General features: G+C 42.0%; 1 protein-coding gene across 1 annotated transcript; it reads left to right on the top strand.

Moving 5' to 3' along the window:
* The first annotated feature begins 26,879 nt into the window (after positions 1-26,879).
* Positions 26,880-71,447, top strand: LOC148037044 (E3 ubiquitin-protein ligase UPL1-like). Its single transcript, XM_087675990.1, has 15 exons — positions 26,880-27,195; positions 28,213-28,308; positions 28,417-28,623; positions 28,766-36,616; positions 36,731-37,048; positions 37,147-37,345; positions 37,440-37,720; positions 37,819-38,267; positions 58,174-59,305; positions 59,395-59,541; positions 59,644-59,724; positions 59,801-60,026; positions 60,133-60,272; positions 70,715-70,821; positions 70,920-71,447. The coding sequence occupies exons 1-15, from the start codon at positions 27,163-27,165 to the stop codon at positions 71,020-71,022; spliced, it is 11,370 nt and encodes a 3,789-aa protein (XP_087532116.1). The 5' UTR covers positions 26,880-27,162; the 3' UTR covers positions 71,023-71,447.
* The last annotated feature ends 642 nt before the right edge of the window (positions 71,448-72,089 follow it).

The raw sequence follows: 72,089 nt of genomic DNA, 5'->3' as shown, positions 1-72,089 counted from the left end.
GGTAGAGCTAGCATGAAGAAGACTCCAAGCCAAGCTGCGACAAGTTCCTCATGTGGTTGTTCCTCAAGGAGGGGAGGAGAGTGATCTTGTGAATTGGAACTAAGAACTAGTAGTATGGGAGTAATGGGAGAATTGCGACCGACCATTTGAATTTTCCTTCACCTTCCCTCAAACACTGGGTAGAGTATTATCTCCAAGGGTGGTGGAGGAAGTGACAAAGCTCTCAGCGAGGCTAGTTGGAGGAGAGAATTAGACACCCCACAAGGTGGCAACAAGAACCTATAGATTATTGGGAGGATAAGGTGATGAAGGTACCTAGGAAAGTGGAGGGGTATGAAGCACAACCAAAGTGGCGATGAAATATCTGGGACTCTAACTTGGATGCCTGGATGGCATTTTGTAACATGCTACCCTATAAGAGGAATGATTCTACCTACATGCCCTACTTATAGAGAATTGGAGTTGATTTCAACTAGGAGATGCACGATAGGTATGATTTTCCTAAGATCTACAATGTGACTGTCGCATCTCTAGAGGAATGCTTAACCTTCACAAAGTGGGATCTCCAACCATCCATAGCAAGCTTCCTCAAAGACTTCTCTTCTTGTGCAAATCAAGCCTTCATCACCACTTGTAATTATCTCCACCTCTTGAGAATATTACTAAAACAAGAGCCTATTATAGAGAAAGAGCGGTTACCACCCCTCTTTTTCACCATTAATGCAGGGATAGATAGTTGCATAATGGCCCCTACCTCATGATCAGAGCCACCCTCTTGCCAGCATTTTGTATAAGGTTTTTAGAAGATATGAGCGACAGTGGGTTTACTAGGTGCAACCACTTGTTTTTGTCTACCACATCCCTCAACGTAAGAACCAACTTGAAGGGCTATATGCAAAGCATAGCTTTCCTACCCAAATCCCTCAAGCCTCCTCGTTGGCCCCTTCTCATGAACCGAATGCCAGTTAATGTGCTCTCTTGTAATCAAAAGAATAAGAATAATAAATAAATAAAAAGAAAAAAATAGGTGAAAAAGAAAAGAAAAGAAAAAAGAAAAGAAAAGAAAAGAGGTGAAAAATAAAAGAAAATAAAAGAAAAGAGGTGAAAAAGGAAAGAAGAGAAAAATAAAATCCCTTCATTGTTCTCTATGAGTTTCACAACCACTACACCCTAGGGACCACCCTAGCCCCTCTCCAACTTCACAACTTAGGGCACGTCAAGGGCAGGACATTTCGATAGATATATCTCTCTAAGTCACACACAGCACCTTTGTTCACATGAATTGGGTCCTCAAGTGTGGGGACAATATCTTAGGATTGCCTATGGTTCATGACCCATCTTCCAATTCCACCATCACTTGCATAGTGCACTCCACAATAAGGTAGAGACAACTCCCTAGGAAGTGCACTCATTCTTCCTTTTAGATACATTGTTTAGTGGCACAACAAGCCAACCACTATAGAGACCTTCTTCAACCACCAATCTATCTTCGACATCATAAACCTTAAAACCTACTTCTTCACAGAGCACTCCAACAAGACCAACCTTTCCAAAGTCTCCAAGAACCATTTCACATCAACCCTCAATATTTTCAGCCCACACCATTAAGTGCCATGGGACTGGCACTCAACTAGAAGGGGGTAATGTTAACTCTCAGAAGACCAAGATGGAAAATCTAGAAAATCAAAAGCAAAAGAAAATCCCAAGGCAAGAGGAAGGAGGGCAAAGGTGTGCTAAGGAAAACTTGAAGACACAAGCGCAGGAAAATATTCTAAATGGCGCACAAATATAAGTGCACCTTAATATTTTTGCAAAAGAGTGCTTGGTGCATTGTAATTTATTTTTTAAAAGAGAGTTGGGCTCTCTCACATGCAAGTTGTAGAGAATGAGAGGCATGGGTTAAGGCCAATGCTAATAGCAGAAAGGAGGAAAAAGAGTGGAGGAAGTCAAAAAGTGAATGAAGAAGCTCACTTTTGGTGTGCGACCAAACTTGCTCTCTTCTTGTTTCTTGCTCTTGCTTCATTCTTTTGTACGAGAGAGGGAGAGAGGAAGTGTGAGAGGTACAGAGTGTGTGTGTGAGAGTGAGAGGCCATGGAGAAGCTCTTCTTCTCCTCTCTTCATCTTCTCCTTCTTCTCTTCTCTTTTCTTGCATGTGTGGCTATGGAGCTTGGAGATGGAGCTTGCTTGAAAGTGCATCTTGGATCGTGGAGCTACCAATGGATTCATGAGAGGAGGTAAACAATCAGATTCAAAGGTAAGCTCGCTATGCTTGTGTGTGAGAGTCCACACGACTATGTGAGAAGTAGCCATAGATCTCAGCTTGAAATACTTAAAGTAATAAGCAGTCCATGGGTCTTATCAATGTGCTCGCAAGAGGGACAACATTCCCCTTTGCTTCAAAACATACCATTTTCTTTGCAACTTTTCCTTCTCCATTAGAGAGACAAATACATCAAACATTACCCACTTGAACTCATTCCATGCACCAAACTCCTACCGAATCATTTGCATGTATCTCCACCAAGTTTGGACATAACCTTCAAGATGAAGGGGTGCGTAGTAAATTTTTACTTCATCACTTCTTGGGTAAAGAGTAAAGTACATTTCAAGTTTGTTGATCCATTCTTCCCACTCCTCTATAGGTGAAGAATTGTGTCCCTTGAAGTTGTTACTACTGATATTCTCCTTATACTCATGATCATTATATATGCATTGATTAGAGTTGGGTTGTCCAAAGGATTATTGTCTTAACTTCATTTTGATCCTCTAATGAACAAGCCTTATCGATCCAGCTTTTTAAGAAGGGTAGTGTTATTTTCTAGCACAATGTTACGATTTTCCATCAACCATGGTCGACAAAACTCAACATGTCTCTCATCACATGTTGCTCCTATGCTTCTTCAAGCTTTCAAAATGCAAGTGCATGTGATTGCATTTTAGGAGAAGACTCCCCACACATGCTTCAAAGCATCGCAAAGCTCCATGAGCATATCCATGCTTAGCATATTCAACATATCCTTTATACTTTACATGCAATAGGTTTGTAAATCCTAATATATTCTAACATTGGTCATCACCAACACCAAATTGGTGAAACTTTTCTATTCACTATTAACTGTTGCACATGCAAGCCTTTTTGTTATTCTCTTAGTCCATTATTGCCTCCATTTCATTTGCATTCCTCTACCTAAGCACTAGTAGGAATATTTACCTCTATTCCATTTGCATCACTCCACCTCTTAGCACTAGTATAAATGCCTACCATGAGTAAATATATTATAGCATCATTTTGATTTAGTTGGACAAGTTGCTAAAAGCATCTTAGTCCCCAAGCTCCACAAAATAACAGTTTTCTTTTTCAGTAAATTAGTGAGATGTGTAGCTATTAAGTCATAATTTTTTATGAAATTTCTATACCATCAAATCAGCTCTAAAAAAACTTTTCATTTCTTTAACTGTCGTTGGAGGTTGCCACTCTTGAACATCTCTAACTTTGGCTAGGTCTACAAATATTCCTTCAGCAAATACTATGAATCCAATATATTCCATCTATTTTTGAAAAAGGCACGCTTCTTTTTCTTCACATAGAGCTTGTGTGTCCTCATTCTGTCCCCAGCACAATGCGCAATTGCAGCTCATGGTCTTCGTCTCTCTTGGAGTATGTTAGGATGTCATCAAAGAAGACTAAGACATACTCATCAAGATAAGGTCAAAAAATGTCATGCATTAATCTATTAAATGTAGCAAGGGCATTAGTTAGACCAAAAGACATTACAAGAAATTCAAAATGACCATATGTGGTATTGAAGGCAGTTTTGGGGATATCTTATTCCTTGATTCTTATTAACCAGATCGGAGATCAATCTTGGAGAAGATTTTTGCCCCTTGCAACCTATCAAGTAGCTCGTCTATTCTTGGGATCAGATACTTATTCTTGATTGTTACGTGGTTTAGACCTCGATAATCAATGCAAGGCAGAGAGTTCCATCCTTTTTCTTTTGAAACAATATTGGGGCTCCCATGGCAAATTATTGGGTCTAATGTATCCTTGAACTAGTAACTAGTTGAGTTGCCTTTTAGCTCAATTGCTTTAGGGATAGATATTTTATACGAACTTTTAGCGATTGGAGCGGGCTCCTGGTTCAAGTCTAATCTCATGCAACTTCTATTTGAGGTGGTAATTTAGTTAGCTCTTTTGGGAAGACATCATCATATCCCTTCAACCAATATGGCTCTCCCTTGTCTTGATTATTCTGCTTATCTTATTTAATTTTATGAGATACATATGTAATTATTTTCTTAACCCTTTTATTACGCAAGATGATTTGGCTAGTTGAACCTTGGGTTTTCCTGCCTCACCTTGGATCATTACTTTTTCCCCCTTTAGGTTTTGAAAAGTCACCTGGCCTTTTCTACACTAAACCCGTGTGTCATTGGGGATTAGCCAGTCCATACCCAATAGACATTCATAGGTCCCTAAATTCATGATCCTAAATCCCATTTCAAATATATTGCTTCCTAGGCTAAATATTGTCAGGATTGTGGGAGAGAAGGAAGGAGTCTCACTTGTAGCTTTCTTGCTTGCACAATGGGGGAATACACACAAAGGTGGAGGCTGAAAACAGTTTTTCTCTTCTTAGTTGTGTAAGCCAAAAACAAGTCAAGTACAAAGAAATAGAAGAACCCTATATATGGGTCTCAAACCAAACTCAACTAACTAAGGTGGCATACTAACTGAGCCACGAACTAGATTAGATAAGGATAGGTGTCATGTAGCTATTATTCATGGGCGGTGTACCAACCGCATCTGCAAACAACTGACAAGTCAGTGATATAAATGCACAACGGTCACCCTGGCATATCACGAGTGGAGCTCGATATCTCAACACTCCCCCTCGAGCTCAATTCCAATTCCCGCACACCAAGCAGGTCTCTAAACTTGCGCAGATTCTCTGCGCCCAATGCCTTCGTGAATGTGTCAGCTACCTGATCCTCTGTGCTGACATAAACTAGATCAATAAGACCTAGTAAAACCCTCTCCCGCACATAGTGATAATGCACCTCAATGTGCTTTGTTCTAGCATGATAGACTGGGTTATTTGCCAAGTGTATACTACTCATGTTGTCACAATAAATGACAACTGGCCCATCTGTAGACTGATGCATATCATAAAGTAGCTTATGCAACCAAGCTACCTCACATGCAGCCATTGTTGCGCCCCTGTACTCAACCTCTGTGCTCGACAAGGCAACTATAGGCTATTTCTTGCTGCTCCAAGTGACTGCAGCACTCCCAAAAGAGAACACATACCCACTGGTAAATCGTCTATCAGAAATACTACCAACCCAATCAGCATCAGTGTATCCATGCAACTGTATTTGAACCCCAGTCTCATAAAATAGTCCATACTGCAATGTGGACTTCACATACCTGAGTATGCATCTAGCCGCATCCAAATCCGATTTCCTTGGAGCCTGCATAAACTGACTTACCAATCCAACAACATAGCTCAAATCTGGCCTGGTAATAGTCATATAAATCAAACTTCCTACTATGCGTCTGTACATAGTAGGGTCTTCCAGAAGCTCACCTGCATCTGCGCTCAGCTTCACATTCTGCTCCAAAGGAACTAAAATAGGCTTACAGCCTGTCATCCCATATTTGGACAGCATGTCCAATCCATAATGCCTCTGCAAGAGCTGTATCCCACTTGGTGATCTAATCACCTCAATGCCCAATAAATAACGGAGCTCTCCCAAATCCTTCATCTCAAACTTTTGCTTCAATAGCATTTTCACATGAAGGATATCTTCATCACTATCACCTGTCATAATCAAATCATCAACATAAATGACAAGTAGCATAATACCTTTCTCTGTTTTTCTCACATAAAGTGAGAAATCTGCCTTGGAAATCTGAAAGCCAATAGTGACAAGATACTGTCCTATCTTGTCAGACCATGCTCTAGGTGCTTGCTTCAAGCCACACAAGGCTATCTTCAACCTGCAAACAAACTCAGGATGAACAGCATGCACATAACCTGGTGGCTGCTCCATATAGACCTCTTCTTGCAAATCACCATGCAAGAAGGCATTCTTTACATCCATCTGATGTAAAGACCATCCCTTTGATGCAGCCATAGCAATGACTGCTCTTACGGTTGCCATCCTTGCAACTGGACTGAATGTTTCTTCATAGTCAATGCCATATGTTTGTGCATACCCCTTGACTACTAATCTTGCCTCGTATCTGTTCACAGAACCATCTGCATTGTGCTTCGCCTTATAAACCCACTTACAGCCAATTGCATTTTTACCTTTAGGCAAAGATACCAACTCCCATGTAGCATTTGCTTCCAAGGCATCCATTTCTTCATCCATGGCTTTCTCCCATTTTTCTTTTCCCATGGCTTGCTTAAAAGAAGTGGGTTCTGGTTCCTGTATCACTTTGACCATATATGCATAGTGAATGGCTGTAAATCCATCGTATTTCAGCCTATCCTCAGGATACCTAGCTTTGGTAGACCTGCGCAAAGTAGGTTCACTCCCAGGTGCTCTCAAAACATCCCTGGTCTTCCTTACTCCAGGTGTAACAATAGAAGGAATACCCAACTCATCATCAATGCTCTGTTCTGAGCCACTGGATTCACCATCCACATACGAGTGACCTGCATTCACATCAAACATGGGCTGATCTACCTTCTCTTTTCCTTTTCGTGATACCTGCATACCACTATCTGCATTGCTTTGAGAAGATTCTCCTGATCTCAATCTGCCTGTCCATGGCGAAGAATATGAACCACTGCTAGAGGACGCTCCAGGTCCACTGATATCTTGTGACTGCTGCTGTGAATTCTGTGCAGCATTACCATTTTGTGCATCTACATTATCAATCACATTTACTGGTTTATACCAACTACTCATCTCATAAAAAACAACATCTCTGCTCACTGTAAACTTACGAGTAGAAGGGCTATAACATCTATACCCTTTCTGCTCTGCAAAGAGTAACCAATAAAGATGCACTTCTCAGCTTTTGGATCCAACTTGGATCTCAACTCATCTGGCACATGAATATAGGCAATGCAACCAAAAATTTTCAAATGAGAAATATCTGGTTTCCTACCAGTATACCTATCCTCTGGAGTCACCCCATGTATTGCTGCAGTGGGAGTCCTGTTCATTATGTAGACTGCTGTAGCAATTGCCTCAACCCAATAAAAATCTGGCAGGTCTTTTTCATTGAGCATGGCACGAGATACCTCTCCAATATGCATGTTTTTTCTTTTTGCAATTCCATTTTATTGTGGGGTATGACTGCATAAATATTGCTGCTTTATGCCATGCTCCTGCAAGAACCTTGCAAACTCATTTGAGAGGTATTCTCCCCCTCCATCTGACCTTAGGCATTTTATTTGCAGGCCTGTTTCTTTTTCAACCATAGCTTTAAGAGTTTTGAAATGCCCAAAAACTTCACTTTTCTTTTTCATAAAATACACCCAAACTTTTCTGCTATAGTCATCAATAAAAGTGACAAAATAATGACAGCCTCCAAGAGATGCAGCTTTAGTAGTCCACATATCAGAGTGGATTAATTCCAATGGCTTTTTACTTTCTTGAACATGTCTAGAAAATGGTTTCCTTGACTGTTTTCCAAACTGACAGGCTTCACATACCTTATGCATTTCTGCAACCTTGAATTTTGGCAATCCTGCAACAATATTTTGGGCCTGCATTGATTTAAGTCGCTGTACATTAACATGACCAATGCGTTTATGCCAGATATCAATATCTGCAACTACACCGGTCCCATGTGCAAACATTGTTGCACTCAATTCAGGCATGTCTGCATCCAACGTAAACATTCTGCCCTTCTTCTTTCCTTTTGCTATCAAGCGACCTTTATTTTTCATATCCTCAACAAAGCATCCATGAGGATTAAATCTGACCTGCAAGCCCTACTCAACCATTTGACCAACAGAAACCAGATTCTTGGTGATATTCGGGACATGAAATATATCGGACATGTATTTCTTTTTCCCATCCTGCATAGACAAAGGAATTTTTCCAATCTGCACAATAGGATGTGCAGTATCATCACCAGTCTCCACAAATCCTGGTTTTTCCATTTTTCTTGCATCCTCCATCCATTCTGCATGACCTGTCATGTGGTTTGATGCACCTGAGTCAACATACCATACATCGTTGCTTTCTTCTGCACTTGTCACAGAATTGTTCATGTGCTGCACCATAAACAAATGCTCATTTCTGTCATCACCCTGTCTACTAGAAGATGCATAATTCCCTTGTTGCAATTTTCAATTCATGATGTCATTTTGCTTTTTATAGCAGTCTTTAGCCATATGACCCATTTTACCACAGTAGTAGCATTCAACATTACTGTTTGCATTTTGGCCTCTTTGCCATCCACCACGACCTCTTTGGCTCCCCCTGCCTCTAGAGTTACCACGTCCTCCTCCATAGAACTGGTTTTCTTGAGTTTGCTGCATATTCTAATTTCTACCACGGCCTCCAGAATCACCACCATTTCTCTGCTCCTCAGAAATTAGAAGAGCAATCAACTCCTCAAAATCAGGAAATCTTTCACGGACGGAAATGGATGTTCGCAACTGTGCATAATCCTTTCCTAGACCATTCAAGGTCATAGAAACTAAATCATCATCTTCCACTGGCGACCCAATGGAAGCAAGTGCATCTGCAATCTTCTTCACCTTCATGTGGTAGTCATTGATGCTCATATTTTCTCTTTGCACATTATGCAACTCTTGCTTGAGCTGCATTTTCCTGGCTTGCATATTTGTGCTATACATTTTTGACAAAGTATCCCATGCCTCCTTTGGCGTACTAGCATCCTGAATATGCACAATCATAGAGTCTGAAATACTGATAGACAGCCAGTACATAACTTTCCTGGCTCTCTCATGCCATGCTTTAAATGCCTGCATTTGCTGTTGATTGGGAACATCAGGAAGAACTGGTTCTTCTTCATTTCCTGCAATAAATTCCCAATATCCTTTTCCCATAAGGAAATTTGTCATTCTAAACTTCCATGCTTGGAAGTTGTTATTGTCAAGCTTTTCAGTGACAATCCGTGAGAGAGAATCAGACGCCATTACAAAACATTGCAAAAAATTCTGTCACTGCAAAAAACACAGCTTCAGCCTCACAAGGGCAAATCTGCAAAACTGACGAAAGTGGTATTTGACCACACAGTCACTTCCTAGTGACGATTTTGTATCAATAGGCAACAAGGATGATTCTGTAACTTCCAATGTCTCTGCGCACAGGCATACGATGCAATTTCTACAGTAACTTTTCACCGACCTGTAGAATAGTGGTCACACAGCATAAAACTGGGTCTTTTCTTAAGTGCGTGCAGAAAACTTCCGTCTCAAAAACAGGCCCCGAAATGGCCTCAAATCAAAAAAACAGGGTCGCCAAGGGCTAAAGCCCAGTCCTGCAGCGTATACGGCCCTCTTGCTTCACCGCGAAGGGCCTCTCAACTTGAGACACTGCACTCTTGCAATTTCCGACTGTGTTACCTGCAGAGATCTGCTCCCAAAACAGAAAATGAAAGCAACACTGCTCCTCTTACCAGAACACCGCGAGCTTGGCTTGCTTTCTTGAGCTCCTTACCACGAACAAGGCTCAAATACCATGTCAGGATTGTGGGAGAGAAGGAAGGAGTCTCACTTGTAGCTTTCTTGCTTGCACAATGGGGGAATACACACAAAGGTGGAGGCTGAAAACAGTTTTTCTCTTCTTAGTTGTGTAAGCTAAAAAGAAGTCAAGTACAAAGAAATAGAAGAACCCTATATATGGGTCTCAAACCAAACTTAACTAACTAAGGTGGCATACTAACTGAGCCACGAACTAGAGTAGATAAGGATAGCTGTCATGTTGCTATTATTCATGGGCGGTGTACCAACCGCATCTGCAACTGACAAGTCGGTGACATAAATGCACAACGGTCACCCTGGCATATCACGAGTGGAGCTCAATATCTCAACAAATGTCACTTTGCGCGTTTGCTAAGTAGATAAGATTTCTTTTCCATTAGCAAGTTCCACAAGCAACCTAGATGTAGGTATTGTGTCTATACCTCATTTTTTGGCACATTTTGGTGACATGAACGAGTGTGTGCTTCCATAGTCAATCATAATTTTAAAGGACTTACCCTGATATTTTGTTGGTGTTTGAATCGTCGAAAACTGGTGATTTGGGCCTTTCTTATGGAGGGTGCCATAAACTGATGCCCTCTCCATATCGGCTTCCATATTTGGGTTTTCCTCTTCTTCAAGCTCTTTAAGAAATACATCATATGCTTTTCCTTTTGTAATTGAAGCTTGGTTTTGACCTATGTATTGTCCTTGGCAAGGAATTTGGCCAAGCTTTGGGCACTGTCTTTTAAAGTGGCCTGGCTTATTACAATGGAAACACCTAGGTACTCCTAAATTACTTCTTGTAGGTATGAAGTTTTTGACTGCATTTGTTTTGGCCCTCTTCCCTTAACCAAGCAGATGCTGACCTTGGGCTCGCTTAACATAGCCCCATGAAGTCCCTTTGTTTTGATTCCAGAGCCTATTATTCATTGGCTTTGACTAAATCTCCTGAATAAGAGATTGCACGAATCAAAGCATCTTGTAGATCAGTTGGGCACATGAATTCAAGGCATGTGTTTAGAGGAGCATTCAATCCATGACAAAACTTAGACACATGTTGAGCAATAGTCATGGAAGGTGCATATTTAAGCAGTCAGATAAATTTTCAGTAATATGCCTATCTTAACCACATCAAACATTGATTTCTATGTCATGGATAGGTATTTGGGTATATCTTATACATTTTGATATCTTATTCAAAGGTTCCTACCCAAAGTTATGGCCATTTTAGTATAATAGCCTTGTTCACGATAGCATTTAGAATTCTCACAATTTTGAAACAATGATGGTGATTTCTTCTCATGGAGGATTCTTCAATGCTTTATGGAGAATATTCAACAACATCAAAAAACCTTCATGACCAAGCTCTTTCATGTGATTCATTCTTTTGTGCTCTTGCCATTCTCAAGTTTTGAGGACAAAACTTATTTGGGTAGGGATGGTTTGTAATAAAGCAAATTTAGCTTTAGCCTTGTAAGAACTTTCGATGACTAGAAGCCCCTATAAAAAGGCAATCGCTTGCCATTATAAGCACTTTTTGATCATTAATCAATTTGAGTAATGTAGCTCTTGAGACTTTAATCTCCAAGTAGCCTAGAGGGTGAGTACTATTTGGACACCTTAACATGATGTGAGTATAATGTTGCATATTTTCAATTGTGCATCTTCTTCTTTTCGGCTACGGCTTCTTTGGCACCATATGCTATTCACAAATATATGTCATGGTCATTGCTCCTCATGGTGAAACCAACCTTCTTCCTTGGATAGGGTGGGAATAACTTGATGTAATCTAACTATAACAAGTAATTCATTCACATAAATTGAAATGTACACTTTATCTCTTAAATCTTGGACAATGGATGGCTTGTTGGCCCCAAAATGGGTGCCCCTTTCAATATTTCTTTATCTTTTATTGCAAATGGATGGAGTACAACTAAGATTCACTAATTTTCTCTCGATTTTCTCTGCTAGTCCAATTGTTACTTACTATCATTAATGACTAGCAAGCCTTCAAACCCATTTGCCCCTTGGTTTGCTTGGGGAATAGGCCTTCACCTACTTCTTGTGAGACAAATTTATCCCTAAGTTGAAATTGAAAGGCCTCATGAATCTCCTTGAAACTCTTCAATTTCAGCTCTGATGGAATTCAAGTCATAGGCCAAATTTTGAGAATGCATCCCAAGTTAGCTATCAAAACCCTAATCTCTATTGAAAATTAGGATTTGTAGCAAAGATTGACTAAAATCTTTTTCTCAGATGGCTCAAATTGCTGGAAAATGCTTAGGGAAGTTGAGAAATGGCTAGAGAATGAGAGAGGATGCTATAGAGAGAGGAATTTCTACTTTTCTTTGTGAAGACCATCTCCAATTTACTATTGTCCTGATCAACAAAGTCCAACCTATAGCTGCCTTTAGTCTAGGAGCCAAAAATGGATGTCGCCAACCTTCAATTGCTCTATTCCTCCTACCTGGTTTGTTGTTACATGCTATTTTAGGCCTTCAAATAATTGTTTCTAGCTTTTGGGCAAGTCACCAATGATATAGAATAGTTCTTCAACCTCTCTTCCCTCTCCAATAGCCTCCTCCTCCTCTCTCCCTATAGATAGAATAAATTTCCATTGGTCCTCAAAAACGTTTTTTCCACTTGCATGGGCAAAATTTGACAAGTGGTAGCCTTCTAATCCCATTTTTCAACATTATTCATCTTATATATTTATTTTTGAAATATTAATTCTAATAATAAAATTATTTTAATTCTCAAAAAATTAAATTTTCTAACCAATAATTAAATTGGCCAAGCCAATTCGTCTACCAAGTATCCATGAGCAATTATTGACCCTTAGATAGGTATTAATAATTAATTAGTTAATACCTAGTCTCTAATGTTACCACCAATGATATTAGTGCCGAATAAATTGGTCTAAGCTAAATCTCACATTGGGTATCACTTAGTATACATGTCAAGCATAACTTGCTACAACTTTTGCCGTTCATATAAATTGATATCTCAGGGTCCTAAGTCCACATGATGAAATAAGTAACTTGTACTTCACATGTACAGATCATCTTTTTACATTTGATTAAACTGTAATCAAATTCTAAGCAAAGCATTGAAATCTCACATCCTCGTGCTAGACATCCCCTTGGAAATCCTTGCAATCATCCTGGATTGCATTGCAATATGCCAAAGCAAAACATATTGCACTGGCATTTTCCAAACGGTATCATAAAATAAACAACATTGGCCATTGCTGCTTAACCATGCTAATGTCAAACACTTGTTGAAAATTTCCAACTAGAATAAATAAAACAAAAAACTCATAAATAATCCAATTTTACTGCCACAAGTTTATAGAATAAATTTTCCATTAGCATGTCTTAACTATTATGGCCAAACAACCATAACAAAGTATAAGCCATGGTTGAACTATCAATGGCATTCATAAAACATATTGATGTCCATGATGTAAGCATATTCCAAGATTAGGCATTGCATTTTTCCCTTCATTATTTGCATTTTTAGAATGAGGTGCACCATCATTGCTTAATCTTGTCTCATTGTAAGATGACATACTTGTAAATGCTTAGTTGAACACAATTTAGCACTTGAGCAAAACTTCTAACCTTCAATCAGGCGCCTTGGATCCACCAAGGCAAGGGATTTTATGATATCCCAACAAATGGAACCATAAAACCAGCCTTCAGCCTCAAATAGGGTGGTAATAATATGATTTAATAGTAATTACTGCAAGTAATAAATTCACACAAATTGACATGCACACTTAACCTCTTAAAATGGACAACCTACTAGCCCCAAAATCGGTGCTCCTTTTAATATTTATTTATCTTTATTGCAAATAGATGGAGTACAATTGAGATTCACCAATCTCCTCTACTAATCCAATTGATACTTGCTATCATCAATGACCACTATGCCTTCAAACCAATTTGCCCTTTGGTTTGCTTAGGGAATCAGTCTTTATCATGATTCTTGCAGTACAAATTTAGCCCCAAATTGAAATTTATTGGCTAGCCTCTTGAATCTCTATGAAATTCTTCAAATTCAACTATTGGAATCCAAGTCTTAGACCTTCAATTCTAAGCATGCATCCCAAGGTAGTTATCAAAATCCTAACCTCTATTGTAAATCAATGTTTATAATAGCAAAGATAGATTGACATCTCTTCCTTTGATCACTCAAACTGTTGAAAAATGTTGAGAGAAGCTTAGAAATGGCTAGAGAGAGAGTGTGTGAATTTTTATTTTCTTTGAAAAATTACCTCTAATTCATTGTTGCCTTGATCAACAAAGTCCAACCTATGGTTACCTTCAGTCTAGGAATCAAAAATGGCTATCACCAGTCTGCAACTTCTTTGTTGCTTGCCTGTTTTGGCCCTTCTAGGGTTGTCACCTACTATTGTATGCCTTCAAAAAGTTGTACATCACATATATGGGCATTGTAGTATACATCATTTTACACTACTTTGCATCATCAATTATCATTTAGCACATCACATTTTGATATCCAATAACTATTACCTTTGTACATAGTTTTGTCTCCTAGGCTATTTTAGTCTCAACTAAGGTTAACATTTATTTATTTCTTTCTTTTTAAGATTGAAAATCTATATCACATGTTGTGAATTTTTTTGTATGTTAATGTCGCATGGCGATATATGATTCTTTTTTAGGCACTAGCATATGCTAGTTATATCATTTTCCAAACATATAATGTAGGTTTGGTAAGTTAGAGTATTTTCTACAATTACTTGATCATATGCACTGTTGTGTTTCTATGTATGTGTTGGGAGTTAAAGGCCACTTGTGTCTAGCTACCTACATTTACCTTGTAGCCAATGTCTACACACTTGTACACTGTAGGTGGCAGCCTCTCATCACTATTATCTTTATTATTTATTATTTATTATGGAATAATAAAGGGAACGTAGGTCACACATATTGGTGTTCTCACATACCGATCTTGCTCTCTTGAGTTCAAATCTCCATAGCCATTGCTCTCTTGCTTTTGCTTGTGTTCTTCTCTCACTCTCACTCTTGGTCACCCTTTCAACTAGTATTAGATATTTGAGGAGCTTTAGCCATTCTACTTCAACCTAGAAAAGAGAGCTTCAATTGAGTTTCCATGACAGGCATTTCTTTATCTTGTGATGTACACATTAGCTTTCCATCTTCTCCAACTTCTTCCATAGCTCTAGGGAGGCATTTAGCCATTAGCAAGTGACCTTGAGAGGTTAGACATAGCAGGGCAACCCCTAGGACAATAACTTGAAATTTGTGGTGCAATTTTAGGGATTGTCTCTACATCTATTGCATCAATCTCCTATTTTCGGCACTCCTCTTGCTGCTTGCTCAACTATTGGGCATTGTTTTTAGCAACTTGGACTCTATCTTAAGCACTATTTGGGGCAAAGATGATTAGCCATTGATTCATAGTTGTGGACATACGTTTTATATTTTTGATGCCAGGAGGCATATTCCACGGTGGATTCCGTGAGGTTTTACGGTGGATTCTGTAAACTTAGATGACCGGGGCTCATACGCAAAGAGGATTCTTTGTGCGAGAAGTTGATGGGGACGCCTGTCCTTTTCGGGCGTTTCATTAATTTAGTGTGTACATGGGTGATTCCATAGTGGGTGATTCCGCAAAATGCATATTAAATTAATAAACGTTTATGAGTTTAGAGTGCGCACTCGTAATAAATTAAGGTTAGGATTTATTTTTAACCAGTTGATTTATTTATGTAGCTGCAGACTGCTAGGTATTCACTTTTGTCGGTTTAATTGTGTTATTTTACTAACGATTGTGAATGCTTCAGTTGATGTGTAGAGATAGCAGCAGTGGCGGAGGAAAGCATTGGAGTCTAGCGAGTTTTCGACCTTTGGACTATATTTTGATAGGCGCCACGCCTATATTTTGTTATGTCTATAGAGACATCGATTATTTATTATTATTTTGTATGCGCTTATGCGCCTGGATATGTTATTTTTATTTGGACATTGAGATCGGGCGTGCTAGACACTATGGGCACCGTCCATTAGCTTTATTTTCTTATTTTTGGTAGAAAGCAAACTCAAAAGCTAAAAGCTTGTCATATTTTTGTAATTGGGCTATTTTTGAGCATAAAGATTGGAAATATACATTAAATACATGCTTTGTGAAGCGCTCACACAAGGCATGGGGGAGATTGAACCCAATTTGTCTCTTGTCTCATGTCGTGCTTGTTTTTACATTGGTTTTTGTGCTAAAAAGTAGAGTACTTTGTTCTTGGGGACCTTTGGGAATTCACTACGTGAGCTACCTGCGTCCGATCTGCGCACCAGTGGTATCAGAGCGGAGCAGAGATCAAGGGCTTCCAATCGCTACCAATCTCGGGTGAAGGCGGAGCTCCAGGAACAAACGGCCTCTACAGTCAATCTCGTCGCGAACCGTCGATACAGGCAGACTTCTGGCGATCAAGAACCCCTATTTCCACTGTCAGATCGCGAAGGACCACTCTCTGTCGGCGGAGGACCACTCAAACACCTCCTTCATGAAGTCGTGAAGAAACTGTGAGAAAAACTCTTAATCCTATTAATCAAAAGCCTAATCATAAAGCTTAAGAAGCTTATTAAGCTTCCAATCATCAAAACGTCAAATCGTTTGGCAAGAGGAGGGCCCCGAAATTTTCGGCGGAAAAAAAAACGGACCCCCCCCCCCCCCCACGATCAGAAACGACGGCCTATTTCCTCCTTCTTAAGCTTATTAAGCTTAAGCTTAACTAATTAAGCTTAAGTCCCTCCATACTCTGCAAGTCAGTGAAGGCAAATAAGTCTGCAAACTCCGAGTCACGCACTCCAGAAGACAAGTTCAGCAAGTCACTTGTAAACAAGTCCTGCAAGTTCTGCAAATCAGCTAAGTTCAGCAAGTCAACAACCCTGCAAGTCTGTTAAGTCTGCAACTCTGCAAGTCAGACTAAATCAGAACTGACTAACGCTCGAAACTCCTAGAAGACTTGTTCGTTTGCAAAAACTCAGAACTGGAAAGTTGTTCGCAGCAAGCTGTTTTACCTATCTACAAGTTCGTTGAAGTACTTTTAGCAAACGGAGACAGAAATATTTCAGAATTTCTGAAAATTGAAGAAGAAAATACCCAAAAATACATAGCCTTGTAACCCCAAATTTGAGCTACGCTCATCCCGCTAACTGATTTTGAGTGAGAAAGGTTTGTTGAGTTTTACAGGATGACTACCCCACATATGGATGATCCTATGGCTGAAGACGACCTACCCGAGCCTACCATGGAACAAAAGCTGGATCTTATCATGTTACAATTGGACGAAGAGCGAAGAGCGCGCTAGGCAAGCCTTGCAAGCGCAATTGACAAAGCTACAAGGAGCGTCCACTGATAAAGAAGAACCCCAAGCTGAAGATCTGATTCGCCGTACCATCGACGCCACTCTTGAAGCACAAACCATTCGCAAGGAATCCAAGATAAGTAAACGAAGTTTCAAGTTTCGCACTTTCAATGGCATAAGAGAAGGAAAGACTGTTTTATCATTCATTAGCCAGTTTGATGACTATTTCCATGAGGAAACTTATCCTGAGAAAGATAAAATCAAGTGTGTTACTAATCATCTGATAGATAGAGCATCACTTTGGTGGACTGTAGTCCGCAAGAGTATAGAATGTCCTGCTACATGGGAAGATTTTAAGAAGAAGTTCATGCAAAATTTCCTTCCACCGCAATTTCATGAGAAGGCAATCAAGCAATGGGATTTACTCCAACAGCGCGACCGTGAGCCTATTCCACAGTATACAGAGCGTTTTTGGAATGCACTCCTACAGCTACGCATGCTTGAAGACGTACCAGAGACGACACATAAGCGGAAGTACATGTCTGGACTTCTTGGACATTACTACGCTGAGGTGAATATGTTCAAGCCTGCTACCCTTGAAGATGCTATCTCCTTAGCTCACGACACTGAAGATAAGTTACGTGAAAGAGATCGACGACCACAGCCATTCCAAGCAAACGGTAATTATGGATCTAAACAATTCAATTCAAATTTCAGAAGGTTTAATCCAGGTCGTTTTTCATCACCATCTTTCCGCAAGAATTGGCCTAAACCACCCGCATTACCATCTACTGTCAATCCAAATCCTAAGCCTATCCAACAAGCAAATTCAAATATACCCAGACTCCCAGCCATTGCAAATAATGTGACCAAAGCCAAGCCCATCGTATGCTACAAGTGTCACCAGCCAGGCCATCTCGCAGCAAATTGTCATTCAAAGAAGCCATCAGCACATATCAACTACCTTGGAGCTATGGACGAAGACGAGCATGAGGATATGCCGGATTTCACTGAAGAAGAAGATGATCCTACTACTACTTCCGACACTTTACCAAGTATGCCTACTTTACATTCATTATTGACTATGAAATGTATGGTACATGGAAAAGAAAGAATTATATTGCATGATGACGGTAGTACCCATGACTTTATTTCAGCAAAATTGGTAAAGGAATTGAAATTGCATACAGTACCTACGCACTATCGCATAAAAGCTGCATTTTTAGGCACTAGGTACAATGGCACACAAGAAGTTCAAGATTTAGAAATTCAAATTGGTCCATATATTGAAAGAAGAAATTTCTTAGTTGTCCCATTACAGTCTAGCGACATTATTCTAGGAATGCCATGGAGACACCAACATAATCCCAATATAGATTATTCCACACACACAATGAATATTAATTTTCAAGGAAAATCTATTACTTTACTTGGTATGCATGCATCTCATATGTTTCCACTGCTTTCGCATACTCAAGCAAAACGTGCACTACGCAAGAATACTAAATCATATCTCATTTGGGTGAATGAAATACACGCAAAAGAAACTCATATGCACCCTAGACATAAGGAATTTCTTGCATATTTTAAGGATTGTTTTGCAGAAGACCTACCACCAGGTTTACCTCCATCGCGTCCAGAAGACCATAAGATTGACCTAATACCTGGCACACAACCACCTTGCAAAGCCCCATATAGGCACAATCAAATAGAGCAAAAAGAAATCCAGACTCAAGTAGAAGAATTACTAAATAGAGGTTTAATTCGACCTAGCAGTTCTCCATTCGGTGCACCTGTGCTCTTAGTCAAGAAAAAGAATAATACTTATCGGATGTGTATTGACTACCGAGCATTAAACAAGATCACTGTAAAGAATAGGTATCCTATACCTAGAGTTGACGACCTTATGGACAAACTGCAAGGATCTTCTATATTTAGTAAAATTGACCTTAAATCTGGATATCATCAGGTGAGGCTTGATAGATCCGACATATTTAAGACTGCATTCAGGACACAGTTTGGCCATTACGAATTCTTAGTTATGCCATTCGGATTAACTAATGCACCTGCCACTTTCAGTAGAATGATGAACCGTATTTTTCTAAAATATCAATATTGTGTGATTGTTTTCTTTGATGATATTTTAGTGTTCAGTCAAAGTGAAAAAGAGCATTATGAGCATTTATCATTAGTTTTTCAATTACTGAAAGAAAATCAATTGTTTGCAAATCCTGACAAGAGTGAATTCTTTAAGATAGAAATAGAATATCTAGGTCATATTGTATCAGAAGAAGGAATAAAAGTTGATCCTAAGAAAATTGACGCAATATTGCATTGGCCTATTCCTAAAAATGTACATGAATTACGCTCATTTCTTGGTCTTGCTAGTTTCTATAGGAAGTTTGTACGTAATTTCTCATTACTTGCTTTACCACTGACCAAACTTCTTAAGAAAGGTATTGTTTACCAATGGACTGAAAACCAGCAGAAATCCTTTGATTTACTTAAACGTGCATTGACCAATGCCCCTGTCCTACAATTGCCTGACTTTAATAGACCATTCTTTTTAGTTGTGACTGATGCTAGCGGATCAGGAATAGGAGCCGTGCTAATGCAAGACAATCATCCAATAGCATATTCTAGTTCTAAGCTGAAACCCTCTGAGCTCAAATATTCCACTTATGACAAGGAACTCTTAGTAGTTGTACAAGCATTAAAACAATGGAAGCATTATTTAATGGGTTCAGAATTCATGATAAAGACCGCCAGCAAAGCATTAGACATCTACTTAGCCAACCCCAAATTTCTGACCGTCATATCAAATGGGCTTCATTCATTCAAAGTTTCCATCCTATTATTCAATACCAACCTGGAAAAGAAAATGTAGTTGCCGATGCATTAAGTAGAAGACCTGCAATTCATAACATTTCTATCATATCTTTTGATTCTTTGATTGCTATGAAAGACACATATCACCAGGATATTACTTTTTATTCTGATTGGCAAAAATTAATTCAAAATAATTTCATTCCTGTTGATTCATTGTCATATAATGATGGATTCATGTTCTTTGAAAAGAGACTGTGTGTTACTATTCCATTCCGATCTTTTGTTTTGAATGAAATTCATTGTCCCCCATATCAAGGTCATAGAGGTATCATTTCTACATTACGCATGTTAACTGAAGATTTTTATTGGCCGCATATGGATGCAGATGTGTCTAATTTTGTTTCTGAATGTCTGATTTGTCAAAGAATAAAAAGACATCATGGTAAACAGTATGGACTATTAATGCCTTTATCTATTCCATCTAAACCTTGGGAACATATATCTATGGATTTCATTACTGGCTTACCAAATACTAAATCTAACCATGACATGATTTGGACAATTGTAGATAGATTTAGTAAGCAAGCATATTTCATTGCATGTAAGAAAACTTTAACAGCATCACAAGCAGCACAGTTATTTTTGAAAACTGTTTTTACTAACCATGGATTGCCGAAAGTGATTATTTCAGATAGAGATTCTAGATTTTGTAATAATTTATGGATTACACTGTTTGCAAATCTAGGCACAAAGATTGATTTTTCATCTGCATTTCATCCAGAAACAAATGGACAAACAGAAGCCACAAATAGCACTATTTTAGATCTTTTACGTGCATACACTATCTCTAAACCTCAGACATGGGATACTCATTTGCATTTATTACAGTTTGCTTACAATAATACACCGCACACATCTACAAAGAAAGCACCTTTTGAAGTTATTTATGGATATAGATTATCTACACCTGTTGCCTCTTTGTCTAATAGAATACAAAGTGCCGATGATATTGCTGTTATGCATAACACTATTTTTGATGAGGTCAATGATATGATTGCTAAAGCCCAACAATCATATACCAAACAAGCCAACAAGAAAAGACAAGCCATGAATTTCAAAGTTGATGATTATGTTTGGCTTAGAATAGAAAAGCGTAGACTGCAAAGTGTAGATAGACATCCAGTTGTCAAATTAGCCCCTAGATTCTACGGACCATTTAGAATCATTCATAAGATTAATGACAATGCATTCAAGTTAGAATTGCCATCTCATTGGAAAATTCATAATACATTTCATATTAGTTTATTGAGACCATTTAGAGGACAATTACCTATCCACCCTGTCTATGAAAACCCACCTTTACTAGAAGAAGAGACTGAAATCCTTGAACCAGAAGCCATCATAGACACTGATTACATGACCACTAGAACTGGCCGAAGGTACTCTAGATATCTCGTGAAATTTAAGAACCATCCTGTAGAAGAAGCACAATGGATGCACGCTAGAGACCTAAATGCTTTCCCCACTCTGTTAGCTCCACATTGAGCTAATAGCAATTGAGGTCAATTGCTATCCCACCCCGGGGGTATGATGCTAGGAGGCATATTCCACGGTGGATTCCGTGAGGTTTTACGGTGGATTCCGTAAACTTAGATGACCGGGGCTCATACGCAAAGAGGATTCTTTGTGCGAGAAGTTGATGGGGACGCCTGTCCTTTTCGGGCGTTTCATTAATTTAGTGTGTACATGGGTGATTCCATAGTGGGTGATTCCGCAAAATGCATATTAAATTAATAAACGTTTATGAGTTTAGAGTGCGCACTCGTAATAAATTAAGGTTAGGATTTATTTCTAACCAGTTGATTTATTTACGTAGCTGAAGACTGCTAGGTATTCACTTTTGTCGGTTTAATTGTGTTATTTTACTAACGATTGTGAATGCTTCAGTTGATGTGTAGAGATAGCAGCAGTGGCGGAGGAAAGCATTGGAGTCTAGCGAGTTTTCGACCTTTGGACTATATTTTGATAGGCGCCACGCCTATATTTTGTTATGTCTATAGAGACATCGATTATTTATTATTATTTTGTATGCGCTTATGCGCCTGGATATGTTATTTTTATTTGGACATTGAGATCGGGCGTGCCAGACACTATGGGCACCGTCCATTAGCTTTATTTTCTTATTTTTGGTAGAAAGCAAACTCAAAAGCTAAAAGCTTGTCATATTTTTGTAATTGGGCTATTTTTGAGCATAAAGATTGGAAATATACATTAAATACATGCTTTGTGAAGCGCTCACACAAGGCATGGGGGAGATTGAACCCAATTTGTCTCTTGTCTCATGTCGTGCTTGTTTTTACATTGGTTTTTGTGCTAAAAAGTAGAGTACTTTGTTCTTGGGGACCTTTGGGAATTCACTACGTGAGCTACCTGTGTCCGATCTGCGCACCAATTTTTGCTTGTCACTCTTCCTGAGTCTTGGGATGCATTTCATACTATAGTTAGCAGTAAACCTCCTGATGATGGTTTAAAATGTTTAGATGTAGAGGGAGCTTTACTCATTGAGGAAGTAAACAAGAAGAATATTGATACTACCTATGCTTCTTGTGCTCTTACAATTAGAGGTAGAAATGATACTAGAGGCAATTATGAACATCATTGTAGAGACCCATAATAGAATAGGTCTAAGTTTAGATCGCATGGACTAAGATCTAAATGGATGTTAAGATGGCTTTTATGAATGGAGACCTACATGAGGACATCTATATGTAGTAGCCTAAGGGCTTTGTGGAAAAGTATAGAGAACTCCTAGTGTGCAAGTTGAGAAAAGGTCTTTATGGACTTAAGCATGCACTTAGGGAATGGTATCATAAGTTTAATGCTTTCATATATTCACAGTCCCATATGTGCAATACTATGGATCCATGTCTTTACAGGAGGAAGTCCCATGATGGTAATCTTATTATTTTGGTATTATATGTTGATGATATGTTGATTGCTAGGAGTGCTCATGATGAGTTGGATGCCTTAAAGACTTAGCTCAAAAGGAGCTTTGAGATGAAGGATATGGGGCATGCTTCTCATATACTTAGCATGCGCATTATGCACAACCACTCTACAGGACTCCTCCACCTATGACAAAAGGAGTACATCCACAAGGTACTTTAGCAAATCCATATGAAGGGTGGTAAGCCCATTGTCACCCCTTTACCATCCCATGTGAAGGCTAGTTAGGTAGATTGTCCCCGTTCAGATGATGAGAGAGTCAAGATGGCCAAGATCCCATATGCATATGCAATGGCCAATTTGATGTATACCATGATAGCCACTTGATCTAACATAGCATTTATAGTGGGAGTTGTGGCTTGTTATATGGTGATACTTGGCCGGTGACATTGAAATGTCATGAAGGGTATCACGAGATACCTTAAGGATACTATAGGCTTGTGTTTTTACTATGGCAATTGGGATATTGGAGTTGTGGGTACACTGACTCAGATTATGCAGGACATGCAAATACTAGGAAGTCCACCTTTAGCTATGTCTTCATCTTTGTTGGATGTGTTGTTTCTTGGATGTCTAGGGTGTGAAAATGCACTATCTTATCTATGATCGAGGTTGACACATTGCAACCACCACTGAGGCTTGCAAGGAGACCCTATGGTTAGGCCCTCTAGTTGAGCAAACCTTGGTATCACCTATATGGCTCCTATCATGCATCCGGATTCTATGAGTGCTATCTAGTTAGCATATAATCTCATCTCATGCGAAGACCAAGTACATTGAGGTGCATTATCGCCTCATTAGAGAGGTGATTGAGAACAAGTAGATAGAGCTTGTCAAGCTCTCTACAAATGAGAATCTTGTTTTCCAAGTGGAACGTTATGTTTTCCTTAGGAAGATGATGGATGTAGGATGAGATGATGTCTTTCCTTGTCTAATTGTATTCATATGTACATTTTGTATTTTTCTCCTCACTATGGACACAATCGCCTTTAAGTAGGAGGTTGTTGGGGGGTAAAGGCCACTTTGTGCCTAGCTACTTACATTTATATTGTACTCAGTGCTCGTACACTTGTGCACTGTAGGTGGCAGCTGCCCATCAGTGTCATCTTTATTCTTTATTCTTTACTATGGAATAATAAAGAGAAGGTAGGTCACACATTGTGACTATTGGAGTTTCCACATATCAATCTTACTCTCTTGAGTTCAAACTTTGATGACCATCGCTCTCTTACTTCCACTTGTGCTCTTATCTGACTCGTGCTCACCTTTTCAATATGCACGAATATGGCTAGCGCACGATGAAATATTAATGTGAAGTGTTACACTCTGTGTGAATTTGCTAATTGTGCAAGGAAGCTAGTTTATTATTTATCCATGCTTCAACCATTGTTTGCACAATGTAAGATATTACTATCTTACCACACAATATTAGACAATAGCACACAGTATTGTTTGGGCACTAGTTTAATCGAGACTATGAAGATAGTTACATTTGGTGGTATACACCAAGATATCAACTTAACACCTTCACGAGGACATTGTGCACTCCAATAAGGTGTACAATGAGCTAACAATAATGTATGAGTTGACCATTATGGTGGCTTAGGTAATTTGTGCACAAACTAATGTGATTTGCATGTTAGTCAAGCTATTATAAGAGCATGAGGGCCTATCATATACATGTTTATTGGACTTGTAATAAGCAAGAAGCCTATGATTTGTAAGGTTGCTTCTAAGGGCTCGATTGTGCCCTGAGATAGTGGGGTTTGGGAGATCCCATTCCCCCACAACTAAATTTAAGTGCTCTCATATACAATGCTTAAATGTAACATGCTCAAAAGTTTTTCTCATAAAATGATGCATTTGAGAATGAGTGAAGTAGGCAAGAGATAGAGAGTAAGAGTGGAAGATAGAGCCATTGTGGGTGCACCAAAAGTGAGTGATGCTCTCGAAACAAGGATATCCTATTGATGCCCCACCATTGGACTTTTCTAATCCAATACAAGCACAAGTATAGGCAGGCTACAAGGCCAACAAATGTCCTTTCTCTCTCTCACTATGCATGGTAACATTCATTATAGTAAACCATCTCTCTCCTTCTTGAGGCAACACACACACACCCATAGACACTATGCGTGTATGTATGTGTATGCACATCCATGGTGCCATCATTGTATTTCATTGTACTCCAATGTAGCCAAGGTGGGGTTGGCAGCCCTTTAGTCATTTGTAGGGTGAGGTTAGTGGGCCTTTCAATCCTCACTTCCACCCCACTCCTTAGCTCCATCTTTGCTTTTAGTATCTACTTTGTGACAAACCTAGGTCAATGTATGTGAGGCTCAAATGCCTTCCACAAATCTATTCTCTCTCTCTCTCTCTCTCTCTCTCTCTCTCTCTCTCTCTCTCTCTCTCTCTCTCTCTCTCTCTCTCTCTCTCTCTCTCTCTCACAGACAGACAGAGTGAGAGCTACTATACCAGCCTCCAGCCAGACCTCCGGGCTCACACTACAGCATGCTGAGGACCAGCGTACCCGACGCCGCACGAGGATCCGGGGGTTTCGGACCCCACAACCACACCGACAGGAGATCCGGAGGATTCTTGATCTACATCGACAGCAGACTGAGATCTGACGACACTCGACACATTGGATCTCAGATCTCCAATTTGCTCTTTCTCCACCGCCGATGTACCACATCCTGCATCCAGGAGGGATCACCTGCTATTAGCGACTTCGACGACTGCTACTACATCCCAGGATAGTATATCTCCCTGCATCTGTTACATATACACATCGCACCACTTTATCACAGCCGACAGTTGTTCCCCTATCACAGCCGACATTTGTTCCCCTTTTGTAGCCATTATCTGGAGTACCAGAGCTATATACGCACATACACATATACGACACTTATCACACTCACAGCACCGTATTTTCAGTTTCCAGTTTTTAGCTTTTCATTCAGCACTTTTATTTTGGATAGCTGGACCTCATCAGTTGTATCACAGTTTGTCTCATAGGCCAGTTTTGGTCTTTAGAAGACGTTAATATAACTTTCTTTCTTTCTTTCTTTCTCTCTCTCTGTGGTCTAGACTCTACATCACATATTTGAAATTATTTTGTATGCTAATGTTGCATGGCAATATACAATTCTTTAAGGCAATTTCGTTCGTTTGATCACCTTTGAAACATATAGCACATGCTCAGTAAGTTAGAGCATTTTCTATCTTTAGTTTATCATACGTAATGTTGTGTTTGTATGTATGCGTAAATATAGGCTAGAACACAATGTCATATTTTTGTGGTGTTGCACCTTTGTACGAAGCTATTAATTGTATGTAAGGACGCTAGTAAAAATATTTGTTAGTGTTTCAACCATTGTTTGCACAAACCAAGAAGTCTTATAATTGTAAGGTTCCTTCTAAGGGCCCAATTGTGCCTAGGGTAGTGGGGGCAGGAAGACCCCACTCCCCCACTACCACACGGTCGCAATTAGTGCAAGAAAGGGGAGCGGGGTTTCCTTACGCTTATATTTCCCTCACCAACCCTTGCCAAAAAGCAGAATCTAACCCAAGCTAGTAGCCCTAAGGCATCTCATTCATAAGATGTGAGTATGCATTGTTCAACAACCAATGAGATATGTGATTGTGACTCTAAGTTTTGTCATCTCTTTCAAATCCTTTGTCTAGCATGCTTGGGCGACCACTTTGGTACAGTTCTTGCCCACAAACCTCCTCACCCCTGTTAATTTCCTTGGGTGCGATGGGGCAATTAACTATTCTCCCCGAGTTTAGGAGAGTTTCGACATTGTGCGTGCAGCTAGATATTCTTGGTTAATATATTCTATAATGTCCATTGAACTTCCCTAGTGATATTCTTCTTTCTCAAGGAAAAGTACCATGTTATACAAAAGCAATCACCATAAAAGGTGCAATAATTATTACAGCTACTTATTTAAATACAATTACGAGGAGAAAGGGTAAAAAGGCATTTTCTTTTCTTATTCTCTTCCTCTTGGTCTGTTGCTCTTCCTCTTCCTTTCCTCCTTTCTCCTCTTCCCCCTCCCCCAAGCCTTGTCTCCTCCTTCTTCCTTGTACAGGAAAAATAAACAGTGCATCGCTAACCCTAGATCATAACCATTGGTCTCCTTGGTCCGAAGGATCTTTGCGTTTAATTCGAACCATCGCCTTCCCTCCTCCGATCGATCTGCCTTTTGATGGATGCGCCTTCTTCATCAGCCAAGCTTCACGTTGTCTACTGAAGTACAGCTTTCCTCGTCCCCCTAACACACCATGAAAGCAAAGAAGAAGCGCGGGGTCGAAGTGGTATGCTTTGTTTTCTTACTTACATATCGACTTGCAGGAAGAATTTGTTTTGCAGCCAATTGCATTCATCAAATAAAGTTCATATAGTTTCCGGCAATACGGTGATAAAAACCTGTGCAATGAGCGATTAATACAATATCCACTGATTACGTTGATGGGAAGGTTATTCAGTTATTGATGGAGCTTATTGTCAATGGTTGATAGCCATTTTAGTTTGGCTAGGAACCATACCAAGGTGACAAGTTGCTGGTCTGCAAGTTCTCTCGATGTCAAGATCCTTGAATTATTGATCATCAATGCTCATCACCATTTTTAAAAGTTCAGAAAAGCATTAGCAGATGCCTTTTACCATTTCTCCCTTAGAATTAAAATGCAGGGGGACTGCAAGCTAGTTTGCCTGGCAAGCCACAATTCTTCACGTGCTTTGCACCAGACTCATGAGAGCCTTCTATTGTGCATTTCGACCACATTTGATCAGTTTTTAGATAGAAAATTGCATTTGATCCCCCCTAGAACCAACAGAATGCGTCACAGTTTGAACTTAGCTGGAGCTTATCCTTGTATTTATCAATCTCAGAAGAGCAAGAAAAGTGAAACTTGAAGAGTTCACCTGTTTAAGATCTATATGTGATGGCTTACTACTCCTTTGAAAGTAGCTATGTTTAAACATGGTTTTGTGTCATAGAGAGCCTAAGCCTAAGTGTGCGCACCTAGCCTAGCATGGACTGTTCAGATGGTTAATTTAGCATTTTTGGCTTAAAGAATGCGCTGTGATTAGATGGTGCATTATTGATAATCACTTGAGATTGCTTTTTGATTTGACATGGCAAGACATAGGAGATTCTAGTCCATCTTAGTTTCAAAACGTTTAAAAAAATTGATTAGTCCTGCAAACAAGCCAATGAAGCTTCCCGGGAGGCTTAACAGCAACAAGGCATGTGATCACTAGTATACATTGTTCATGTTCATGGCAAACTGTCTTGCATGGAGTTTCTGAAACTGATCTTCGTATTGCAGCCCCCTAAGATTCGGGACTTTGTCACATCTGTTACTGCTGCTCCATTTGAGAACATAGAACTTCCACTTACTGGTTTCAAGTGGGAGTACGACAAGGTATTGAAAGAGAAGCCTTCATGGTTGACTGAATACGTAGTTCTAATGGCTTACCTTATTCTTCTGGTATAGCCTTTATCCCTCCTAACCTTTTTCTTTTTTTGACAGGGGGATTTCTATCATTGGGTTGATCTCATGAACCATTTTGATTCTTATTTTGAGAGAATCATTAGACCAAGAAAGGATCTTCAGCTAGAAGGGGAGCCCTACAATGAATCTCTGCCCTTCCCAAAAGAAGCTGTGCTGCAGATTCTTAGGGTAACACAGGTTATTCTAGAAAACTGCGTGAACAAGTATTGCTACAGTTCATATGAGGTATTGTGTAACTTTACAGTTTCTCTTTTGCATGTTCTCTTTAGCAGGAACTGTTGCATCAGAGTATTCAGTCATTTTGATACTTCTTTAACATGATTCTTTGCCTCCATGAATAAAACTTTGTACCTTGTTCACATGCCAGCATCTATCATCTTTGTTTACTTCAACGGATAGCGATGTTGTGACAGCTTCACTGCAGACACTTGCTGCATTTGTGAAAAAGCCGGTGCAGTCTAATAGAGCAGTCCGTTGGCATGGAGATCAGGCACTGAATGCACGCCTGTTTTCTCTTGTCCAGGGGTGGGGGGGTAAGGAAGTAGGTCTGGGATTAGTAGCTTGCGTATTGGATGATGGTTGTGATCATTCTGCTCTAAGGATGGGATCTACATTACATTTTGAGTTCTATCTAGATGAATCTACAGACCTGGATTGTGTTGAGAACAATGATAACATAGTCGGCTTGCAGATTATTCACATGGATGATCTGCACAGTTACTGCGGCAGTGATCTATCCTTACTGAAGGAATTAGTTGATCACTACAGGGTGCCTTCCAGTTTGAGGTTCTCCTTGTTAACACGACTTCGTTTTGCAATGTCTTTCCACTCTGTCCATTCGCGCCGCCAATTGATTTGCATTCGACTCCTTGCTTTCACAATCCTGATGCAATCCAACCCTGATCATGAAGATTTATCTGCATTTTTTGCCAATGAGCCTGAATTTACAACTGAACTTGTGGCACTCCTACACTATGAGGATTCAGTGCCTGAAGACATCCGCATATTTGCAGTTCTTGCCTTAGCTGCACAAGCTCAAGATCGATCTCGTCAATCCATTGTCATCAATGCAATCAGTGCTGGAGGGCATCCTGGTATCTTATCCAACCTCATGCAAAAATCTATAAGCTTTTTGAATGGAGCAGCTTCAAGTTGCTCGATATCTTTGATGGAAGCACTCCTGTATCTGGTCACAGTGTTAGTGTCATCATCCTCTGGATGTGCTGCTTTGAAGGAGTGTGGTCTTATACCTACTTTACTGCCCCTTTTGAAGGACACCAATCCTCTGCATACACAGCTTGTGAGTGCAGCTGTACATGTTATGGAAGTCTTCATGGATTACAGCAACCCAGCAGGGACTTTGTTTAGAGACTTGGGGGGTTTGGATGATGCTGTTGGAAGGCTCAAGCTTGAGATCAGTCGCGTGGAAGAAAATGCAAGTAGAAGACGAGAAGAACAACCGGCTTCTGAAGAAACTAATTTGGCCACTGTTGATTTGAATGCTCAGCAGACTACTACCTCACCATCAGAGACTCTTATAACATTCCAACAAAGGACACTGTTAAAAGATTTGCTTAGAGTCATTGCATTGGGCACCTATGCTCCAGGAAATGCTGCAAGAATAGATGTTTCAGAGGAAAGTGTATTGGCTTCGTGTCTTTGCACAATTTTCAGGCATGCAAAGGAGTTCGGTGGTGGTGTGTTTTCACTAGCAGCATCAGTGATGAGTGATCTTATCCACAAGGATCCAACATGCTATTCAGGTCTGGAGTCTACTGGTTTGCCTGCAGCGTTTTTGAATGCAATTACAAGTGGAGTTCTGCCTTCTTCAGAGGCCATCAGTTGCATACCCCAGACATTAGATGCATTATGTTTAAATAACTCTGGCTTGCAAGCTGTTAAAGACTGCAATGCTCTGGGCTGCCTAGTTAAGGTCTTTACTTCAAAGTCCTATCTTCGAGCTTTAGCCAATGAAACTCCTGGCTCATTAGCCACTGGGTTGGAGGAACTGATGCGCCATGCCCCAAGTTTGCGTGGTTCTGGAGTAGATGCATGCATAGACATCCTGTCAACAATTGCTGCTGTTGGAGGGGTTTCAACATCATCAAACCAGGTGGAGGATATAGAGGCTCCTGTGCCCATGGAAACAGATGGTGCGGTGCCCATGGAACAGCAATCTGGTGCAGCATCTTGTCAAAGTTTAGTTGACATTTCAGAGGCATGCCTTTTAGAGTATATGAATAACGCTGCAAGGTTGCTAGAAAGCTTACTGCAAAATGCAGAAACTTGTCGGGTGTTCATTGAGAAGAAAGGTGTAGAAGCTATTTTAACTCTTTACACATTACCCAATCTACCAGTGTCATTTGGGGGATCTTCTGTTGCTCATAGCATGTTTTCAGTTTTCAGGGCCTTTTCACCACAGCATGCTAGTGTACTTGCTCGTGCTGTTTGTGGTGCTTTAAGGGAGTCTCTTACTGCTACAGTTGAAGCTATGCTTTCATTGACAGGTGACAAACTTTTTGAATTAGAAAGTTCAGAAAGAAAAAGAGTGGTGAGATGCCTTACATCAACAGAGTTGTTTCTCAGTCTCTCTTCAGTATTGGTGAGAAGCACAAATACCATGATGAACGAGATAAGCGCTGGGGGCCCCACTTTTCTTTCCAGCATTGGTAAGGTTTATCGAGAAGTTTTGTGGCAGATATCTTTGATTGACGAAGCTAGAGCTGGATCAAAGAGAGAAGATAGTGGTGGCAATGCAGAGGCAGCATCTGCAGGATCAGGTGCAGTCAACTGTGAAGGTACTGCTGCGAGAGAAGGCGAGGATGATCTTGAAGTTTCTCCTGCAGTGCAGTATGTAAATCCAGTGTCTATACGTGATGGTACAAGTTCTCATTGGCGTTCAGAGTCTGAATATTTTCCTGTAATGCCTAGTGGAGATGGACTTCATCGCCGTGCAAGGCGAGACCAGAGTGCAGTAGCTAACTTCTTCTCAGCAAGGGCTCCACGTCTTGCTCGCTATACACATGTTCCACAGGTTGACCTTGAGGGAGCTTCAAATTCAGGAGAGGGGTCACAATCACAAGATAATGGAAAGGGTGTGTGCCCTGACACTTTGGACTATGATATGATGACTCGGCTTGTGCTTTCTGTTCGTGGTTTGTTTGTAGCATTGGGAAAAGCAATGGTGATCCCCTCTCGTCGTCGTGATGATGTTGCATCTCCTGGCTCAACCGCAAAGGGTATTGCTTCTGAAATAGCCAAGCTTTTTCATGACACCTTGGGCTTTGACAGTCAATACGATTCAATAGAGTTGGAATCAGTAAAGTGTCGTTTCTTTGGGAAAGTTGTAGATGATATGCTTGCAGTTCTATTTGACAGTCGAAGGAATACATGCAATACTTTACTTGTAAATAGTTTCTATGCCCATGGTGCTTTAGGGCGTTTATTTGACACTTTCAAAGCCACTTGTCAAATCCTTTGGGAGTTGCAATCATCTGATTTTGCCATGGAAACTGGAACCGATTCACATAAAAATGAGCCTGGGTTGGATAAGCGATCATGTTTGTTAGAGACCTTGCGAAGCTATGCAAAGCTTCTGGAACATTTGGTTACATCTGCATTGCTACTCTCACCTCAACCAACGGCCCAACTCCTTGTCCAACCAGTTGCTGGGGCAGCTATTAATATCCCAAAGGATCCAGAAGCCTTAGCGCGGAAGCTGCAGTTGCAAGTGCTGGAGAATATCTTGCCTGTTTGGAAGCATCCATTGTTCACAAAATGTGGCTCAAGTTTAGTAGCCTCTGTTGCTTCAATACTTACACAAATATATTCTGGTGTGGTTGATGTGAAGGATCGGAGAAATGGCGATGCTCGTCTTTTTGGGCCACCTCCGGATGAATCTTCTATTTCGACTATAGTTGAGATGGGATTTTCTAGGGAGAGAGCTGAAGAGGCATTGAGACGTGTGGTAACAAACAGTGTTGAAATGGCCATGGAATGGCTATTCAGCCATCCTGAGGAACCCCAGGAAGATGATGAGCTTGCTCGTGCCTTGGCTCTCTCTCTTGGTAGCTCGGATGCCGCCACTGACACTAAGAGTAGCAAAGGTAAAGAAACCCTTTCAGAAGAAGAAAATATAAAGGTTCCACCAGTAGAGGAAATGCTGGCAACCTGCACTATAGTTTTGCAGAATAACGATGCTGCTATCTTTCCTCTGACAGACTTGCTTGTAACAATGTGCAATCATAATAAGGGTGAAGACCGTGCTGGAGTTGTGGCATACTTAGTTCACCAGCTCAAACTGTCAGCACCAGATGCTTTTAGCACAAACTCTAATATGCTTTCTATGATTTCACATTCTTTAGTTCTGATTCTGAATGAAGACAGCACAACACGGGAGGTTGCTGCAGAGCATGGTCTAGTTACCATTGCATTAGACATCTTATCACGATTTGAGATAAAGAAGGGCACTGATACTTTGGTTACTGTGCCAAAATGGGCAACTGCTTTGCTGTTAGTCCTGGACCTTCTGTTACAGTATAAACCAAAGATGTCAAAAGAGACTGAGGAGCCTGCCGCGACAAGCAACATTGGAGCTGCAAGTGGATCAGGCTCTGGTCCAGATCATCAGAGATCTGAGGTGAGAGGTCTTGTAAATGAAATGGAGTCAGATCCTTTTATTGCCACACTTGGCAAAGCTGCAGGATTTTTGACAGAAAATGAGCAGCATCATGCTATGACTATAGCATGTAATTTCCTTGGAAATCAAATTCCAGCTACAACAGTGCAAGCTGTTCTGCAACTGTGTGCAAGACTTACTAAGACGCATTCTGTTGCTATTCAATTCCTTGAAGCAGGGGGATTGACTGCGATCTTGAATCTTCCAAGGCAGTCCCTTTTTCCTGGATTTGACAGTGTTGCTGCTGTTATTATCCGACATTTGTTGGAGGATGTGCAGACATTACAGCAAGCTATGGAGCTGGAAATAAGGCATACACTCATGGCAACTCTTCAACGACACAATGGACGTGTATCCACTCGCATGTTTTTGACAGCACTAGCACCTGTTGTTTTGAGAAATCCTGGAGTTTTTATGCAAGCTTCAGCTGCTGTTTGCCAGATTGAGAACATTGGTGGCCGGCCTCATATTGTTCTGGCAAAAGAAAAAGAAAAATCTAAGGATGACAAAGACAAAGGTAAGGTTGGAACTTCTGGTGTTCACAATGGAGCATCCTGCAGTGATGGAACAAAGGCACCTGATGTTGTGAGCAAGTCAAAAGGACATCACAAAAAGGTGCCCCATAGCTTTGCTCAAGTAGTAGATCAATTGCTTGAAGTTATACTATACTCAACAGTTCATGGGAGGGATTGCAAATCTTCAGATTCTGCAGCACCAATGGATGTTGAAAACAGAAGTTTGGATACCAAAGGGAAAGCAAAGTGTGATGAAGTCCTCATGCTTGGTCAGGGACAATTATCAGATACCTCTGCTGGTTTAGCAAAGGTGGCCTTCATTTTGAAACTGATGACAGAAATTCTTCTTATGTACTCTGGTGCTGTTGGAGTTGTGCTACGCCGTGATTCTGAGAGTAGTCAAAGCAAGGTTCCAAACCAAGCAGGTTCTGAAGTGGTTGGCCATGGTGGGCTTCTCTATCATATCCTTCACAGGCTACTTCCATATGCTGCTGAGAAAGTAAATGAGAAGTCAAATGAGGATGAGTGGAAAGAAAAACTGTCAGTTAAGGCTGCATACTTTTTATTGGCAGTTTGTATACGTTCTGGGGAAGGAAGAAGACGAGTTGTTTCTGAGATTTCCAGAGCATTATCATCTTTTGCAAGTAATACACTAAAGAACAGTGTGAAAAAGGTACATCCACCCAGTAGAAAAGTAAAAGCTTTTGTTTTTCTGGTCAATCTCATTCTATCTGCCAATACTTCTAGTACTGCTCAAGCTCCTGGGTTTTCAATCGAGATGGCAAAAGTCATGATCGATTCTGGCTTGGTTCAGTCATTGACAAGTACTCTCCAAGTGATTGATCTTGATCATCCAGAGGTACCAAAATCAATTAATGCAGTTTTGAAGGCACTTGAAGTGCTTACAAGAGCTTCCCATTCTGTGGATCTACTGTATGCAACTGCAACAAGAGCTGACACAAATGCAGCAGTAACAGAAGAGAGATCATCTGATCAAGGTGTGCACTTAACTGAAGGACAACCTTCTGATGAATCTCAGCAAAATGGCCACTTGGTTATTTCAACCAGCAATCCTGGGAATGATCCTGGCCTCTCTGAGGCTCAATTGAATGCAGAAAGCATGCCAGCAGATGTAAACAACAGCAGAGACCAAAATTTGGAGTCAAATGTCCAAACAGGTCAGTTGGATTCAGATAATGCTGACGGTTATTTGGATGAAGCATCTGAACGAGTCCCTGGGCAAGGGGGTACTGTTACAGCAGAGAGGCAATTCGGAGTGGGTCAAAGGATCGAAAATGTTGTTGAGGATGATGAAGAAATGGATGCGGATGATGGAGAAGAAGAGGATGAAGAAGATGAAGATGAGGATGACATGGAAGGAGCAGAGGCTGTTCCCCATCTCTCTCCTCCTGAAACTGATGTGGAAGATCATGAAGATAATGGACTTGGTGATGATTATGGTGAAGATATGGTTGAAGACGAAGATGAGGATGATGATTGGCAGGAAAATCAAGTTGTAGAGGTACGTTGGAGAGATGGGTTTACTCGGTTCAATCAGGTGCAGGTTCTAGGCCATGGGGGTCCTGCAGCTCTTGTTGACTTTCCTGGTGATCCTTTTCAAGGCATGAATGAGATTTTCAGCTCCTTTCGACGGTCAACAGTAGTGGACCGTCGCAGACCTGCAGCTGCATACAGACCTTTTCCTGAAAGATCAGCAGGGGATAGGGGTGGGGTTTTCCACCACCCTTTGTTAGAGCGACCTGCTTTGCCTTCTGGGGTGGTTTCAACCACAGGAGCTGGCAACAATGCACTGTGGGGAGCAGCTGGTAGTATTTCGAGAGATGCAGATGCGTTGCTTACTGGATTTGATGTAAGTCACTTCTACATGTATGATCCAGTAATGCCCGAGCATATGGGTGACCGTTTTTTTGCAGAACCTCCACCTCCCCTCCTTGATTTTTCTGTGGATCCTGGGTATTTGACTGGAAGGAGAGGTACAAGGTCAGATGGTCGATTAAGCACTTGGACAGATGATGGTCAACCACAAGCAGGGGCATATGCTGCAGCACTTGCACAGGGCATTGAACAGCAGTTTATCTGTCGGCTAAGGAGCCTTCTTCCTGGAGAAGAGCCAGCTGCTGATCAGACTGATAACAATGTTGAAGCTGTTGCACAACCAGCAGGGGATGTGCCAATTGTAGAACAAGAAGAGCCTGCTACTAGAGGAGAAGGTGCAAGCTCTCAGGATGCAGGTGTTCCAAGTAGTGCTGACATTGGCATGCAATCAGAAGCAGAAGTTTCTGCTCGACGTACTGACGTAGGGCAGGGTAATGCCGAAGGAGGGCAAAGTAATGCCTCTGAAGGGGGACAGGGTAATACAGCTGAGGAAGGGCAGGATAATACTCTAGATGGAAGGGTTATGAGGGGTGAAGAGGTTTCTCGAGAAGTTACTGCCTTGGGTGGAGAGAGCCTTCAGAGCTCTGAGATAAATATTAGCAATGATTGCAACCGCACAATCAGTAATGCGGAAAGTGTTGAAATGAACGTGGAAGGGATCTTATCAGGCCATATGGTGACCACTGACAGTGGAGAGCAAAGTTTGGATGAAGCTGTCAATTGTGCAGCAATAGAGAATGATACTGAGCTTGTTGAGCATCAGGAAGCCCCTCAGGAAGAAGATGGAAATCACACACAAGCTGAATATAGAAACAGGCAAGAAGGATTGCAGGAGGTAAACACAATTGATCCAACTTTCTTAGAAGCACTTCCTGAGTATCTACGTGCAGAGGTTCTAGCTTCACATGAAACTCAGACAGCGAGAGCTGCTAATGTTCCACAACCTTCATTGCCAACGGAAGATATAGATCCGGAATTTTTAGCTGCACTTCCTCCTGACATCCAGGCTGAAGTTCTGGCACAGCAACGAGCTCAGAGATTAATCCAGGCACAGCAAGTGGAGGGGCAACCTGTCGAAATGGATAGTGCATCCATTATAGCAACTTTCCCTGCAGAATTACGAGAAGAGGTAATGTTTTATTTTTGAGGGTTTTCAGAATGCTAAGCAGGTGCATTTAGTAGTTAGTTTTTACATTTTGATTAGCCATCTTTCTCATTAGATGACACTCCCTTTTTCTACTAGGTCCTTTTAACTTCATCAGATCAAGTCTTGGAAGCTTTACCTCCATCTCTTCTTGCTGAAGCTCAGTTACTGCGCGAGCGAGCAATGAATCAATACCAAACAAGGGGCCTTTTTGGTAGTGCTAATAGGATTGGAGTCAGGAGAAATAACATTGGAATGCCCCCTGGAAGTCATTCAGCCACGGAACGTGGAATTGTAAATTTGCCGATGGGTAGGAGATCAGCAAATGCGAGTATGAAAATCAAGGAAGTTGAAGGGGAACCTCTAATAGACATAGGTGGTTTAAAGTCAATCCTTCGACTTTTGTGCTTGGCACAGGTTTGATTCAAGCTTGATATCAATGTCTTTGTGACATGTTTCATTGAAACATTGTACAAATTCTTATTACATTATCTTGATCTGTCTGCACTGTGCAGCCTCTTATTGCTAAGGGGCTTCTACAACGACTTTTATTGAACTTGTGTGGACACAGTGTTACTCGAGCTAATCTAGTGAAACTCCTATTAGACATGCTTAGGCCCAGGGGCGAAAATTCAGTTGAAAGTCCTGAATTGTCACAGCGCCTCTATGGCTGCCGATGGAATGTGGTGTATGCCCGCTCACAGTTATCCGATGGTAGGTTTAAAGTCTAGTGATGTTAAATCTTTCTTCCATTCGTGTTTTCTCAATCCATCTAACATTCGTAGGAATATTTTTGTTTCCCATACAGGGGTGCCACCACTAGTCTCTAGGCGTGTCTTGGAAATTCTAACACATCTTGGTAAACACCATGATGAAGGTGCTGATCTTCTTACTTACATGGAACCGACTGGAATCTGCTCAAGTACATCACAGACCATTTGTGAAGAGAAGGGCAAAGCTAAGCTGATTGATGAAGTTACATTGCCAGAAACCACAGGAAAAACTTTGAGAGGAGACATTCCACTTGTCCTCTTATTGAAGTTATTGAATCAACCACTGTACTCTAGGAGCAGTGCTCACCTCGAGCAGGTGCTCAATTAAAGTTTTTCTTTTCTTCCCATCTCCAGTCAACTAAGACCATTCTTTATATGTTGATGAATGCTTACTAGTTGGGGTTGCCTTGTCAGCTTATGGGATTGCTTGATGTCGTCACAAACAAGCTGAGCACCAAGTATCAGCAATTCCAGTTGGTGGATTCGGTAAAAGCTGGGGAAGATCAGGAGATGGAAGGAGATCCCACAACATCGGGGACACATGGAACAAGGCAGGATGAAGATTCCACAAGATCAGGCATGCCTGGAGCTTCCAGACAGGAAGGAGGTCCTACAACATCAGGCATACCTGAGACTTCAAGGGGCCAAGGTGATGCTGAGCAATCCCAGTTGGGCATGGAGAGAGCTTCATTAGATTCACAGCAATCCAGATTGTCTATGCTAGGAGCAGAAAGCAATGATCCTCATGGGCAAGAGCCATCAACTTCTGGAGGTGGAAAAAAGTTGGTGGATTTATATGCAATAATTCTCTCTCTTCCAAAGCCCGAGCTTCGCAGGCTATGTAGGCTCCTTGCACAAGAAGGGTATGCATAAACTATGAAGAATTGTACTTTTTAGTTCTCTGCTTTGATGGATTTGGGGGTAGGCTTAGCATTTCTGGCCTTCAAGGCTGACCACATTGATTCAGTTGTTTTATGGATGTCTCTTAAGGTCGTTTGCAACATAAAATTTACCTCTTCTTTTGGCTCTGATGTGAATTGAACCAGTGTGACACTGGCTTGCACTTCTGCTGATATTGATAAGTTCGGTAAAGTTCTTATTGTTCACACACTTGTACATTTGGGTGCCCGTAAAGAGTGGTAGTGTGCTGATGTGATGTGTGCGTGTGAATGGGCAAGCAATGATGCACTGTGAGAGAAAGAGAGAACACAGAGAATGAGCGCAAAACCTGAATCAATGATGAAGAGAACATGACTGTAAGCAATTCTGAAGAAGATGATGGACTGGGCCCCTACGTGTTTGCTGATCTGACGGCAAGCAAGGGCACCGGATGGAGAGGAAATCTGACTGAGGAGAGAGGAGAGAGAAGGCTGCAAACGCAGATCTGGCTGGGAGAATAAGAATGTAGTCAGCAGAAAAGGGAGATGACCACAACTTGCAGAAAGTGGGAGAAGTCATGTGATACTATGGAGGATGGAGACTCATCCTATACATAGGGGAAAGGTGACTGATCTGTCCTACCATCATAGTCATGGTCACAAGTAACGGCCATTTCCGGGTTCATCCCTACTCCATTTTTTGACCCTTGCCAGTGCATGTGACTATATAATCATAGGGAATGATGATTCATGGGTATCCCTATCTTCATCCTCCTCTGCCATTTTCTGTCCCATGTGACTATTCCAACCAGCATGCTGCAAATGCTGCGACTGGCCTAAAATAGGCTTGACTGCCCTGCAAAGCTGGCAAAATGTCCACACTGTCAAGGAACCTACTGGCCTAGATCTGGAATTTGCCTTCCGGCCATAAATTGGTCTGATATGCAGGAAAAAGATGATGCCTGCAGTAGGGAAGCCACATGGCATGCTGGACAGAGTGTGGAGCAAATCTGGGAAGACTGTGGGCAGATTTGGGCAATCCGTGGGCAGATCTGAGGTCTCCATCTGATGTGCCTAAGATGGACATTGTTGATGCATGAATGGACATGAGCAGTGCTAGAGCTGCAAACAGTGTTAGCAGTCATGAAGATGGAAATTCTTGAAAGAGTTCCTCATGATCTTGGGAATCCCCTGTAGAGAAGGGTGAGGGAATTCACAACTGCATCATTGATATCGGGATCCCCCCTTTTGAAAGGGATAGGGGGTCCAAGTGGACCAGTGGAGGAGATGGCGGGGGATGGGATGGAACCTGCATGGTAAAAGGTATGCTAAATGGAAGGGTGGGGCAATGGAAAGATGCCAAAGGCCTTGCACAAATGAAGGAAGAGAGACAAGGGGAATGGAGCCGACTAAGTCTGCTCTCTTGTTAACTTGTCAAACGAATGGCCCTTGAGTTAGCATCCTCCATGAAGATTGCTTGGTCAGTGGAGATAAGTGGTTTATCAAGATGGGTAAAGCCATGCACAAAGAGGAGATGGAAGTCTTAATCCAGAACATGTAGACTCTTGCTATGGAGTATGATTTGTGAAGTCGGAAAGTGGTGGCTTGGTGCCACACCACAAATATGTCAAATGATGTCCCCTCATGTAGGAAGCAAAGATCACTCTCTATCAAATTCACACCTCCCCATCATGAATGGGAAAGACAAACCAACTCTAGGATTTGAATTTACTACTTTATTGGTGCATGCAGAACTCTGCCTTTAGAGTCCACCCCACTTGCATATGGATGAAGACTCACATTTCTCACTCCCACCACTTGTTCATACTCCCTCTTTGGCACTAGAGAGTAACACTAGGATTAAAAGAATGATTCCGAGGCTGTCACCGCCTTTAGCTGCATGGTTGGAATTTGAATTGGACTACCAGACGATGAAGAGTTGGAGGAGAGTCCTTGCCTTTCTCCTCCTTCTTCTTCTCCTTTTTGTGGAGATATGCTAGTGCAAAAGAAAACACAAGGTGTATGACCATGATAGAGAGAGAACTCAAGCACTAATGCTAAAACACAAAACAAAAGAAAGAAGATAATTGAATGAATGAAGAGGAACGAATAACAAATGAAAGTTTATAAAATGCTGAATGTTAGAGCTATCTAACAACCTATGGCTCTCATGGGAGTAGGTTGACAGAGGTGTTGGACCGTCATGTCCATTGGAGATGGATCTTGAGTATAGTGACCACCAGTTGGAGCTGAATCCAATGCAAGAGTGGACAGCCAATGAAGATGTGGGCAGTAGGACAAAAGTTGGAGCAGAATTGTCCACTAGGAGCAAGGTGACAATGGTGGTGTGATTTGGTGCAAATGTAGCTGTCTTCAGAGTGTAGATCAGCAAAGCCGTAGATAGAGAAGGCATAATAGAAGTTGAAGATGTTGAGGAGGTTCTCCAATGGATGTAGAGTGTGACCAATAGTTAGACATCAACTATTGGTAGTGAAATCTAGGCTGAAAGTTGTCATGCTGATGCAAGAACTGATGATGTCAGCAAGTCTGGGCAAAATGCAGCATGTAGGATTAAAGAGACCCAAGAAGTGATAGGGAGGGTGGTGCAGTGAAATTCAACCTGATAGGTTAGCTGAGGAAGCCTAGGATATCCTTGATGTATCCTGAATTTGTAAGGTGGAGGAAGGATCCAAAAACGCAGCAAGGCAACCTTTGTGTGTCAAACAATAGCAAATGCAGCTCGAGAGGTTGGATCTGATGTAGACAAGGAGTGAGGGGAGAGAGAGGCTAAAAATGCAGGCGCATGAGAAAAAGAGAAAAATAGGCAATAGCTGTAGGGTACAAATGTAGCAATGAGAGGAGAGAGGAAGTCAGGACGGCAGCCATAGACAGTAAACGCAGCCTCTAGAAGGGTGTGTGCAGTTGGGCGACAGGTGAAGACAGTAGAATGCCAGTGTAGAATAGTTGCTAGCAATAGAAGAGCCTCGAGAATCAGTTTGCTAGTAATGGATGAAGGAGATGGAGGGTGAAATTAGGCGCCAAGTGGTAGCAGATGACTCTGGGAAGTGCTAACCGTGATGTCCTCCATGAACGGGGCGTGGGCAGTAAAGTTATGGCTCTTGAAACCTGCATAAACGAGATTGTAGGAGTGGTGGGCTACATGCCTATTTATAGAAAGTTTGGGGTACCCAAATTAAAGTTTTGCATGTGGGACACTAACTCTCTAGGATTGTGTTTCTTTTTAAAATAAAAAAGTTTATTCATTAATTAAGTATGTTATGTGACTGTTTAAGTGAGACTTATGCATTTTTAGCTCAACACCCCTTTCTCAGGCCTAAAATTGAGCCATGAGGAATAAGCTCTTTTATAGGTATTTCTTTTATCCCAAGGCGTCCCACCCCAAAGCAGCCAAGGCATTGGGCAAAGGGTGCACATCGGCTGCCCAGTGACCTATTAAGACTACAAAGGCGATGGTTATCTTACCAAGGGAGCCCAAGTGATTACCTTAGAGAGGCTAGGGCATTAGACCAAGGGTGCTCGTTGGCTGCCTAGAGGCCTACCAAGTCCTGCAAAGGCAGATGGAATCAACAATGGACTTTTTTATTTTTTGAGGACTTTGTTGTAAATTGTCATAAGATTTAGCATTAAATAAGGGTTTCAAATCAGTGTTCATCCCATTGAGTCAATGTGTCTCAAAGGACGGAAAATAAGAACGGATGGCTTCACTTTCTTCATAAAACAAGCAAAGCAATCCCATACACTACTAGGAGAAGTGTCTAGGGATTATCTAAGGGGGTGTGTGTGCCAATCATATGGAGAATATGTGAAGAGACAAGCAAGATGATGTGGGAGGAGTAAAGACAGGTAAAGCCAGCATACACAAGTAAGGAAAATCTCCTTTGGAGATTGCCATGTGCAATGTCGCAAGTGTGGTGGATTTGAAGTCGACCACTCCAAGCGTGATTGAAAAGGAATAAATGTGTACAGATGCTTGTTTATATGAACAGAATGTCAATGTATGGGGTAATGCAAAGGGAGATATAGGGTGTCATGCTCATGCAGAATGCGATCCAATGGTGCCACTCTAGATAGTGCACTCACAGGGGAATCGCTCACTTCAAGACCTCTTTTACAATCAGGTCATCCTGACAGTGTGGATGAAGTTACAAACGTCCTCACAGGGAAATTGTTCACTTTAAGCTCTCTTTTACAATCAGTTCATCTTGACAGTGTGGATAAAGTTACAAATATCCTTAATATACAATTCAAAATAAATAAAAATTTGAAAGTGAAATTGTAAGCATCATTATTGTCACGATCAAGAGAAGGAAACAATCCTCTCTCAAATTGGAAGAAGTAAGAGGGAGAAGTAGAGGAGGGTATATCCAAGCTGATCTGTGGTAGAAAGTACTGTAGAATTGGCCGATTGACCATATTGGTCAACACATATGCAAAATTGTCATTGGATGGCACAAACTCTAGGCAAATGGTGCCTAACTCAACCTGCTCTTTGGTGAAATGGAAATGAACTGCCACGTGCTACGTTCGAGGGGTGATGATAGGATTTCGTGTTAGAGAGATCACAGCCAGGCAGGAGGTTTCAGCCTGGTGTAGTCGGACTGCATGCAGTCGGACTGCATAGTTGGACACTGCCACGTGGCAGTCCGACCTGCAGCAGCCAGTCGGCTGCATTTAATGCAGCCGACTGGGCATTTCTGGCGCCCTATTTCCAGGCAGTTGTCGGCTATAAATACCTGACATTCTCAGCAGTCTGATACACTTCTCTGCTCGCAGATTACAGATCGGTGACATGCGCAGATTCCGTCTCTGTTCGCAGATTTCAGACAGCAAACAGTGCAGACTGCAGCGGACTTCGAGGTGGACAGCAGGTTGCATCGTCGAGGTGGAGACACGCAGTCCAGCGCACTGCGCCCGTGTATATATCTGCATATCTTTGTATTCAGCATTCTTTATACAGCAGATCTTCATCGTCCACTGTCTCTTTCTCTCTCTTCTCTCTCTGCGTTCTCTCTCTCTCAGTCCTACGCTTCCGCACCGCTGCACTCTGACATGGTATCAGAGCAGTGTTTGAGGGCTGACTGAGCGCAGAATCAATCTGAAGAGGAGTTTCCATCGCGACATAAATTTGCGTTTTTTGCGTTTAAGGGCAAACAGGAGGGCTGCGCCTTGGAACAAGGCTGAAACGAGTGTGGGTGCACAGGAAAGGAGTACAGGTGGTGGATTTGCTGCTGTTTACTGCTGTTTGACGCAGAGGAAGTTTGAGTTTTCAGCCTACAAGTGCAGGTTTTGCTTTTTCATCGCCTCCGGCGGGTGAAGAAGATTCATGACGCGGAAGAGCCTTAGCAGGCTGAGTTTTCCCAGTCAGAGGGGGCTGCTTTTGCGTTTGTGAAGGCATTGCAGGTGAAGATGTCTACAGAGATTGACTTGGAGTTCCAGGCGATTATGGACCGGAAGGTGCCTGTCTTACCGGCTCTTTCTACAGATCAGAAGCTCGACGGCGATAACTACCGCATTTGGCGCGTCATGATGTTGGCCATTCTTGAGTCCTATGATTTGGCGGAGTTGGTACAGGAGGAGATTGACCGGCCCTCGGTAAGAGATGAGTCCAAACTCTCTTCCGATGCTCGTGCGGAGTTGGCCAAGGCCCAGTCTCATTGGGACAAACTGAATGCTAGGATTCGATCCTTTCTCTTTCTATCATGCACTATAACCATGATCGCTCACATCGAGCACTTGACGGTGGCTCGGGAGATATGGCTGGAGCTTGATTAGATGTACAATCGGATGACCCTAATGAAGCGGGTTTATTTGGAGGTACAGATGCGGACCTTGTCCGTAAATAAGTCTTCTTCGCTACGGGAGCACATTAATAAGCTAAGGCAGCTACAGATGCAGGTTCAGAATGCGGGGAAGCCGATTTCCTCCGAAGACATGGCGATCACACTATTGTCCCAGTTGCCGCCACGATTCGGTACATTTTACTCTGCCCTTATTGCTTCGGGGCGAGAGTCTACTCTTCGGTGGGAAGAGTTGATTCCTATGGTCTTGGACCAAGAGGAACAGTTAAAGGGACAGAATGCTTCCAAGTCGGAGGCGCTGACAGGTCAAGCCTCTCAGAAGCAGGGGAAGGACCAAAAGAAGAAGAAGGGGGATAACAAGTCCAAGAAGGACAAGGACAAAGACTCCACATGCCATATTTGTGGAAAGACTGGCCATTGGAAGAAGGATTGCCCTGACAAAGACACGAAGGACACCAAGAAGAAGGACAACAAGGATTCTGGAGCGGTGGCTGCACCCTCATCAGTTGCATTTTTTCATCTAGTTGTCATTGAGGACGCTTCACCGAATGCTTCTGATACTGCGATGACGGCTCCCCAGGCTCGAGAGTGGATTGTTGATAGTGGTGCCTCACGGCACATGACTCCTTCATCAGATGGTGTTGCCGAGTTGCGACCCTCGCGTGGGCAGATTCTCATGGGAGACAGCTCTTCAGTGTCTATTGCCGGTCGGGGTAAGATGCAGCTTATTCCGGATGGACGAGGTGGTACCCATACCTCAGAGGTTTTGCATGTACCAGGGTTAGGGTACCATCTTCTTTCAGTTCATAAGATTTGCTCCCTTGGTCTTCTGGTGGAGTTTGACAGTACTACGGTGCGAGTCCTTGATCGTGGATCGAAGAAGGTTCTCTCATCCGGATATGAGGAGAATGGCATTTACAAACTGAAGTCTTCCACTGCCCTCTCTACTCTTCTTCTTACCTCTCAGTCACAATCAGAGTTATGGCATGCTCGGTTTGGTCACCTGAACTATGACTATCTTCGGAGGGCGTCACGTGGACAGCTTGTTCGAGGATTGCCGGATATAGTGGTGAGCCAGCAGCCATGTGTCTCCTGCATCCGGGGGAAGCAGCATAGGGATGCCATTCCCCACACAGCTTCGCGGCGGTCTACTTCACCGATGGAGCTAGTATCTACGGATCTATGTGGCCCTATGAGGAATGAGTCCTTGCGTGGGAGCTTGTACTTCATGCTGATCGTGGATGACTATAGCAGGATGACATGGGCCTACTTTTTGGCACTAAAGTCAGAAGCTTTCTCGCACTTCAAGGATTGGCTTCTCTTTGAGGAGAACCGATCAGGCCGGAAGTTGAAGACCTTGCGATCCGACAAGGGAGGTGAATTTGTGTCTAATGAGTTTGCTCGGTTTTGTGCAGATAGAGGAATTCACCAGGAGTTTGCCAATACCAACACTCCTCAAGAAAATGGTATTCTTGAACGGAAGAACCGCAGTGTGATCGAGATGGCGCGTACCATGATGGAGCACCGACTGTATGAAGCAGCTTTCCGAAAACAGGTATTTGTTGGCTATAGCTCCCAGTCCCAAGGCTACCGACTGTATGATCCCGTCAAGCGGGATGTGTACACTAGCCGTGATGTGTGGTTTGTGGAGGTTCCGGCTACTTCAACGGGTGAGGAGCATCCCGTTCTTGGAGATCCAGGGGAGAGTTGGGCTCCTTCTACAGTTCCACTGGAGCCCGTGCCTTTTGATTATGATTCTGTTTCTGACACAGAGTCTACTGTTCCACCGGACACCTCTGAGGAGTTAGCGCCGGTGGATATTCCAGAGTCTTTTGCTGATGGAGAACGACGAGGGGAGGTTTGGCCTCCTCCTCGCTGGGCCCGTGACACACTCCGTGATTCAGGGATCGAGGGGGTTCCTGAGGAGTGGGGACCGCAGGATGGTCCGCGGCGGTCACGGAGGCACCAGGCACATTCTACGGAGCTTGTTTGCTCCAACTATTGTTTGATGACCCGTGTTATGCAGGATCGAGAGCCCACCTCCGTGAAGGAGGCTTTACAGTCCGCCCCATGGAAGAAAGCTATGGAAGCCGAGTTGGAGGCTATTGAGAGGAATGGCACTTGGTCACTTGTGCCTCGCCCCCCGAAGAAGAAGGTGATTGGAGTCAAGTGGGTCTTCAAGACCAAATACCTAAGCGATGGTACTTTGGATAAGCACAAGGCTCGCCTTGTTGCTAAAGGTTTTGCACAGCGCCCAGGGATTGACTGTCATGACACTTTTGCCCCCACAGCTCGTATGGCGACCATTAGAGCTGTTCTTGCTTTGGCTGGCCATAGGAGCTGGCCTGTTTATCAGTTGGATGTGAAGTCGGCCTTCCTCAATGGTGATTTGAAGGAGGAGATCTATGTTGAGCAGCCTCCTGGCTTTGGATCTTCCGATGGGAAAGTCTACAGGTTGAAGAAGGCCTTGTATGGCCTCAAGCAGGCCCCGCGTGCATGGAACGAGAAGATTGATTCGTTCCTCCAATCTCAGTTGGGATATTGGCGTTCCAAGGCCGATCCGCAGCTGTATGTACACACTTCCGAGGATGGTTGTGTGCTGTTTGTATTATATGTTGATGATTTGATTGTCACAGGTGATGCTGCACAGCAGGTCCAAGAGACGAAGTCAGCTTTACATCGGACGTTCGAGATGACGGACTTGGGTCTACTCCATTTCTTTTTGGGCCATGAGATTTATCAGTCTCAGAGGGGGATCTTTATCTCTCAATAGAGATATGTACAGGAGCTCTTGGTGTCTTTTGAGATGGAGGATTGTCGGGCTCTATCTACTCCTATGGATCCGAAGTGGAAGGCCACTTCCCATTCAGCTTCTCCTTTGGCGGATGCGTCCCGCTATCGACAGTTGATTGGGTCCTTGATTTGGCTTCTCAACACGAGGGTTGATCTATGTTTTGCTGTTGGGCTCTTGGCAGGGTTAATGAGTGAACCTAAGACAATGCATTGGCAGGCTGCTCAGAGGATACTTCGGTATCTGAGGGGGACGTCTGATTTAGGGATTCATTACCCCGCAGGGACAGATGGGTCAGATCTTGTACTTGCAGGTTGGAGCGACTCGGATTGGGCCGGTGATGTGGACCACAGGCGGTCTACTACAGGTTACTGTTTTGCCTTGGGTGCAGGCGTTATTTCATGGAGTAGCAAGAAGTAGCCCACGGTAGCCCTTTCGTCCACTGAGGCGGAGTATCGGGCCGCGTCTTCCACCACATGCAAGGTTGTGTGGCTTCGGAGATTATTGGAGGAGCTTGGGTGCCCCCAGACTCGTCCTACATTGCTGCGATGTGACAATGAGAGTTGCATTGCCTTGGCAAGGAATCCTGTTTTTCATGCCCGGACGAAGCACATCGAGATCCAGTACCACTTCATCCGAGAAAAGCTTCTGGATGAGACCATCACTGTGGAGTATTGCAAGACGGAGGACAATCTTGCGGATTTGTTTACGAAGGCGCTTCCTCAGGCTCTACTTCGGAGACATTCCAGATCCCTCAGGCTTCTGCCCTGCCCAGGCTCTGAGAGGGGGTGTTAGAGAGATCACAGCCAGGCAGGAGGTTTCAGCCTGGTGCAGTCGGACTGCACAGTCAAACTGCCACGTGGCAGTCCGACCTGCAGCAGCCAGTCGGCTGCAATGCAGCCGACTGGGCATTTCTGGCGCCCTATTTCCAGGCAGTTGTCGGCTATAAATACCCAACATTCTCAACAGTCTGATACACTTCTCTGCTCGCAGATTACAGACCGGTGACACGCGCAGATTCCGTCTCTGTTCGCAGATTTCAGACAGCAGACAGTGCAGACTGCAGCGGACTTCGAGGTGGACAGCAGGTTGCATCGTCGAGGTGGAGACACGCAGTCCAGCGCACTGCGCCCGTGTATATATCTGCATATCTTTGTATTCAGCATTCTTTATACAGCAGATCTTCATCGTCCACTGTCTCTTTCTCTCTCTTCTCTCTCTGCGTTCTCTCTCTCTCAGTCCTACGCTTCCGCACCGCTGCACTCTGACATTTCATGCAAGAGCAAAGACACTCTAGTTGTTGCAATAGACAACTATAGGCGACTCGCAAGGAAAAAGTGGGGATGTCATAGTATTTAGTCAATACTATGCATGATCGAGATGATGGTTGTATTTTCTTGTGCATGCAATTAATAGTTTGTGTAAATTTTTATTTAAATTTGTGATAGAATGTAAGGGAGGAATGCCCGAAGGGGTCTATCTGATAGACCCCTTCGTATGGATTGACAACTTAAACATGGAAAAGAAGCATGGCTTCAGTTGAAGGGTATACTTTTGTTGTGAGAAAAAGATACTTCTCTTGGATCTAACAATCTCCATACCCAAGAAATAAGACAACAAACGTAAGTTTGTCATCTCGAATGTAGAGCAAAGTTTTGCCTTGATATTTAGAATAGTTGCAAAATCTGAGCTAGTGAGTCATATATTATCAACATACAGCAGGATATAGTTGACCCATGTGCTAGTAGTACGCACATATAGATTTGAATCATAGGGGATAGAATGGTTTTTGGTGGATCATCCTCATCACAAGCCGGTCATCAAGACCAAGTGGATTTTTAGGACCAAGCTAAAGGCTAATGATACTTTAGATAAATACAAGGCTTGTCTTATAGTACATGGTTTCAGGCAAAAGCCTGACATTGACTATGAAGAAATCTTCGTACCTACTGCTCGGTTAATATCATTTTGTTTGATGGTTGTGTTCATGGCTCACCATGGTTGGCCAATTTATCAAATGGATCAAAAGTGCATTTTTGAATGGTTATTTGGAGGAGGAAGTCTATGTGGAGTAGCCTCCCGGTTTTTCTTTTGCTGATCGGATTGAAAAGGTATTTCATTTGCGGAACAAGTCTCATTTCGATCAACACTATCTAGTTTCTTCTCCATGGTCTCACACCACAGAGGGTCTTGGAGAGCCTCTTGTCTATTGACTGGCTCTAAATGTGCAATGTAATCGGTTGTAAACAAAGATGCATATAAAGCTTGAGGGGTGAGTTGAGTAGACCTTCTAGGGCTCGCCAGAGAGGAATTTGGTGGAAAGATCCTCGAAAGCTACATGGTTTTCTAGTAGCAGTGAGGTAACGGATCTCGCGGAGGAGGCTCGAAAGCTTTAAGTATTCGTAGGAAGGTCAGGACTAGACAATAGATCCGGCTCAGTAGGTATGATCTCAAATGATGTGAGTGGAGGTGAGGATGAAGAGTCCAATGTAGAGGATTGCACTATGTGCCTCTTGTCAAAGATAACATCCCTCTGAACAATTATTTTGTTCATTCGAGGATTGAACAAACGACAGGCTTTCACTTTAGAAGAATAGCCCACAAAGATCAAGAGATTTGCTTGAGGGGTGAGCTTTCCTATCCTGCCATCAAGAGTGTGCATATAAAGTACGACTACCAAAAACTTTGAAGTGAGAAATAATAGGCCGAGGGCCAAAGAATACATTTTATGGAGTATTTTTAGGGACTTCTACTGCAGTTGGACATTGGTTAAGGATATACATTGAAGTGTTAACAGCCTCAGTCCAAAGGCACTGAGGGAGCTCTGTTGCGAATAGCAGTATGCGCCATATTCATGACTGTTTGGTTCCTACGCTCTACAACTCTATTCTATGCGGGGGAGCTGGTAGAGGTGAGCTAGCACGCAATGCTCTTTTCTTGTAGAAACTCAAAAAACTCATGGGAGGTAAACTCACCAACAGAATCACTCCTCATAGTATCCACACGACGACTAGTTTGGTTATGTACTAGTAGCACCCAAGCATTGAAATAAGTGAAGGCGTTTGACTTGTGCTTTAGGAAGTACACCACATGTATTTGGAGAAACCATCTACCATAAAAAAGAAGTACAATGCGCCATTCAGGGCAGCAATGGATGTGGGACCACAAAGATCTACATGAACGAGCTTACAGGGTTTAGTAGTATGAGTGATAGATTGTTGAGGGAAGGGTGTACGATGCTCCTTACCTAGCTGACATGCTTTACAGACCTCTTGAGATAGTTTTAGGTGTGGAAGGCCCTTAATCATTCCTTGACACAACAACTCGTAAAGAGAGTTGTAGCCAAGATGTCCTAAGCGAAAATGCCAAAGGCGCTCAAAGTTCATGGGCCCCTGCGTGGTGACCAAGGCCCGAAAGCGATGGAACTTTGAATCATCGGCCATCGGCTTGGTAAGGGCAAAGGCCATTAGGTTGTGCCTTGCCTTGAGCAATCACTAAACCAATAAGTTTACCCCAAGTAGGGGGACATGATAGACATCATCAAGTGAAGCGAGATCCGGACCTTGGTCAGTGGGAAAACTGACGCGATCTTGGGCTTGAATCTTGATAGAGTTGTTTCCTATGTGAACACTCTTGGCTGTAGGGGCGGAAATGAAAATATTCGCTATAGGAGTCATGTGATGGGTAGCTTCATTGTCCACAAGCCAAATAGGTGCTAAGGTGCTTGGCTGTGACAAGTGGGTCTCTGTAGGCACCTCATGAGGAGGCAACTCGCAGATGTGAACGAGACTTGCTTTCAATGCCTCTAAGGAGACGATGCGGGCCTCTGTACACTAGTTAGATAAACCCTGTGGAGTTGAGTAGTTCGCTGATTGTGATGACTGATTGGTGGCAGTGTGGGTATGGTCTCGCCATTGCCCTTGCCAGAGGATACCACTACCGTGTTTCCCTCGTCGGGGGTTATCCAACTTGGATGCAGGGGTTTGATTGTTGGATTTTGGATGTGTGTCTCGTGCCTTAGATCGACTTTTGTCGTCATAATGGCCATTCTTTTGACAATGTTGACAATACCTATTCTTCTTAGGTACATTTTACCGTCTAGCTTTAAGAGTAGATTGAGTGGTTCCTTGGCATTCACTAGCCTTATTTTGATTTTGAGTCGAGTTTTGTTTGCCCTTGCCCTGTTACCCCCTCTGAGAGGATGTACCAAGAGCCTCCTTTATCGAGGACATATTATAAAATCGGTGAAACAACCATGCGTAATGCAACAATTGACACTCAAACTCATAAAATGTGGGAATTTGAGGTTGTAAAATCACCTGTTGTACTAAATGGAAATATTTTCTTGGCAGCTTGTTAAGAAACAGGGTAACTTGATCATCATAGGACTCCGGAGCCCCAACAATTAAGAACCCAGTGAGGAGACACTGATATTTAGCCAATGACTTTCAAGTCATCCTTGTTTGTGATTTTAAATTTTTGGAGCTCATGATCCAAATCAATGTGACTTGTCCTGTCTCGAGCTGCATAGTGGTCAATCAAGTGTGCCCAACGCTCGGATACTAAGTCAAAATGTTGAAGTTGAGAATGAAACTCAAACAATAAGCCTTGTATAAGCTTGAGAATAGTAGAGGCATTTTGAGCCTTCCATGAGCGGATGACCTCATATGGAACAAGTGCAAGATTAGGTTGGGGTTTCAACCCCTGCACAAATCCCATAGATCCTGAGAGTCTAAGATATGCCTCATCAAATTTAACCAAGTGGTGTAGTTTGACCCGTTGAAACAAGTCTTATCATTAAATGTATGCTTAGTGGATGAGGAGCTAGAACAATGAGGTGTTTGTAAAGAGAGATAAGTGGGGTAACATGGAGGATAAAATGGTGGTGGTGGATAAGATGGAGGAAGGGGTAAAGATGGATAGATAGAAATAGGTTGCTGACATTCGTGCCGATTGCTGCGGAGGTACCGAAATGGACATAGGGGTAAAGGTGGATAGATAGAAATAGGTTGCTAATGTTTGTGCTGATTGCTGCGGAGGTACCAAAACATGGACATAGGTTCATACGATATTGTAGGTGGAGATGGCGGCATTGGGACACGATAGCCGTGTCCAAATGTTGATTGGGGCACAACATAATGACCGGATGGTCCACTAGGTAATGCCATAGAGGCAAATTGCGATACCAAATGATCTACACTCTAGTATGTCTAGGATGCACTCCCAGAGGGATAACTCGAAAGCGTGTGTGTGGAAGGTTGAGCCTTTGTCATAGGTACACTACTCGGAAACAGGTATGTAGAGGTCCTAAATGATGTACCTAAATGTGTGGAACCCCCCGTTGTGTGTGGTGATAAATGTGGTGCATTTAATGGAAGCAGAAAGGAAGGTGCAACGGAAGATGAGGGAGGGATGAGTGGGAGTCCAAATGGATTTATGATGGATGTTGTGGGGAATATGGTTGGTTCCTTTTGTCCATTAAATGCATTAGATGAAGATGCACCTATTCCAAATTGACCATGAGAAATAAAATCATTTCAAAGAAAAGGAAGGGAAGGAATACTTACAAGGTCTTCTTTTAACTTCTTACCTAGTTTTGAGTTTATAAAGAAATACATGTCTTTCTCATTACTCAAGAACTAAATGTTGTTTTGAAGAGTTCCTTCTTGACGAATATCCCCCAATCCAAAAGAAAATATAGAATTTGTTAGCATAGAATCTAAAATAATAGGATTCGTACTTGGCATTGGAGAAAAGATGTACTGTGGAAGTGATGTGTAATCCAATCCAGGTTCCACTTGTGGATGGCTAGTCCATAATGGAGATTCCGAAGGTCCTACAAGATCATTAGTTTTGTGCACTGAATCTAAAGGAGAAACTCAAGCTTACCTTCAACCTCTTGCCGAGCCCTATACACAAGGATGCGATCATACTCGGTGGTAGCAAAAATTTGATATGGTCTGTGGACTTAATGGTAGTTTAATGGTTCTCGGTCTACAATGTCAGATTGGCTAGAAGCAAGCTAGGAGGCCTACTCGTGATCATTTTGGTCCATGTTTGGTCGTGGAGAATGAAGCGGTGTTGTGAATGTGTTTGAAGTTATTTGACCCTTTTGTTGTTTTTGCTTTTACGGATGAGCTTTCCAATCAAAGGCTAAGGTTTCTTAGGGAGTGCTTAGCTCTGACACCATGTGAAGAAATGCTCTAAACGCAGAAAACACAAAACCAATTGTACGACAAAGCGTAGCTTGATAAACATAGAACACAATTAGGGTTAGGGTAACTTAGAGATTGTGAACACAATGAATAATGAAGTGAATGAATATGAATATACAATGCTCATGCAGCAAACACACTATGTAGTGAATATTGAACCTTGAACTCTCGTACTTGTGGGATCAAGGTAGAGGTTATGAGCTGGAGAGTGTGTTTTACTCCTAATGGATCCCGAAACGCAACAAGGCAACCTTCTTGTGTTGAACAATAGCAAATGCAGCCAGAGAGGTTGGATCTGATGCATACAAGTAGTGAGAAGAGAGAGACTAAAGACGCATGTACCTGAGGAGAGAGAAAATTGGGCGATAGTTGTAGAATGCAAACGTAGCAGTAAGAGGAGAGGGAAAGTTAGGATGGCAGCCACATATAGTAAACGCAGCTTGGGGAAGAGAGAGAATGGTAGGGTGATAGCTCCAAGCTATAAATGCAACCTCCAGAAGGGTGTGTGCAGTTGGGCGATAGGTGAAGACAACAAAACCTTAGTGTAGAGCAGTTGCTAGTAGTAGAAGAGCCTCCAGAAGTAGTTGCCAGCAATGGATGAAGGAGATGGAGGCTAAAATCAAGCGTCGGGTTGTACCAGATGACTGTGGGAAGCTCTGACCACGATGTCCTCCGTGAACGGGGTGTGGGCAATAGAGATACGGCTTTTGAAACTTTCAAAAATGAGATTGAGGGAGAGTGGTGGGGTGCATGCCTATTTATAGAAAGTTTGGGGCACCCAAATTCTATTTTTTGCATGTGGGACACAGTAACTCTCTAGGATCTCATTTCTTTTTAAAATAAAAATGTCTCTTTATTAATTAAGTGTGTTATGGGGCTGTTTAAAAGTCAGGCTAATGCATTTTTGGCTCAACACCGAGAGAGTGTAATATCTCAAAATGCAGCTGCAGCAGCTCATTGGGGCTGATGATGATGCGGGCAGAAGATGAGGCAGTGAAACACAACTTGCAGGCAGCAAGACGTCGAAGGAGACACTAAGCAGAAAAATGCAGTGTGTGCTGGCTGATGGCAGCTCCTTGGGCAGTAGAGGATGAAGATGATGATGATGTCAGCAAGCTGGCTTCCAAAAGATGAAAGTACAGCAACTGATGGTGAGGTCAGCATGGGCAACAGCTTGCAACAGTTTCAAGGTGGTTGCAAACGGCTAGGATGTACCGAAACATATTGGGCAGGAGCTGGATGCTAGTTAGCTGATAGCTATAGTAGTGGGGACTGGTGATAGCCTCTAGATGATGGTGATGTAATCTCCAAGGTGTGGGTAGCATGGTTGAAGCAAATAGGATGATTAAGGATTAGAATTGGATGCCCACAACATGCCCTTGTATAAGGGGTTTTCGGGCATTTATCTTGTTGGTACATGATAATGCCTTTTTTCATAAATTATACTTTTCAAGGCTGTTTTATGGATGTAAAGCTAGGCATTAATGCATGATAGTTTTGTGTTAATGCGTGCCTTAATTTTGATGGCTTAACAAGGTCATCATGATGAAACGTGGTCATGTTTATAGTCAAACAATTTATCTCAAAATGCTCTTTCCAGCTGGAATTTCCACAAAGAAATTCCACTTGTGCTAGAAATGATAATTCCTTAAGTTTTTCACTTTTCTACTACTTTGTCCCCCATCAATCTTGTACACTTAATCCCTACTGATATATATTATAGTTATACTCTTCTACTTATTTTCTTATGGACTGTTGATATTGTGACACTGCGGAGCAGAAGAGGAATACAACATGGATAGAAAGGAAGAAGAGAAAAGAGAGCCGGAAGAGGAGAAATCTGCATTGACTTTGAAACGAATGCTAAATACAATGGAGGACTGATCAGTCCCTGCACATAGCCCAAGCATTAGTGAGGGCACCGGATCAGGCTAGAAAATGATGACAGCACTGGGGACATTGATGGAGACAATGATAGAGATAGATTGTGCAGCCAACAGTCCTTGGAGAAGACGGAGAAGAATGCTGGAACTTGTGAGAGTACCTGCAGAAGACAGAAGAGAGTAATCTGCCCCAGCCAAGTAGTGGCTATATATAGCCAAAATATGCCAAAAATGGCCGACTGGCTTACTGCATTTAATGCAGTTTAACTGCTGTTTGGGCAGCAAAAAATGATGACATGGCAGTTGCTAGGCAACATCGCAGCAGTTTGGAGCTGAACAATGTTAGAAGGGCTGATTCAGGGGATGAACTGCACACAAAACTGAATAACAAACATAGTCAGATCTCCTTTGTCTCCGTCAGACTCACATGGCTCACAACAAGAGAGATGATAGATTGATAGAATAAAATGATATAGACTAACACCCCTCTTAGATCTTGGGAGTGTTGGAAGACCCAACAACCTCATGTGATGAAGTATAGAAGCCTTGGACAAAGGCTTCATGAAGAGATTCGTTGGATTGTCCCACTGTTTAACTTGGAATTCATGATCCGCTCCTTGACATAATGGTATTGATTCTCTATGTGCTTCATGCGAACATGAAACATAGGGTTCTTTGCCAGAGCTAAGGCATTTTGGCTATCCATGTGTAGTTGTGTGGGTCCTGTCCAAGGGAAATCAATCTCTGCCAACATTCAATGGAGCCAAACTATCTCCATAGCTGTAGAACAAAGGTTAGGAAACTTTGTTTCATACTTGGGTGTTTTAGAAACCTATGAAACACCTATTTTAAATTTCCAAAAAAGCCCTATCTTTAAAAATGTGTTTTAACTTTTGTAATCAACATTTGTTTGGATTCATTTGACATACTAACATGGACATTTACATTTTTTGCGAGAATGAGTTATTGCCTATGATGCATGTATATATTAATGGCTTCTTCCATAGTTAAAGCTAATATTGTTATGGACAATGGACCATGATGAATGTATATGTTCATGCTATGCCAACTCTCCATTTGCATTGTATAGGATTATGAATTATGATAAATTACATCATATAAGTCATATGCTATACATATAAAGTCTCATAATAGTTTCTTCCATCTTGAATGAAACTTGTTTCTAATGTTTTAGGAAACTCGTATGAAACTAATGAAACATGTTTATAGGTCCCCCCAAGGTCATTCTCTTTATCTAACTTATTTGGCCTAATTCCCTCATTATTTGGCATTGGCAAAGATCGAAGGTGTCAAGAATATACTCCACTTTGCAAGACCAAAGGGAGTAATTTGATCCGTCCAAATAGTCTAAGGAAGAACATGCACCTAAACAAAAGGTGCCATCATAGGCATCTAAGGGCTAGAAGAATGGGCCCTATGGGAGACCTGAAGAGAGAGAGGAGGAGAGGGTTGCTCCGATTGATATGATCAGTCAAGAGAGGGTTCCTATTCAGAACGGGGTTCGGATCTTTGATCTTTGTGATGATTGCGCCGTCTCTCAGAGCTAGTAGGAATAGACTCCTCATCCGAGTCATCAAAGACTTGGAACCAGCGATATTTCATGTCTATAAACTTGCAAACACACTAAATCTATTGTATTTGGCTGAAGAAGAACCTGAACGGAGGTAATTGTTAGCCACACTTGCAAGGAAATAGTTGTAGATGTCCCACTTTTGTAGGGTGGTCTTCTTTGAAGGAAACCTCTGTGTCCTCACTTAGGTGATGATACCATGTGAGAGTGCATAATGGAAGAGGAACATGAACACAGAGACAAAAAGGAGAAGAGAAAAGATAGTAGGAAGAGAAGAGAAAATTGCATTGAATCTGAAATGAATGCTGAATACAATGGAGGATTGGTTAGTCCTTGCATGCAGCCCAAAGCATTAGTGATGGAAAATGATGATAGCACCAGAGATGGTGAGGGAGATGGAGACGGAGATAGAGTGTGCAGCCAACAGTCCTTGGACAAGACAGAGAAGAATGCTGCAATTTGTGAGAGCACCTGCAGAAGACAAAAGAGAGTAATTTACCCCAGCTAGCCAGTGGCTATATAGTGCCAAAATATGCCAAAACTGACTGACCAGCAGCTGGCCAACTGCATTTAATGCAGTTTGACTGCCATTTAGGCACTGAAAATGATGACGTGGAAGCTGCTGGGAAAAATCACAGCAGTCTAGAGATGAACAAAGTCAGACAAGGCTGATTTGGGGGATGAACTGCACACTAAACTGAATGACAAACTTAGTCAGAGCTCCTCTTTCTCCGTCGGACTCTGATGGAGCTCACAAGAAGGAGATGACAGACTGACAGAATAAATGGCTGGCGAACATATACAAATAAAAGTTATACCTTGCTACATTAGGGTTAGGCTTTATACATAGAGGTAATATATAATATTGGTTTGCTAAAATTGCATTAAGTTGTAACAGTTCAGGTTTTTGGTCTTGCATCACAACCTTAGAAAAAGAAAGAGGATGAGCTAGATTCTATCACAATAGAGAGGATTCATCAGCTTTTTCCAACCTAGAAAAGATGGAGAAAATAAGAGAGACACTGCCTTGTGTTATTTCATGAATCATGTAAAACAGCAATGTCCGTCTCACTTGTCATGGCTATGCAGTGACATTGTGAGATGTATTGAAAGCAGTGACAATAAACTTAATCAGGGTGTCACCATTATCAGAGTGCACTAGATGGATTTTGGAGTTTGAGGGCAGCACATTATTTGGATAGATAAGACTGAAGATGGTTTATGTTGTTCGAGCAGTGTTGTTGATACATAGACACATGCCCATACACCTCTGAGATTTATTTGGGTTTTTAAAGATGTGTATTGTCACTTACTTATTGTTTGCTTGCATTTTTGTCAATCTTTTTCCTTACCAATACTCACTTTTGTTCAATCTTTCTTTGGACTTGGTCTTTTCATGGATGATAATTAAGATTGATCCTACAAAAGATTCAAATGTTTTCATGCTGTGCTCAAACAGCATCACAGTCCTCTTCCCCTGTGCGCTGTTTCCTCCATAGATGCTTTTGACTTGTTTATCCACTTCATACTTTTTAGCACACGTGCTTTGGTGTAGTGCAGTAATCTGATTGTTTTACCTTCTTGTTGTGCAGGTTATCTGACACAGCCTACAACAGGGTTTCAGAGGTCCTTAAGAAGTTAGCCAATGCTGCACCAGCACACCGCTGGCTTTTTATATCAGAACTAGAACATGCAGCAAGGGGTCTCAGTTCTTCTGCGGTCAATGAACTACAGAATCTTGGTAATACAGATGGTATGATTTGCAGAACAAGCTCTATGGCTGGTGCAGCGGTCTTGAGAGTGCTACAGTGTCTAAGTAACCTTACTGGAGAATGCAAGCAAATGGAGAAAGATGCTTCCTCAGAGCAAAAAGAGGGTCTAAGAACTTTGCAGGAACTTAACATGCATCTAGAACCTCTTTGGCAGGAATTAAGTGCATGCATAGCCAAGTTAGAAGCAAGGTTAGGTAATACTGGTCCTTTGTCAGCTGTTGTGATGGTGTCCACTGCAGGTGGAGCCATGGGAAGTGGTTCCTTACCTCCAGAAACACAGAGGGTGTTACCTTTTGTGGAGGCATTCTTTGCACTGTGTGACAGCTTGAGATTTAGTTCTGCAGTGTCGATACATTCTGAACCTGGAACAGCAACTGCCAGAGAAATCAAGGAAGCTGCTAGCTCCTCAGTGCCATCTTCTACTGCTTCAGTCTCAAAAGGTCCCTCTGGCATTCACAGGAGGCCCGAGGGAGGGGTCACATTTCTTAGGTTTGCAGAAAAGCATCGCAAAATGTTGAATTCCTTTGTGCGTCAAAATGCTGCACTTCTGGAGAAATCCCTTTCACTTCTACTGCAGACACCAAGGTTGATTGATTTTGATAATAAGCGTGCTTATTTTCGATCTCGAATCAGACAACAGCATGAGCAACAACATTATACTCCTCTCCGGATTTGTGTTCGGAGAGCTTATGTGCTGGAGGATTCTTACAACCAGCTGCGTATGCGGACACCTGAAGAGTTGAAAGGTCGCCTGACAGTGCAATTTCAGGGAGAAGAAGGCATTGATGCTGGTGGACTTACAAGGGAATGGTATCAACTGCTGTCTCGAGTAATTTTTGATAAAGGAGCTTTGCTATTCACGACAGTTGGAAATGAATCCTCTTTTCAGCCCAATCCAAACAGTGTCTATCAGACAGAACATCTGTCATACTTCAAGTTCGTGGGACGTGTGGTAAGACTTTCTGTACATTTTTCTTCTATGGATGAAAATATGATACATTAGTTTCTTATTTTGTAACACAGTTCTTTTGTACTATACAGGTAGCAAAGGCATTGTTTGATGGCCAGCTGCTTGACGTGTACTTTACTAGGTCTTTTTACAAACACATTTTAGGAGTTAAAGTAACCTATCATGATATTGAAGCAGTGGATCCAAGCTATTACAAGAACTTGATGTGGATGCTAGAGGTGGTGCTTTTTTAACTTGTTTAAATCTTTATTGTGGAGATAGGCTGGTCTGAGTTTGAGTGTTGAATTTCTCCTCCCTAATTTTGTCTTGGTTTTCTGCAGAATGATATCAGTGATGATGTTGAATTGTTTTTCAGTGTAGATGCAGATGAAGAGAAACACATACTTTATGAAAAAACAGAGGTATGCAGTCTTGTGCTTATGACATATGCCTACTTCTACAGTGAAAGGTGATGTTTGAATCATTTCTTTGTCACAGGTGACTGATATTGAGCTGATACCTGGAGGTCGAAATGTCCGAGTTACAGAAGAAAATAAACATGAATACGTTGATCTCATTGCTGAGCATAAGCTGACTACAGCAATACGTCCACAAATCAATGCTTTCTTGGAAGGGTTCAGTGAACTTATAAACCGTGATTTGATTACAGTTTTCAATGATAAGGAGCTTGAGCTTTTGATAAGTGGTCTTCCAGAAATTGACGGTAAGATTTGTTAGGGAATCTACTCTTGAATTCAAACGTTTAATGTCGCGTAGCTCAAAATTTGGCATCTATTTGCTTCTGAAATTCTTTTAATTCTCCTCTGCAGTGGATGATTTGAAGGTCAATACAGAGTACACAGGATATACAGCTACATCACTTGTTGTACAGTGGTTCTGGGAGGTGGTGCGTGCTTTCAATAAGGAAGACATGGCTCGTTTGATGCAATTTATTACTGGCACATCTAAGGTAGTCTTTTCAAAAGAAATCACATAGATTGTTGATGGAGATGCTAAACACTTTTATCAGCTGAATGATCTGATTTAGGATTGCATCTCTACCTAAACATGGGTGATAGTGCATGAGAATTTTTTTATTTTCCATGGAAATGGTCTTACAATGTAAAACTTTAAACTCAAACATGGTAAAGGTTGATTATCGTTACTTTCTTTTCAGAGAAACGAAAGTTCTATTACTGACACCTTGGCGAAGTTTCCCCTAAGGTAGAAAACTAGTATCAAGAAGGCCCTATAAAGAGCAACTAAGTACAATTAAATGGTTGTGTGAACAACCTATGTGGTAGGCTATGGTGCCGGACCATATGAGCGGCTAGGTGAAAGAAGGTGTTAGAATCCCATTCGGGCAATTAGCCAATCTTTCCTTCTCCTCATCCTCTTGAAACCACATGTAGCCTCTCCCAGCTCTTGCAGAGAGTATGGGTGATCCTTGTCCAAATTCTAGAGAGAGTCTGTGTAGTGGAAACATGTTGGACGTATATAGCATGGCTACTAACTATAGGAAGAGGGAATTATTCCTAGGCATGGAGCTTCCATCTAGCCTCCTCCAAAAGTTTGACAACCTATCTGGTGGGCTATGGTGCTAGGCCATATGAGCGGCTAGGTGAAAGAAGGTGCTAGAATCCCATTTGGGCAAGAAGGCATCTTTCCTTCTCTTCATCCTCTTGAAACCACCTTGTAGCCTCTCCTTGCTCTTGGAGAGAGTATGGGCAAGCCTTGTCCAAATTCTAGAAAGAGTCTATGTAGTGGAAACATCTTGGAGGCATATAGCATGGCTACTAACTATAGGAAAAGAGAATTATTCCTAGGCCTGAAGTTGTTGTCTAGCCTCCTCCAAAAGTTTGACAAAAAGGGATCTGAGATACCTCGTCTATGCAAATGAGGAGTGGTTGCTAACATCATTCTAATTTTGCTCATGGGAATCCTCCTTCCTAGGTTTTTTTAGTGTAGCCAAAGAAAGCTATGTTGCATGGCCTAATCGGTCTCTCCAATCCCCCTCTCTCAGATCCCATTGTAACTTATCTATGAAGAGGCCTTCTTTGATAAGTCCATTGTCTTTATCCATTAATCAAGTGATTGGGTCTAGGTCAACACACCATCTTCTCTCACAATGTGCAAGTGCTTTGATCCTCTCTTCTAGAATAACTCTTGAATTTTGCTTGATTAAGTCCCTCCAACAATGATATCTCCTTTGGAGAAAATAGTTGGGGCCTACCAATGTCAGATAAGTGGCTGTATTTACCCTCCTCTTGTGGGGGGATCCCTCTCGATATTGTCCCTATGAAAAAATGCTCTAAACACAGAAAACACAAAACTAATTGTACGACAAAGCAAAGATTGATTAATGTAGATCATAGTTAGGGATAGGGTTAGGGTGACTCAAAGATAGTGAACATGATGAATAATAAAGTGAATGAATATTGAATGTACAGTGCTCATGCAACAAACACACTGTGTAGTGAATATTGATCTTCAAACTCTTGTATCTTTGGGATCAAGATAGAGGTTATGAGTTGGAGAGTGTGTCGTACTCCGAATGGATCTCGAAACGCAACAAAGCAGCCTTGTGTGTCGAACACTAGTAAATGCAGCTAGGAAGGTTGGATCTGATGTAGGCGGTAGTGCAGGAAAGAGAAATACTAAAAACGTAGGTACTTGAAGAGAGGGAAAAACTAGGCGATAGCTGCAATCAATAGGTGACTGTGTAGAAGATGTAGGCGATAGCTGGAGGAGAGAGAAACTTAGAAAATTCAGATTTTGGAGATGGTGACAGTGTTTGACTGATGGCGACATTACTAGATGATTACGTCAGGAGCAAATGCTGCAATTTGACAGTAGGCGATAGCTCCAAGGTACCGGGTGATAGTTATAGGGTGAAGGCGAGCGCTGGAATTAAGTGCTAGATGGTAGCAGATGGCTAGGGGAAGCTTTGACTACGATGTCCTCCGCGAAGAGGGTGTGGGAAGCAAAGATACAGCTCCTGAAATTTACAAAAACGAGAATAAGGGAGAGTGGTGGGCTACATGCCTATTTATAGAAAGTTTGGGACACCCAAATTAGGGTTTTGCATGTGGGACACAATAACTCTCTAGGATCGTGTTTCTTTTAGAAACAAGTTGGTTTCTTCATTAATTAAGCGTGTTTTGGGGCTGTTTAAGTCAGGCTAATGCATTTTTAGTTCAACAGTCCCTACCAAAACTTTGCCATGGAGAATCTCCCCCAAGAAACATAGGTTTATTGTCCAAGGGTGTGACTAGACTCAAATCTCAAGTAATCATTAAGAGAAGAGGTTGTCTCGTCCCGTCTTTGATTGTGATCATAGTAATAGATGAAGGCGAGATGAAACAAATGCTTAGGCCTTGACGATAGTAGCCACGAATTTGTCCTCAAAGCTCTTCTCTAGGTCTCTAGTCTTGATCTCTTGAAAAAATTGGTGAAGGCTAGACTGCCATGGTCCTCCAAATGTACGTGTTGTGAAGATATGTTGATGCTTGCACAGAGAGCACTGTGTTTATGAACATGATTAAAATAGAGTGAACTCGAACAAGAACACAAAACACAAAAAGGGAGAGATGCATCTAATGAATGAATGAATCATATACATGTGGCACTCAAGGAGTGGAGATGTCTATAACTATTGGACTCTTGTGGGAGAGGGCTGAGGGGAGTGACATCCTTTATGTATGGATCTTGAGTGCAGGAATACTGCGAGAAAGGTTTAAGACATAATAGATTGGAGCTGAGGGTGATGTCGTGCAGCAGTCAAGGACTAGTCATGGATGCAGAAGACCGGAAAACTGATGTTGAGGATTTAGAATCTTCTATCATGGAGCTGTAGCAGTCAAACACAGATCTGGAGATGAAGAAACCAGCAGTCCAAGCAGCTCTTGATCAAACACAGCAGGAGGATGCTGCAACAGGTCAATTTTAGGATGAAGGGCAAAATGCAGCTGAGTCGCTGACTATAGGTTGTAGCCAGCTAGCTAAGGTAGGAAACAGGCTGATGGAGCTGTCTGGAGATGGCGACCAGCTGGCAGCAAGTGCAACACCTCCAATGTGTGAGCAGCAGCACCAGAAGCAAGGATGGCAGCCTATTGGTGGTGTGCATATTGAGTCCCTTTTGCAGTTGGAAGAAGTTTTGTGTCTCATGCAAAAAGCAAACATGACTCTTTGGAGTTCTTGAATGAGCCCAAAAGAAAAAGGGTATTTAGGAGGCACATTTTTTGCAATGGTCGATGGCTCTCATGGGAGCATGTTGAGGGAGGATTGTTGGAGAGTGTTGCCTTTTGGTGATGGATCCAGAGTGCAGCAAACATTGTGTCAAGATAGAAGTTATAAGGATTCAATTAATTGGAGCTGAGGGTGATGAAACACAGCAGCCGTTGGCCAATTGATGCAGCATATTGATGTAGAAGGCTGTGAACAGCAGGGAAGCAGGCTGCAAACCAAAACACAATGAGGTCTTTGAGGCTAAAGAAGGTAAACGCAGCAATATACTGCTCAGCCTAAGTCTTGAGATGATCAAAGATGATGCTGGAAATGAAGCACAACAGTGAAATCAACCATCGACTACTGTACAGCAGCAGGTCAGCCTCTAGATATGAAGCACAAGAGTCTAGATGTTCTCCAAGCAATAAACAACAGCAAGGTGGCTTGTTTAGGTGAAATTATAGATGTCTACCGGGTTGTGCTGATCAAGGTGGCAGTTGGAAATTGTTTGCAAGGGCCGGAGAAATCATGAAGGGTTTGGGGCGATGATGATAGTATGTGGAACCGGCTGGGGCATAGCAACATGACCAGAAGGTCCGCTAGGTAATGCTATAGATGCAAGCTATGGTACCAACTGATCCACACTTGGGAGAGATTGGGGGGGATACCTAGGCTGCAATGATCGCGAAAGTGTGTGAGAAGTAGGTGGAACACCACCCGATGGAGGAAAGGATGAGGTTCTAAAGGCGGCGTCTATGTTTTCATAACCCCATGGTGCGGTGTGATGTGCAATATGAGGTGTTTGATAGGGAAATATAAATGGTGTAAAGGGAAGTGGAGAAGCAGCGGAAGAATGTGGTGGGATGGGTGGTTTTTGAATTTGTGGTGTGAAAGATGCAGATGCATTTTGTTCATTTTTACCATTTAATGATTGGAAATGAAATGATGATGATGATGATGCACCATGCAATGTAGAAATAGGAACACCAAATTCATTCTGATTTTGAGAAGTAAACTGAAAAGAAGGAAGAGTAGAAAAAGAGGTACTTGGCTTTTTTTTATAATCCCCACGACGTGTGTTAACATACAAGAATTGGTCCTCAAGAGAACATTTTCCGTAGTCAATAGATTGTACTCTATCTTTCTCATGGTCTCTACTAGTATTTTGCAAACCAGAAGAGGTAAAAGACGAATCTAAAGTACCTTGCACCAGAGTGGACGGAAGAGGATGAAAGAATAGAACATACTTCAGATCTCTTTCTCCAATAGGGGGGCCAATCCCTGAGGGAGGTCTCGACGGCCCTGCAATATCATCAGATTTATGCGCAACATTTAAAGAGAGAAATTCATGCAAACCTTCATTGAGTAGCTTCTCTTGAAGGGCAATCCTTCGATCAAGCTCTTCAATATTCTTTCATCTAAAGTCCATGATCACATAATATTCTTCAGTGGAAAGCTTGTATAGCCTTTTTTCCGTGTTGTCAGAAGTGCCTTCCACCATGTTGGAACTTTGTGAAGCAAGTTGTTATGCCCACTCTTGCTCATTTCTTGGCATAGGTTGTTCTGGAGATTGAATTGGTGTTGATGTGTTCGAAGTCATTTGAACCTATTGTTGTTCTTGTTTCTTGCGTAAAGCTTTCAGATCAAAGGTCTAGGTTTCTCAGATAGTACCAGGCTCTGATACCATGTAAAGAAATACTCTGATACAAAAACACAAATAGCAATCGTACGACAAAGCACAAATTGATAAAAGAACTCAGTTAGGGTTAGGGTAACTCAGAGACAATGAACACAGAAATAACTGAAGTGATATAACTGCTAAGTATACAATGCTCATGCGGCAAACACACTATATAGTGAATGAATATTGAACCTCGAATTCCTATATCTCAAGGATTAGGGTAGGGGTAATGAGCTGGAGAGTGTGTCGTACTTTGAACGGATCTCGAATCGCAGCAAGGCAGCCTCCGGATGTCGAACACCAGCAAATGCAGTAGTGAGAAGTTGGATCTGCTGTAGATAGCATTGAGGAGAGAGAGAGAGACTAAAAACGCAGGCTGCAAGAGAGAGAGACTAAAAACGTAGGCAGGACAGCGTGCAAGAGAGAGGAAACTGCCAAACACAGGTTGGAAATGACGTGGCAGGCAGTACGGCAGCAGGTCTGTGCAGGAACAACAGTCGCTTGGCTGGAATCAGCTTCAAACTGCGTGAAGAGGGCTGGAAATTAGGCGCCAACTGATGGAGACAACAATGGAAAGCTTTGGCTAAGATGTCCTCCATGAACAGGTGTGGGCAGCAAGCTGAAATACTTGAAATTTGCAAAAACGAGATTGTAGACTGAATGTAGGTAGGGCAGCATACGTATTTATAGAAGTTTGGGTCCTCGGAAGTGGGTTTGTGCTTATGGGACAAAAAAACTCTCTAGGATCACGTTTCTTTTAAATAAACTAGGTTTCTTCATTAATTAAGTTTTGGGGCTACTTAAGTAAAGCTAATGCATTTTTAGCTCAACATGTGGTACTTAGTAGCTTAGAGATTGTACTTTCATATTGATTTTCACATAGTGGATGTGACCTTCTAGCACTCTCTTCTCTCTTGTTGTTCACTCGTTCACTGTGAGCATGTGTGAGCGTGCGCGTGCTGCTAAAACCCAATCTAATAGTAAAAACTTAGTGAACTTGTGGGAGATAAACTCACCTCTAGAATCACTCCTCATACATTCCATTGGACGACGACTAGTCTGATTATGTACAAGCAACACCCATGAAGATAAGTAGGTGAATGCATTGGATTTATGCTTTAAGAAATACACCCACGTGTATCAAGAAAAATCATTCACTATTAAAAAGGTGAATGCATTAGATTTATGCTTTAAGAAATACACCCACGTGTATCAAGAAAAATCATCCACTATTAAAAAGTAGTATTGTGTGCAATTAAGGGCGGTAGTAGATGTTGGCCCACAAAGATCAACATGTATCAATCTATGAGGCATCTCAGCTCTTTGTGTGGTTTATTGAGGGAATGGAGTGCGATGTTACTTTCCAAGTTGACATGTTGGACAGACATCCTTGGATAGTTTTAGGCGTGGAAGGTCCTCAACCATTTGATGGTGTGACAGCTCATAGAGCAAGTCATAGCCAAGGTGTTCTAAGTGATGGTGCCAAAGATGCTTATTGTTCGTAGGCTTTTGTGTGGTGGCTAAAGCTTGGAAGTAGTGGAACTCAAAGTTTGTGGTTATCGATTGGGAAAGAAATTGAGTCATCTTGTAGAGGCCACTAGGCTGTATCTTGGCGTGAGCAATCATAAACCAGTCTAAGAGTCTATGACCTCGACTGTGGTTATTGTAAAGAAGATTGCTTGTCTCAATTGGCAAAGCTACTGAATGGACAAAAAGTTTACCCCAAGTCGTGGGACATAATATACATTGTCTAGCAGAGCGAGATCCAGCCCTCGTCAGTATTAAACTCGATGCAACCTAAACCATGGATCTTGATCAAGGAGGAATTTCCACAATGGGCATTCTTGGCTACAAGGGTTGGGGAGACAAAAATGTCCTGAATGGGGTTCATGTGATGGGTGGTTCCACTATCCATGATCCAAACAGGAGATGATGTGCTCGGTCAGATAGAGTGGGTTTGTGCAGTTGCCTTGTCAGGGAGCAACTTATGAATGTGGACTAAGCTCAAAGCCTCTAATGTCTTCATGGAGATGAGGTGAGTCTCATGCCCAGTAGTCCAATTCGACATGCCCCTTGGAGTTGGGATATAATACTGTGTGAGATGGTTGACCAGTGGCAGTGTGGGTTTGGGCTCATCATTGTCCTTGATTTTGGTTGCCACCATCTTACCTCCCCTGTTGGGGGTTACTCGACTGAGGAGCAAGGGTTTGGGTCTTTTCAGGTTGCATACCTCTAGCCTTTGATGATTGACACTTGTCGTTGATAATGTTGGCAATACTAGTTATTCTTTAGTTTATTCTGCCACTTGGGTTTTAAGGATGACGGGGAGTTTCCTTTGGTCTCACTAGCGTGGTTTTGATTTTGAGTTGAATTTGGAGTTTGATTTTGGTTTTTCTTGCCTTGTCCTTGCTGCCTCCTTTGAGAGCAAACAATAGGCGCTCCCTCTATAGACGAAGCACTATGAAACTGATTGAATAACCGAGCATAATGTAGTAGCTATCATTCAAATTCATAGAATGTAGGCATTGTAGGCTAGGAGATCACATGTTGCACTTCTTGTAGGTTGTTGAGAAACAATGTGACCTGGTCATCACGGGACTTAGGAGTCCTTGTAGTGGAAAATTCGGTGAGTAGGTGTTGATACTTAGCCGGCTTGACCTAAGGTCATTTAGTCGGTGATTGTAAAGTTTTGAAGCTCATGGTCAAGGTTTATACGATGGGTTCCATCCCGAGTCACGCAACAATTAGTTAAGTGTTTGCACTGCTTTGAGGCTGGGCCAAAGTGTTGTGTAGTTGGGAGTGGAATTCGGGTAAAAGAGGACCCACAGGTACCCATCATGTAGGCATGAGGACTCTCAAACTCTGCTCCTCCCATCAATTGGAGGGCCAAACTTTGATCCCTCCCACACATCAACATATTGAGAAACATCTTGTCCAAGCTTTCATAGTCATTCAAGAAGATTCTTGCTTCATTTCTTGTGACATAAGTCAAGAGAAGAGAAACATCTCGTCCAAGCTTTCTCAGTCATTCAAAAAGATTCTTGCTTCATTCCTTGTGACACAAGTCAAGATTCTTGCTTCATTCCTTGTGACAGAAGTCAAGAGGTGAGAATGGTATGTGCTAATACCATGTCAAGAAACGATAGGGTTTGCGGGGAGAAACACGTACCATATGGAAAACATTGTGACAAAGAAAACTTAAAGCATTGAAGAAGAATGAAGAATGATGAACATTGAATAATGCTAATACAATGGAGGGGGGCTAGCAGATAATTGCATTGTGCTAGTTGATCATGCAACGGCACCTAGAAGGGATCTGCATTGCGAAAAGTGTGAAACACAGTCCTTTGGATAGAGCTGTTGGTGATGAGGAATAGAGCTGCTCTTTGGAGCAAGCGAAATGCAGTCCTTCAGGCAGTGGAATGTTAAGAGTAGACATTAGAAGATGAAGGACAGTAGTAGAGGGAGCAAAATGTAGTCAGGAGTTGTCAAAGATAAAGCCTATTGCTGAAATCTCGTTGGGATGATGACTACTGTCAAGACAATTTCTGGGCAGCCAACTAGAGAAGAAAATTCAAGAATCGGTGTAAGTGGCTGTAGATAGTTTATTGCTAGGCAGCCCTTCAGGAGTGAAGAAAACACAAAAACACAGGTATTTGATGTAGGGCTGATAAAAAGGTTGTAACTTGATGTAGATGGCTTGGATCTGCTGCAAATGCAATTGTCATAAAGTGGCTGGCTGGGAACTGTCGCTTGGGTGATGGGGTGGCAGTAGGAGCTGAAAATGCACAACAATGATGAAAATGATCTGCCCTGCCAGTCTAGGGAGGAATGAAACCAGCAAACGCAGCAGTGGAAATGATAAAGAAAAGGTTGCTAGGTTATGTGAACTCAAAGCATATCAACCTGGAGTGTTTGGAGCTGATGGTGATGTGAAGAAGACGAAAATGAAATGATATGGCAATGTAACCATGAAACTGGCCTTTAATGGGCCAAAGAGTAGTGAACTTGAACTTGCAAACACTTATCAAATTGAAATAGAAATTCGACAACAGAAGCAAATCAAATAGTGGAGATACAAAGCTCCTGCTCTTGGACACAAATAAAGATTAGCCACAAAGCTTGCACTCCTTGCAGTATTTCTTTATTATCACTGACTTGCTTGTACAACTATTATTGCTCATAAGGCCTTGCTCATTGTTTTTCCAAACTCAGGCTTGAGTACGCCAATCTAGTAGAACTGATTACAGATTTGCAGTGCTGAAGTACTTGTCTTCAGCTGCTTAACACTAGATTTGGGTAACATAGCTATGATTCGACAAAGATGCAAGACAACCAACCTTCCTGATACTGGATCTTGCTAGAAAATTGTATCTGACCAAATATCTTGCAATAGATTTCTCCAGAATGTCTTTTATCTCATAAAAATTGCACAACGCCATGCAGGAAAGCTCGGTTCAGCTCAAGAACCACTCATCCTGCTCCAGGATAATTTAAGTCTCTGGCTGCAGTCTGTTATAATGGGATTGGAAGATGGAACATGCAAATAGAATGACGAGGACATTGAAGCATATTTCCTGCACGGTTCAGCTCGAGAAACACTCATGCTGCTACAGGATACTTTAAGTCTCTGGCTGCAGTCTGTTATAATGGGATTGGAAGATGGAACATGCAAATAGAATGACGAGGACATTGAAGCATAAAAATGAAGGTGATGGAGAACTTCAGAACTTTGGGTCTTTCCTAGCCAGCTATGGCTTTGATGACACTATTTGGTCCTTCCTCTAGCCCTAGAGTCATACCAGCTTACCCTCCAGCTCGCAAGGGCTGAGCTATCCCAGGGTCTAAGAATTTAGACTGAAGGAATCAGGCTCCTTGTAAAATGATCTGGAGTCCCTTTTATAGGTTTCCTCAATGGCCATCCAAATGACAGTCCACTGCAAATTTCTGTCAGATGCCTGCCTTGGCTAGGATTACCCAAGTTCTAGGGCATGGTGAGATAATTTAACTCCAATATACTAGGACAGCTCTACTGAGAAGGAGAGCATGCTTTAGAGTTTGTAGTAAAATTGGCTGCTGCTTGTCACTTCTCAATGGGCTGTTTAGCTGCATTGGATATGCTATTTTTAATCGTAGGGTGGACTGTTTGGCATTTTGTTTTTTCTCCCCTTTTTTTTGGTGGGGGTGAATATGTGGTGTGTGGACATCTGGATGGGTGCTAGTAACATTGGTCATAGTGGTCATGAAGTGCCTTTAGTGCACCCATTAGGATGTCTAGGGACGGAACACGGTGGGAGTCCCAAAAGAGTTTGCCAAGTTTCAAAAGCTCCACTGTTCAATGTTAAATTTACTGAAGTAAGGTGGTGTTCTTGTCATATATTCCTATTTCCTGAAGGGTATATAAGTTTCTTTAAAAGTTTGTTTGGTTTGTGCCAGCTATTTCCCCCTAGCTTTTAGTAATGAGCTGTTAAAATCATCCCACCTTTGTTTTTAATATTCTGTAGGTGCCTCTTGAGGGATTCAAAGCATTGCAAGGCATATCTGGTCCTCAAAGATGCCAAATTCATAAAGCATATGGTGCACCAGATCGTTTGCCCACTGCACATACCTGGTAAATCTAGTACACAGTACCCTGTGCATGTAATGTTATTTCATCAGGTAACAAATATAGAACTTGGATTTTACCAATGAGTTTTTTTGCATGTGCAGTTTCAATCAGCTAGATCTCCCAGAATATTTGTCGAAGGAGCAGCTTCAGGAACGATTGCTTCTAGCAATCCATGAAGGTAGTGAAGGGTTTGCTTTTGGTTAAGCTGTTGAGTGAATACCTCCATCCACCTCCTGCTCCTAGGGGAGAATTATGGTCGTACCATTTGCACTGGACAACCTTATTCCTGTGGGGAGGAGCAGTTCAAGTTTTGAAGGCATAAATCCTTGCCTGTTGTATAAAGCATCCATACATATCCATGTCCTGGGGGTCCTAATTTGTGCTGCTAAATTTTAGATGCAGCTTTTGAAGAGGGGATGCCCCATGTGACAGGATATCATTTTTTGTACATGTGAGAAGATAAGAGATTATGTGATGATCAATTATATGTATGGTGTAAGTGCCATGGCAATCAAGTGATTATTTTCCATATCTCTGCTATAGAAGCGGTAAATCGATCTATGAAATTTCTCTCATAAACTGTAGAAGTATAAATTTGCTACCTTTTGGAATGGTGTTCTGCTTTTCTCCTTTTTTTCGTTTTTCGCCCAATCTGTAAACAAGATAATTTCGTGGTGTAAAATGTTACCTTTACATTTGTAATAGCAATTGGTCTTCAAAATGTTGCAGTACAGGTGCAAAGGATATTCAATTTCGCTAGTTGCCTGCTTGTGCAGGCAAACAAAAAAGGTTGCAAACATCATTGATGGCACTATTGTTGGCACATGTACATGAAACTGTGATCAATATTATACCATGGCCATAAACTTCTTAGGAAGCTCATATCAACGCAGCACCTTCAGGAGGCCGATTTGTCAAAGATTGCAGAATCCTCTGACAATATGCAAACACTGATGTGACTGCTGGGGTTTGATAGGGAATTCCATCATGTGCCCCCTCATTATTTTCTTCCTAATGCCACTAAATACACTTACATTAACTGTGAGAGAAGGAATTATTTGTTTCTGGCCCAACCTCATCCTGGTATGATTCATATATGCGTTCTTGTTTTGTGCCCTTTTGCCAGTCATCTTGAATTAATGACTTATTATGGAAACCCCATGGTTTTTTTTTGTGGAGTAATTTTTCTTTGTAGTTGGAGCTTCTGTATTGTGACACATACATACTTGGTATATGATGTTTGACATGGCCTTTCATTGATGAGTTTCGTC

The sequence above is a fragment of the Lygodium microphyllum genome, chromosome 4 (assembly GCF_053477565.2).
Source record: "Lygodium microphyllum isolate KBCC chromosome 4, Lygodium_microphyllum_v1.1.10, whole genome shotgun sequence".
Lineage (NCBI taxonomy): Eukaryota > Viridiplantae > Streptophyta > Polypodiopsida > Schizaeales > Lygodiaceae > Lygodium > Lygodium microphyllum.
The sequence above is the reverse complement of the archived record's forward strand: the minus strand, read 5'-3'. Positions and strand labels throughout refer to the sequence as shown.

Coding starts and splice junctions, on each gene's coding strand:
- LOC148037044 (XM_087675990.1), top strand. CDS start 27,163: ATGAAAGCAAAGAAGAAGCGCGGGGTCGAAGTG. Junction 37,049..37,146: donor GACTTTTGTGCTTGGCACAG/GTTTGATTCAAG, acceptor TGCACTGTGCAG/CCTCTTATTGCTAAGGGGCT. Junction 37,346..37,439: donor CCGCTCACAGTTATCCGATG/GTAGGTTTAAAG, acceptor TTTCCCATACAG/GGGTGCCACCACTAGTCTCT.